The sequence below is a fragment of the Meriones unguiculatus genome, chromosome 7 (genome assembly GCF_030254825.1).
Source record: "Meriones unguiculatus strain TT.TT164.6M chromosome 7, Bangor_MerUng_6.1, whole genome shotgun sequence".
Classification (NCBI taxonomy): Eukaryota; Metazoa; Chordata; class Mammalia; order Rodentia; family Muridae; genus Meriones; species Meriones unguiculatus.
The window spans coordinates 48,516,265-48,588,353 of record NC_083355.1 but is presented as its reverse complement, the minus strand read 5'-3'; the positions used below and the strand labels follow the sequence as shown (position 1 = coordinate 48,588,353).

At 39.1% G+C, this 72,089-nt stretch overlaps 2 pseudogenes; both read left to right on the top strand.

The window, feature by feature from the left end:
• Positions 1-14,599: 14,599 nt before the first annotated feature.
• LOC110544516 (olfactory receptor 4C11-like) lies at positions 14,600-15,513 on the top strand (annotated as a pseudogene).
• A 28,377-nt stretch (positions 15,514-43,890) lies between these two features.
• LOC132655414 (olfactory receptor 4C3D-like) lies at positions 43,891-44,803 on the top strand (annotated as a pseudogene).
• Positions 44,804-72,089: the final 27,286 nt, after the last annotated feature.

Below are 72,089 nucleotides of genomic sequence, written 5' to 3'. Positions count from 1 at the left end.
ATATCACAGAGAAAGTGGATCCAGGAAGTCCTGATGAGACCTGATAGGCTAGGCTCAGATAGTATGAGAGGAGGACCTACCCTATCAGTTGACTCAGACAGGAACATAGGGGGAAAAAGAGGAACGGAAGGTGGGATCTATAGGGGATTAGGGAGGGAGCTACAGCCTGGATACAAAGTGAATAAATTATAATAAATAATAATAATATGAGAAATATTTTTAAATGATCAAGAAGTACTTAAGGAATGCTCAAAATCCTTACTCATCAGAGAAATGCAAATCAAAAAGACTCTAAGATTACAGCTTCCACCCATCAGAAAGGCTAACATCAAAAACTCAATTGACAGCACATGCTGATGAGGATGTGGTGAAAGGGAAACACACCCCCATTGCTCTTGAGAGGGCAAACTTTTGCAACCATTTTAGAAATCCATCTGGAGCTTTCTCAGAAAATTGAGAGTACCTCTACCTCACAACCAGGTATACCACTCCTAAGCATATAGCCAAAAGATGCTCAAATATACAACAAGGGCACTTGCTCAACTATGTTCATAACAGCTTTATTCATAATAGCCAGAATCTGGGGGAAAAAAAAAAACCCTACATATACCTCAAGCAAAGAATCAATTAAGAAACTCTTATGGATTTACATAACGGAATACTACTCAGCTACTAAAAATAATCATGAAATTTGTAGGTAAACAGAGGAAACTAGAAAAGATCATCCTGAGTGAGGTAAGCCAGAACCAGAAAGACATACATGACAGAAGTCTAGCATATCTGTTAATGAGAGGCTCCACCCACTAGCAAATCAAAACAAATGCTGAGATTTATACCAAACATAGGGCAAAGTGTAAGTAGTTTTTTAGAAAAGTGGGAGTAATGATAGAAGGATCTGGTGATTCCAGGAGCTCAACAAGAAAACCAACAGTTGCAGCGAACCAGGGCACAGAATGGCTTGCAGAGACTGAAGAACCAACCAAGGACCATGCATAGACTGGATCTAGGTCCCCTACACAGCTGTAGCAGATGGGCAGTTCAGTTTTCATGTGGGTTCCCTAGTAAGAGGAGTGGGACTGTCTCTGACAAAAACTCTGTTGCCTACTTTCTGATCATTCCCTCCTGGTGGGGCTGCCTAGCCAAGGCCACAGAGGAAGAGGATGCAGTCCATCGTGGTGCTACTTGATGAGCTGTGTTAAGTGGGTGAGGGAGGCTCAACTTATCTGAGGAACAGAAGAGAAGGATTGGAGAAAGGAGTTAGGGAGGACTGGACCGGAAGGAGAGGTGGGAGGGGGCTATGATTGAATGTAAATTAATTAAAAAATTCCCAACTCAGGCTGTCGCTAAGACAATGGGTTACTCTCAGAAAACTGAATGTGGAGCTCACTGCTAAGTATAAATATCCACATTATAGATTTTAGCTTAGTACTTTTATGGGACTCTTAAGTGTGTAATTGAGTGAGTAACTTTATCTTCTGCCTGGTCTTGGATCTTTTCCGTCAGTTAGGTTGCCTTGTCCAGCCACACAACTGATTGAACATGGAGATGTTCAGGTGGGAGCTGGATAGAGATTTTACCCCTACAAGGTAGGGGTAGAAAGATGTTCTACAGGCTATCAAAATACAAACATAAACATCAACTCAGCCACAAAACCTTTGGTATACAGTATGTTCTATCTGCAAGGTATGCTAGGGCAAGTGCGGCACAGAACTTATGGGAATAGCCACCAATCCTGATGTGATTTAAAGAAAACTCAGGAGAAGAAAGCCATGCCAGTCATTGTTGCATAACCAGGAGCTAGAGACTAGATAGCCCAGAGACCTAGGGTGAGATCAAGTACTTAAAAATGAAAAAAAGTAGTGATAAAAGTTCCCCTAGTTGTTTTTTGTTATACTCCAGCCTTTTTTTTTTAAACCCACTCTCCTTAATTGGAGTTACTTTGAGGAAAATAATAACAGTACAATGAACACTACTGATATTATACTATGCCCATAGATTGGAACCTTATTCAAACATCATCAAACAGGCTTTCTCCTGCAGCAGATGGGTACAAATACAAAGACCCACAGCCAACATTATGGAGAAAGAGAGAACTTGGAATACGCAGCTTTAAGTGGGAAGTCTCCATCAAATCCCTCTCATCAAAACTCAGAGAACCCTGCAGAAGAGGAGGCAGAAAGTGTATAAAAGCTAGAGAAGATGGAAGACAACAAGAGAACAAGAACCTCTGAATCAAGTGATCAAGGCTCACGTAAACTCATAGAGACAGAAACAGCGAGAACAGAGCCTTTCTGAGACAAACATTTTGCCATGCTTGATTGTAGTCTCCTATAAGCCTGTTCCTTTCTAATGATAGACACAGAAGTAGTAGATCTGGTGGGGAAGAGGGATGAAGGAGGCTTGGAGGCATAGAGGTAGAGAATACTATAATCAAGATATACTCATGAGAAAGTAATCCATTTTCAACAAATAAAAAATTGGGAAAAGAAAAAAATCAAACCATTATTTTTCTCTTTTCTGTTTCTTTTTATTATTTAAAATTGTTTTCTACAATATATTGTCAACATGTTTTTTACCTTGCCCAAGTCCTCCCACCTTCCCACATCGCCACCTACCCAACTTCATGTTCTCTCTCTCTCTCGACCTCTTTTTCTAAAAAGAAAAAAACCTCTCCCAAAAACCCAAAACTAAAATTAATACAACTAACTAAAGAAACAATAGACAAAAATAACAACACACACACACGCACACACACTGCAGTGAAAATGGAATCAAATGATATTTTTATTACAAGTAAACTAAAATTAAATTAGACTGCTGAATCACTAACCAGATAGACAAAGGCCAATTCAAACTGACTTACCAATGTCAAGAGTGAATGTGATGGCAATGTTCTTTCTGTTTGTATTTCTGATACAAGGACAGTTATGGGAAGAGCAGGACACCTCAAACTAGAGTCTGTAAACTCAAGGATGTGGTTGTAAATGTCACCCAGGGTTTGAGATCTTATTGGATCCTTTCCCAAGGAAGAAATTTCTGTCCTCTCTTACCTAGTATACATAGACTTCACTTAAATTTTTTCTGTTTCTTTTCTTGAAGCCAAATTCAATAGCATCCAGTTTCCTTGGACATTTTTGGCAAACATTTTTGTGGTGGTTCTTTTGAAAAGAATCCAGCAAGCGTTAATATTTATCAGATTTTTGAATCCTCAAGTACGTACCTTCTTTTACTTTTTCTTGATTTAAATTTGTTTTAAATTTGAGGGGACATGAGCTCCTAAAGGATAGCAACAGAACCAAAAATTCTGGGCACAGTGGTATTTTCTGAGACTGATACTACAACCAAAGACCATGCATGGAGATAATCTAGAATCTCTCCACGGATGTAGGCCATGGCAACACAGTGTCCAAGAGGGTTCCCCAGGATTAGGAACAGGAAAATCTCTGACATGAACTTGTGGGCTGACTCTTTAATCACCTCCACCTGAGGGGAGAGCAGCCTTACCAGTCCACAGAGGAAGACAATGAAGCCAGTCCTCATGAGACCTGATAGATTAGAGTCAGATGGAAGGGAAGGAGGACCTCTCCTGTCATTGAACTGGGTGAGGGACATAGGAGAAGAAGAGGGAGGGAGGATGGGATTGGGAAGGGATGGAGAAGAGGGCTACAGGTAGTAAACTGCAATTAATAAAAATAAAATAAAAATTAAAAAAATAAAATAAATTTAAAAAAGAAAAAATCGTCACTGCTTTTACTTTTTCCCTCCTCCAATTCAGTACACAGTTTGACAATGTTACAGTTTTCTGTTAGCTGTGGTTTCCATGGACACTTAACATTTATAGTTTACAATTTTCAATTTCAACTTTCACATATACCTCCACATGATAAAGCACATTTTATTGGTAACATATCAGCATTATGATACTATAGCTATGACATCAATTCTTTTTTTTTTTTCAATGCAGTTTATTCAGGAACCTTGAACCTTGACCCTGGGGAAAGCCAGCCCACAGCTTAAATAGCCTCTGGGTAGCCAGCCCCAGCATGCCACGTGGGCAATGCAGATAGGTCCACATACATGGAAGCAAGCCAGATCCTTAGCCTTAGCCAAATGTGGAGTTGTTCGTGACAGAGAGCACTCACCATCGGGAAGGTGGAAGGCGGAAACCAGCTCCATCTTTAAGGCACAGCATTACGCAGCTCTCTACAGTTCCCCCTTTTTGTTTTAGACGCATCAGGCAAGAGTAGAGGTCTGATCTCTGATATTAGAAATAAATTGGGACTTTGTACCGATGTTCATTTAGGTGTCATCCACCCAAAGTGCATCAGACCCGTCTGATACCTTTTTCTCAGAGGCAGGACCTGGGGCATCAACCCGCATGCAATCAGACATGCTCTTCTCTGGGTCGAAAGTGGCTGACCCTGAGTGCAGTGCTTAGCCTCGCATCCTGAGCGTAACATTTTAGCTTTTTATGGTAGCCAACCATGCTTGGAGAGACTGTCCTGCTTCAATGGCTGTAAAGGCCTGAATGGTCATGGCTGCATTACGTTGTTGTGAGACTCTAATCTTGCATATATACTACAGGCAAACCAAGGAGACCAACACCAGAAGGCCTGCTAATGCTCCCATGCCCGCCCATTCCTTCAGATGATTCATGGCTGCAGCAATCCATGATTATAATCCTGTGGCTAGTCCTGCGTCCACTCTGGTAGAATTTACCGTGACAATGGCCACTCTCAGCTGCTCCATCGTAGTATCGAATTCTCCAGTCCAATTACCTAAAATATAGCTAGACAATTGTTTAGACAGATTTGCAGCACAGGGAAAATTCTCTTGTTGTATGCTAGTGACTCAAAGTCCAGCATACTTTCATTGACAGCCAAGTTGAGCGATTTGCCATAGGGTATCAATTTGCTCCTGCACGAGGTCAATCCTCTGATTGAACACCATCAAGCCTCCTTTTAGTTGAGCATTAATTCCTTTTTGTACATCTAAGGCATGAGCTACATTGGCTAAAAGGTTATTCAGGGTCTGAGCAGTCTGCACAGTATGATTCCTGGATAATGCCGCGATGACACCAATTCTTACAGTAAATTTGTAATCATCATATTATACATGATTTAGTGTGTGTGTGTGTGTGTGTGTGTGTGTGTATTTGTTGGGGAAAATGTTCAACACAATTTAGATGTTGTGTACAATATTCTTTGGGAGATATGAACAGATGTCTTCTAACCCTAGATAAGGAATCAATGACAGCCTAGAGTACAGATAATACAAAAGTCTAACATGGTGAATCAATTCATTTTATTAAGGTTGCTTACAGGAATATGAATGAAGTATTACTGAAAGCAAAAACTCTGACTCAAAGACAGTTGCATTACCAAATTCCCCCCCCCAATTGGTTATTCAGTTCATGAAAGCTGGAAAAGAGCAGACTGCACACTGCTGGCAGCTTAATCAGTTAGAGAATGTATCTTTTCAGAGAGCTCACTCTGTTGATATGATGAGCCTCTTTCATGTGACTGGCCTGGTCTTCAGTTTCTTTCAGATAGTTCAGCTTGCCTGAAAGTATCTCTTAGAAGTTCTTACAGATTAGCAATAGTGGTGAATTTGGTTAGAATTAGGAATTTCCTGAAGGAATTGAGTTATTCTTAAAGATAAAGTTCCTAAGATGTTTCTCTCCCCTTTGACATACTGTGCCTGTACAATTTTACTCTTAGACTACATGTTGCTTCATTTTCACTTTCCACTTTAACATCCTGTCTTAAAATACCCTGTTGTTTCACTTTCCCTTTAAAATGTTTTATTTATTTATTTATTTATTTATTTTATATTAATCACAGTTTATTTACTTTGTATCCCAACTGTAGCCTGCTCCCTCACTCCTTCCCAATCCCGCCCTCCCTTCCTCATCTCCTCCCTGCCCCTCTCTAAATCCATGGTTAGGGGAGGTCCTCCTCCCCTTCCATCTGACCCTACCTTACCAGGTCTCACCAGGACTGGCTGCAATGTCCTCCTCTGTGGCCTAGCTAAGCTTTTCCTCACACAGGGGTTGGGGAGGTCAAGAGCTAGCCACTGAGTTCATGTCAGAGACAGTCCATGTTTCCTTTAATCAAATGGAGATACATGAAGCCTGAGCTCCCAGTCAGCTAAGTATCAGTAGAGGACCTATGTCCAGTCCATGCATGGTCCTTGATTGGTGCTTCAGTCTCCACAGGCCCCTCTGGGCCCATATTTTTTGGCTCTGTTGCTCTTCTTGTGGGGGCTCTTGTCATCTCTAGGTCCTTTTATCTTCTCCCACCCCATATATTTCCCCTAGAGTACCTATGCTTCACCCAATATTTGGCTGAGAGTCTCAGCATCAGTTTTGGACTGTTGCTGGGTGGAACTTCTCAGAGGACAACTTTGATAGTTTCCTACCTGAAAGCATAGCAGAGTATCCTAAATAGTGTCAGGTGTTAGCTGTCTCCATGGGGTGGGTCTTGAGTTGTGCCAGTCATTCCCTCATTCTTTGCTCTATCTGTTCTATCTTAGTCCTACAGGTCTTATAGGGAGGGTAAAATTTGGGTCAAAGCTTTTGTGGGTGTGTTGGTGTTTTCCTCTTTCTGTAGGAGTCTTGTCTAATTAGAGAGTATCCTCTTCAGTCTCCATGGCCCCTGCTACAGAGAGTCTGTTAGAGTGCCCCTCATATCCTCCAGAGGCCTATTCTGACTTAGTCTACCATTTTGTTCTATTGACAGTGTCCTTTGACTACAGAAGCTTCTCAGTGTCATGAATTCCCATTTATATTAATTGCATATTAAAATTTATCATATCAATATAATTTATATTAATGTAAAATATCTTTAATTATTAATTTAAATTAGTATACTTTAGTGACAATGTGTGCTTTGTGTGGGGGCATGTATAATTGCAGTCCTGGGAACTCGACCAAGGACCTTGAGCATACTGGTTAAGTGCTCTACCTTGGTTTTATCTGTGACTATAATGGTAAATAATTTTCATTATTAGAAAATATGTATAAAGCTCCATATTTAATTGATAGATCTCAATATCATCATATATATTCAAATCATAAACTGGGCTAAACTGCCTGCCATTTAGAAAGCTTATTGTATTTCGTTTATGGTCTAAACCTCAATGTGACTTTGAACTTTTCATTAGATATAATCTTTGTTAAATAATGCTACAAACATCCCTTAGAGAAAGAAGGTAAGGGCAGGAGAGAGAATAAGTATGTGACAACATTTCCTGGGAATAATTGACTGTGTAGTTGCGATGGTAGTGTACTAACCCTGTTAAATCACTCCGCCTTTGTCCCTTGCAGGCTGAGCATTTGTGCACATTAATATATACTTATAAATAATTTGAGGTGATGAAGAATGTTTATTTCTCATATACTTCCAGGGATTTTTTTACCAAATGGGTGACATGAGAAATATTTATTTTTATTTTTACTTATTCATTTTACATCCAGGTCATAGTCCTCTTCCTCCTCTCCTCCCAGTTACACCCTCCCTCCCTGTTTCCCCTATCCACCCTCTGATACCCTCAGAGAAGGCCAGCCCCACCCCCTTATACACCTACCCCAGCATATCAAGTTGTATCAGAACTGTCCACATCCTCTTCCCCTGTGGCCTGGCGAGGTAGCCCTGCCAGGGAAATGTGATGTGACTGAAAAGCAGGCAACAGAGTCCATGTCAAGTCAGTCCCTATTTCCCTTACTAGGGAACCCATATGGGAAACAAGCTGCCTATAGAATACATTTGTGTAGGGGCATAGGTCTAGTCCATGCATGGTCCCGGGGTTGGTGTTCAGTATCTAATACACCCTGCCCTCAGCCTTAGTTATTTGGCTCTGTTGATGTTTTTTGTGGAGCTCCTGTCCCCTCCTGGGTCCTGCTGTCCTACTTCCCATTCTTCCACAAGAGTCCCATAGCTCCACTCATTGGTTGTGGGTCTCTGCATCTGCTTTTCATCAGCTTCTGGGTGGAGCCAATCAGAGGACAGCGATGCTAGGCTTCCTTCTGCAAGCATAGCAAAGGAGACAGCCAACCCTTCACATGATTAACTATGCTCTGCTATGCTTGCAGATGGGAGCCTAGCAATATTTTTATGTAGAAAAGTGGATATCAGTGAGGGTATTTTTTTTTGAGAGAGAGAAGAATCTTTCTAGCCAATATTCAGTCTCCATACTAGAGTCTAAATCAAGTCATCTACAGTAGTGTCTGTGGAGTTTCTCTGCTCTGTATAGTTTCTAACACAGAAAACCCGAGTGGATGAATGCAAAATACAATTTAAGCTATAGAGACTCAGCCCTCCAATTTACTTGTTGCAGATTCTCATGCATGTGATTCATCATCACAGCAAACTATGAGCAATGGATTGAAAAAAATCTTTATCTCCAAAATAAAGGGTAAGTTTTGAAATCTATATTATTTACTTTTCTCCCATTCAGGATCAGCACATCTTCATTTTCAATCCGTATGTGTCTGATTAGACACATAGAAAAGACATATTCTTAATGGCCATTGATAATTTTATTATTTCCTAGGATTTCAAATTTATTTTCTGTCAGAGCATATATTCACTTATTGCTCATTTATTGTACTTTCCACTACGCTTCATAAGACTTTAAAGAGTAATAACTGCAAAATGTTGTATCAAAGAAAATTCAGTATAAACTGTGCAAATACTTTTATAAAGCAGAAGAAAGACATTCAGTTTTGCTGTTCCTCTAGAAAGTACTTGAGGATGAGTACTTCTGGTCTTTCTTTAAGATGATGACTCCAATGGTGAAGTCAAACTTGGGAAGTCCCAATCTGCATTTTGTGGCATCAATGTTGCTAATAGACTTCCATTATAAATTTTGTATGTCTGTATTTCTTGAGTAATGTCATTCCTAGTACACCCTTCTCTCATTTTTGTTTGAACATTGTTTGGTTATTCAATTTTTACCATACCTAATAAGAGAAATTTATCTATTCTAGTTTGCACACATTATAAAAACTTGCTTGTTAATTACACAACAGCCAGAGATGACCCAAAACCAGAAGCCACATCTTTGTGCTCCAAGTCTTCTAACCCCTGCAATTTTTCAAGGTAAAGTTGATTGGATTTTTCCTAAGTGTAAGAAGAGAACAGCAGATGTCTGTAGCAGGAGAACTCTGGCATTTTGAATGATGTCACCTTTTCTTTTTCCAAAAACTACATGAACCTCTAATTTTGTTATATTAATCAATCTGCTATTCAATTTTTTAATTTTATTTTATTTTTACTAATTACAATTTATTAATTTTGTATCCAAGCTGTAGCCCCCTCCTTCCTCCCCTCCCAATTCCACCCTCCCTCACTCTTCTTCTACAATGGCCCTCCCCTAGTCAAATGATCATAGCCAAACTTTAGACAGAGTAAAAGAATTGGGAGATAGAAAGACCTGGAGGGAACAGGAGTTCCACAAGGAGAGCAAAATAATCAAAAAATCTGACATAGGGGTCTTTCCTGAGACTGATGTCAGCTTTTTATTACAGCTCAGTTTATCAGTACATTCCACACAAAAGATATAAAATTATACTAAATAAGTCACTGATTTTTCTTTTATTTTAGAAGAATAAATCTTTGCTTTAGTTTTTATTACATTTATTTCTCCCTTTGTGCCTGTCTCTCTCTGTCTGCCTGTCTCTCGTGTGTGTTTGTGTGTGTGTGTGTGTGTGTGTGTGTGTGTGTGTGTGTGTGCGTGTATGTATGTATGTGTAATAGAAAACAAGTAACAGGACAGGAGCCTACCATAGAGGTCCTCTGAAAGAGTCTAACTAGCAGTGTATCAAAGCAGATGCTGAGACTCAGGGAATCTTATGAAAGAATAGGTAGTAAGACCAGGAGAGTACAGCTGAGCTCAGAAGTTGAGCAACAGAACCAAACTATCTAGGCTCAGGCGTATTTTCTGAGACTGATACTCCAACCAAAGTCCATTCATAGATATAACCTAGAAACCCTGCTCAGATGTAGCCCATGGCAGCTCAGTATCCAAGTGGGTTCCCTAGTAAGGGGAAGAAGGACTGTCCCTGACATGAACTCAGTGGCTGCCTCTTTGACCACCACCCCTGAGGGAGGAGCAGCCTTGCCAGGCCACAGAGGAGAACATTGAAGCCAGTCCTGATGAGACCTGATAAGCTAGGGTCAGATGGAAAGGGAGGAGGACCTCCCCTATCCTTGGATTTGGAGAAAAGCATAGGAGGAGATGAGGGAAGGAAGGTGGGATTGGGAGGGGAGGAGGGAAGAGGCTAGAGCTGGGATACAAAGCAAATAAAATGTAATTAATGTAAAAAATAAAAATTTAATTAAAAAACGAAAAAAGAAAGAAAGTTAAAGGGCATCTTATAAAATTAGTTGTCTCTTTCTATTAGGTAGATTCTAGGGATCAAACTCTGGTCCTCAGGCTTGATGGTGACCCCTTTTCCTGCTGAGTATCTCACCAAGTCCTGGTAAATAAATCTTTTCTTTTTTGTTTTTTTCTTTTTTAAAATTTTAGTTTATTTACTTAACATCCTAAGGGTGCCCCCTCCTTCTTCTCTTCCCAGTCCCTTCTTTTCCATCCTTCCCCCATTCCCTCTCTCTTTTCTCCCAGAAAAAGGTAGCTGCACCCCTGATCTCCCTTCCCTGTATCAACCCTCCCCAGCACATCAAGTCACATCAGGACTTATCCTCATCCCCTGAGGCCAGGAAAGGCAAGGATGCCCGGAGGACATGGACCAAAAGCAGGCAATAGAGCCCATGTTAGAAAGAGCTCTCCTATCCCTCCACTCACCAGGTGCTGCATATGAAGATTTTAACAGTGAGTGTTCTTATATTTCGTGTCCTCCAATTTTATAATTTAATAATGAAAAAACACCCAAAATTTATCACCTTGTTTTCATGAAGTTCTTCAGGAAACCACTTACATCTCTACCATTTTTGGAGTCTGCTATGCAGGGGTCGGTTGTATTAATTTATTTGCCTGGAAATGTATTTTGTTTCTCACTTTCTTTAAAATGTGATTTCATTTCTTTCATCCAAAATCATGACTTTTCTCTGATTTTAATATCATTGGGATCTACACTATCACAGCCATTCTGTTACAATTTTCCCTTCAATACAGAGATTCTGTTTTCGAGATACTATGTAATTTTGCTCTTTGTGTTTAAGTAGTTAGTAAAAACTTCAAAAGTCTTTTCTATCTTGTGGCCACCACATAAAAGCTTTTAAATCATTAAGTATGATATTATTTCAGCCATGTTACAAAGAAAATTTGGATTTGAAACAATGTAAAATTTGAGAAAATAAACAAATTGAAATACAGTTATGAAAGGGAAGGCTGAGATTGAAGAGCCAGTAATAAAAGTCAACAAACCAGAGAATATAGCCATAGTTCTACATAACTTTTCTCTATTGAGTCAACTAAAGTTCATAGCACCCAATGAAGAGGTCATTGAATTTCATACAATTACATGTAGATATTGTGGTGCTCAGGTTTTACGTCCTTGGTGGACAGAGAAAAGGTGTTTGGGCGCGCTCATCAGGGTTGCACTCTCTGCTCACTCAGCCTCATTGGTAACACTGAGAATCTGGTTGGTAACTGGCGTCTGTCATTTGAGGATTTAATTCATCTCTGTAAGTAAATTCAAGTCCTTCTCTGAGCACTCTATCACTTTGAAATTGTTCTTTGAAATCTGAAGATGACTTCTGTTCTAATGCTAACCAAGTAGTTCCTTATATATTTAACTACCTGATTTAAATTTATCTTTTTTTTCTTGAAAAAAAAATTTTAATGTAGTATATTCTGTTTACTTTTGTCACCCCTAACTCTTCTCAGACTGTCTCTACCTCCTTATTCACCCAAATGTGTACACTTTTTTTCTATCTTTCCTTAGTAAACAAATAGGCATCTAAAATAAATAATAATGATAATAATATACAAATAAAAACTAATAAATATAAATAGGACTAAACAAACATATAAACAGAACAATAATATTTAGAGGGGTGGGCTTATCTGCTCCTTGCAACAATCCCCGGTAAATTTTATAGACCCTTTAAAAACCAAGATAAGTGTCTAAGAGTAAAGAATGAGTGTTATATTATATAGGAATAAAATAAATGGAAAAATTTGAAAATTGAAAAGTTAACAGTTAACAAAGCTATATATACTATTGAAAAAACAGCTAATATTTCCCAATATTAGCGGATCCCACTATGCAATTTTCTTTGTAGGTTAAATATCAATAATAATATTTCCCTTAGCATCAGGTAAAGTTATTTACCCTTCAGAAATTGTTATGTTTTATAAAATTATTGTTTATAAAATAAAACTACATACAGTATAATTGTCTCCAAAGAATATGTCATTGTGCTGTTAAATTTAAATTGATAATTATTAAAGTATAAAAACATGTGGGCAGTGCTGTGGACTGTCAGGTAAAGAGTGCTGCTATGCCTAACAACCTGAGATACATCCCTGCAATCATATGGTGGAGGCGAGAAGCAGCTCCTCTGTCCTTCACATGGGTGAGAGTGGATGAGTGCACATGAAAACACACACGTGAGTGAGACACACATAAATTATAAGTAAAAAAATATACATTAAAATATGAAAATGATTTTATAGAACTTCCAAGTAAGAGTGATGCAATAAAATTACATTGAGGACTATTTTCAATCTCTAATATACAAATATTTCAATATGCAACTAAAAAGTATGGAAGCTAACATTGCAACAAAAAAGTTTTTCACATAATATTGAAAAAATGAATAATTCAGAAGATATAAATATATGGACACATTATTCTAAAGAACATTTTTCATGTTTAAAAAATCTAAATCTTTAATAAAAGTTTAAAATTATGGGTAAAAATTTACTTTTCAAATGGAATTAACCTAAATGTAATAAAATATTATAGTATACTTTTCTTTGATTATAACAACCTTAAAGTATCAAAGTATCATGCGAACCCTTATTTTATAATTGCCACAGTAAAGTAGTGTATTGAATACAAGATATACTATTAAAATAGGATTAAAATTTTTTTCAAAGGATTAATTAGCATGTATTTGAAGAATGGAAGTGATTATTTTTTATTTTAAAAAAATAGTTGTCTGCATAAATTTTATTATTATTATCATTTACAATTTATTCACTTTGTGTCCAGTTGTCCCTTTCTCATCTAACCTGATCCCACCCTCCCTGAGACTGAGCTGTCTATAGACTACATCTGAGAAAGGGGTCTAGCTCCTCTCTATGCATGGTCTGCTCAAATATTTTTATATCAGATTTATTCTTAATAGCCAGAAGCTAGAAAAAAAAAAAACTTAGATTCAATCAACCTAAGAATGGATACAGAAATTATTGTACATTTACACAATGGACTGCTATTCAGGTATTAGAAACAAGGAAAACATGAAATTTGGAGCAAATGGTGGGAACCAGAAAAGATCATTCTGAGGTATCCAAGAAGCAGAAAGACACACGTGGTATATCCACTCTAAGTTGATAAGCCACATAGTATAGGCTAAATATACTAAAACTTACAGACCTAAAGAAGCTAAACAAGGAGGACCTTAAGAAAGACGCTTAATTCTCATTCAGAATGGAAAAGATAGACACCAGAAGCCACAGAAGAGAGGGAACAGAATGGGAGCCTACAACAAATGTCCTCTTAAAGATTCTACCCAGCAGGGGAATCTAAGCAGATGCAGAGGAGACACACAACCAAACTTTGGACAGAGCACAGGTAGTCCTATAGAAGAACGGGGATATAAAAGGACCTGGAGGGGACAGGAGCCACACAGGCCAAAAACAAAAAAAAAAAAAAAAAGAAAAACAAGAAACAACAACAACAACAACAAACCTGGGCCCAGAGGGGACTGTAGAAATGGATTAAATTTTTTCATAGGATAAATTATTCAGGAGCTAAAGGAGACAGGACTAATAAAAACAAAGCTGAGTAAACTGAGTTGAGATTTTTGTTTTAATGGAATCACGAATCTTAGTAGTTCATCGCATTAAATAGTGCCTTTCATATTATGGAGCACAAGGAAAGATTGGGCAATGGGATCTCTATGTATATATGTATGTATTATGTAAGTGTATGTATGTATGTATGTGCATATGTATGTGTGTAGACATGTTTGCATGGATAAAATACTCATTTCTTCAAAGCACTAAGAATGGTTAACTCTCTGCGCTCATATATTCCCAACGCGTCCAACAAACTCAAATATTATCTCCTAAATTTCCAAATCACTAAATCACTTTTTCAAATTCTACACTTTGGAATATCAACAGGATCAAAATACTTGAACAGCATTCATATTTTTCATTCCTTAAATTTCAGAAATTTTGATCCAGTCCAGTAATCTTCAGAGTAAGTCTCATTGAGACATAGGTATCTATGTTGAAAATTGAAAAGATTCTTCAGGGGTTTCATGACAAAATCAAGTAAGACTAAAAGAATGGAGTAGTGCCACAAAACTTAAAGGTCTAAACACTGATCCCACTATGCCATTGTTTTTTTTTTTTTCTTTGGAGGTTAAACATTTGTCAGCCACCTACTACAACCACTGATATGGTGCATAACAATAGCATGACTGGATTCGTTCTCTTTGGGTTGACACAGGATCCAGAAGAACAGAAGGCACTATTTGGACTGTTCTTGACACTTTACCTCTGACTCTAATAGGGAACTTTCTTATTGTGGTGACCATTAAGTTAAGTCAGACTCTTCAGGGTCCCATCTACTTTTTCTTCTCCTATTAGTCTTTTGCTGATGCTTGTTTACAACAACTACAACCCCTAGACTGATTATGGATATTTTCTCTCAGAAAAAAAATTATTACCTATAATGAATGTATGACTCAGGTCTTTGCAGTTCACATTTTTGGGTGCATGGAGATTTTTGTGCTCATCCTCATGGCCTTTGACCGTTATGTTGCAATCTGTAAGCCTCTAAGATATACAAATATAATGATCCAGCATATCTGCAGCGTGCTAGTGATTCTTGCCTGGGTAGGATCTTGGATCCACTCTTCAGCACAAATTTTCTTGGCTTTAAGATTACCATTCTGTGGCCCAAATGTGATTGATCACTATTTCTGTGATTTGCAGCCCTTGCTAAAACTTGCCTGCATGGATACCTATGTGATAAATTTGCTAGTTGTGTTTAATAGTGGTGCCATATGCATGTTAAGTTTCATACTTCTGCTTATTTCCTATATCATCTTCTTATACTCTCTGAGAAACCACAGTGCAAAAGGAAGACGAAAGGCCCTGTCAACATGCACTACTCATTTCATTGTGGTGATCATATTTTTTGGTCCCTGTATATTTATATACACACGACCACCAACCACTTTTCCAATAGACAAGATGGTAGCTGTATTTTATACAATTGGGACACCTTTGCTCAACCCTCTTATCTATACTCTGAGGAATGCAGAAGTAAAAAATGTCATGAAAAAATTATGGTGTGGTAAAGTATGATTTCAGTTGATAGATAATAGATGAGGATTCTGAAGTATAGCTCCTTAAGAGGTTAATTTTCATACATGAACTGAAAAATAAAGTGTTTCTGACAGTAAATAATTAAAATATTTGTATTGCATATGTGTGCATAAATGATAATCTGGAGGCAGTGAGATAGATTAGTGGGTAAATGTACATGTCATCAAGCCTGATGATTTGAGTTCAGTCCCTGGAACCCACATGGTTAAAGGAGAAAATAAACTCATGAAAGTTGTTTTCTAGCCTTTCTAGCCTCTTCTCATGTGTCATGTTCTGAACAGATACATAAATATAAGTACATAAATATATGCAATAAAAATTTTAAAGTTATAATCTAATTCAACCTATATACATGGATAGAAATTTAATAATTAATTGTGTACATGTACATGTAGAGAAATAAATAATTGATAACTACATATAGTATTAATGTGAACGTATGTATGCAAAGTGTTATTAAATATTTTATTCTAGTTTATTTTGAATATGTTCATAAACAGAATCTATCAGAAAACATACAGAACAAAAATATTATTTTGCTAAGCTAATGATTAGAAGGCATGATTTTAAAAATCATAATATGTGTACCTTCTTGTCTCCATGGGGGTTTGCAGTAATAAGCAATTGAATTACAACAAAAACTTGCATGTATACTCAAAGCCAAGACCCTCGCTGAAAAAAATGACAGCCTACAGATTGGAACACCTATATCTGACAGAGGGCTAATATCCAGAATATATAAAGAACTTAAGAAATTATGTACCAACAAAAAAAGTAATACAATTTAAAAATAGGGTAGAGAGCTAAACAGAGAATTCTCAATGGAGGAATACCGAATGGCAGAGAAACACTTAAGGAAATGTTCAATGTCCTTAGCCATCAAGGAGATGCAAATCAAAATAACCCTGAGATTTCACCTTACACTCATTAGAATGGTTAAGATCAAAACCCAAGTGACAACACCTGCTGGAGAGGATGTTGAAAAAGAGGAACCCTACTCCATTGCTGGTGGGAATGTAAACTTGTACAACTACTTTGGAAATCAATCTGGTGCTTTTTCAGAAAATTAGGAGTAGTGGTATCTCAAGGTCTAGCTATACCACTCTTAGGCATATATCCAAAGTATGCTCAACTATGCAACAAGGACATTTGCTCAACTATATTCTTAGCAGCTCTATTTGTAAGAGCCAGAAACTGGAAACCTAGATGTCCCTCAAAGGAAGAATCGTTACAAAAATTGTGATACATTTTACCCAGCTATTAAAAACAAGGAAATCAAGAAATTTGCAGGCAAATGGTGGGAACTAGAAAAGACCATCCTGCATGAAGTAACCCAGAAGCTGAAAGACACCCATGTTATATACTCACTTATAAGTGGATAGTAGCCATATAACATAGAATAAATAAATTAAAATCCATACTCCTAAAGACATTAAACAGTAAGAAAGACACTAGGGAATATGCTCAATCCTCATTCAGAAGGACAAATGTGACAGACATTGGAAGTAGAAGAGATAGAACAGAACAGGAGCCTACCACAGAGGGCCTCTGAAAGACTCTACTGATCAAGGTATGGAAACAGTCTGAAAGTCATAGCCAAACTTTGGGTAGAGGGCATGAAATTTTATGAAGGAAGGTGGAGATATAAAGACCTGGAAGAAACAGGAGCTCCAAAAGTAGATCAAAAAATACAAAAACAAACAAACAACAAACAAACAAAACTGAGACCCCGGAGCCCTGCAGAGACTGATACCCCAACCAAGGACAATGCATGGAAAAGACCTAAAACCCCAGCTCAGATGTAGCCCATAGACTCATTATCCAAGTGGGGTCCCTAGTAAGTAGAGCAGGGATTTTCTCTGGCATGAACTCAGTGACAGGCTCTCTGATCACCTCCCTCTGGGGGAGTTCAGAATTGCCAGGCCACAGAGAGAGGCAATGCAACCAGTCCTGATGAGACTTGATAGGCTAGGGTCAAATAGAAGGGGAGGAGGACCTCCTCTATAGGTGGACTAGGGGAGGACCATGGGGGAGAAAAAGAAGGGGGGTGGGATTAGGAGATGAGAGAGGGTGCCACAGCCAGGACACAAGTTGAATAAATGATAATAAGAAAAGAAATCATAATGTATGTACCTTCTCGACTCCCATGGGGGTTTGCAGTAATAAACAATTGAATTACAACAGAAAATTGAAAGTGCAGAGGGCCTCTGAAAGCCAGAAGAAGAAAACAGGAATCAACCTAGGAACCTGCCACAGAGGGCCTTGAAAGCCTCTGCTCTGCAGGCTTTCAAAGCAGATGCTGAGCCTGATGGCCAACTGTTGGGCAGAGTGAATGGAATTTTAGGTAAGAAGTGGGAAATAGCAAGAGCTGGAGAGGACAGGAACTCCACAAGGAAAGCAACAGAACAAGAAAATTTGAACACAGGGAACTTCCCAGAGACTCATACTCCAACCGAGGACTATTCATGGAGATAACCTAGAACCCCTGCACAGATGTAGCCCATGGCAGTTTAGTGTCCAAGTGGGTTACATAATAATGGGAAGAGGGACTGCCTCTGACATAATCTGATTGGCCTGCTCTTTGATCACCTTCCCCTGATGGGGGAGCAGCCTTACCAGGCCACAGAAGATGACAATGCAGCCACTTCTGATGAGAACTGATAGACTAAGATCAGAAAGAAGGAGAGGAGGACCTCCCCTATCAGTGGACTTGGGGAGGGGCATGCATGCAGAAAGGTGAGGGAGGGTGGGATCAGGAGGGGAGGAGGGAGGGGCTTATGGGGGATACAAAATGAATAAAGTGTAATTAATAAAAGTTAAATAAAAAAATTAAAAAAGGAGAGTATAATCAGATTAAAAAAAAAAAAAGAAAGTGTACTCAAAACCCAGACCTTAGCTGAAAAGATTGTGACTCTCCTGTGGTAATAATAGAAGAAACCTTTCACTTGGATTTCACTGAAGTTCTCTCACATTGCCATTGGAGAAGTAGGGCAGGGAGTTGAATTTCACACAACTTGAATATGCAGATCAAAAAAGAAGACCACTTATAATAGGGTGAGGTAAAGACACGGAGGGAGAGGGTAGGAAGATGCATAGAAATACTAATTCTCTCTGAGCAGAGAGAAAGAACATTATCATCCTTATTGTTTGTTTTAGCTTTGTGAATATTTGGAGAAATAATTAATTCTCTGTATTTGAATAAATTGTTAACCTGGGGTTGGTTAACTTCTTAGTACTTCATAAGTACCAGAAATAAAGACAGGGAGGAGGATCTATTTGCTGGATTTAAATAGTACATGAAAATTGAGAATCAATGTTTCCAGGAATGAAAATCATACCTATAGTTTATCCTCATTGATCTTTAGGTATATGAGTGTTTTAAGTGATACACTTTCACTTTTAATATGATCTAATCAATAATATTATAGTTCATGCTCATTTTGCCCTCTTTATCTCACAATAAAACATAACCACTAGTTAACATTCAGAAGGCCCTATGGTTATTTCCTGATGACAACAACAGCAAAAAAATTATGATAAAGGCTGATGAAAAGGCACTGTGCTGTGTTGATATGAGTATTTCCCATTTTATCACTGGGTTATGACCACACAGATTTTTCTACTAATTTCACTAGGAACAAGTGATAACAGAATAAGCATAGATATTCCAAAACAATATTTCTCAAAGTTTCTAGTCTCCTATTCACAGATGTCAAATTTGTCTATATTCTTTCCAGATGAATGTCCATAATTTCATTATTTTATGCTTGGATTTTGTTTTCAATACACATGAAGATTTGTAAATGTAATTACTTCTTAAGGAATTAAGTCAGAAACATAAACATTTATTTCTTATCTTGTGCTGTTCCTTCAAACTTCATATAGAAAAAAAAAAAAAGGCCTGTTTCATAAGATTCCCTGCGCTCTGCCCAAAGTTTGGCTATGAGTCTCAGCATCTGCCTCAATACCCTGCAGGATAGAGCCTTTCAGAGGCCCTCTGTGGTAGGCTGACAGCAAGACCTGGAGAGGACATGAGCTCCACAAGGAGAGCAACAGATCCAAAAAGTCTGTGCACAGGGGTCTTTTCTGAGACTGATACTCCAGCCAAAGACCACTCATGGAGATGGCCTGGAACCCCTGCACAGAGATAGTCTATGGCAGTTCAGTATCCCAGTGTGTTCCATAGTAATGGGGACAGGGACTGTCCCTGACAGGAACTGCTTGGCCTATTCTTTGATCACCTCCCCCTGAGTGGGGAGCATCCTTATCAGGCCACAGAAGAAGACAATGCAGCCATTCCTAATGAGACCTAATTGACTAGGATCAGAGGGAAGAAAAAGAGGACCTCCCTTATCAGTAGACTGAAAGAGGGACATGGGTAGGCAAGAGAGAGGGTGGGATTGGGAGGTGAGGAGGAAGGGAGGTACAGGGGGGATACAAAGTGAATAAACTGTAATTAATAAAAATAAAAATATTTTTTTTAAATAAGGCCTGTTCAATACTCTTAAAGTGCAAACTCACAAAGTTTTGTAAAGAGTCTTCTCACTGTTAGGTAACACTGAGTTCCAAATTCCCCTGATATCAAAGGCCTTTATTGTAACCATATATGCTCAGTTCAAAGACATGAGTGCCAGGTGCGATGTCAATTGTCAATGAGCAAAGATCTGGAGTCACCTAGAAGATATGCATCTGTGATGCCTGTGGGGGATGATCTAGCTTATGCTGATTTGTGTGGGAAGACTCACCTTCACTCTGGATAACACAATTCCATCGCCTGGGGTCTCTCAGACTAAATAAAAAGGAGGAAGATTTTGTTTCTCATGCTCTGTTTCCTGGCTGTAAATGAAATGTGATTAGATGTCACAGACTCCTATAATCACAACTCTCCTGGACCATATCCTTAAATGGAGAGACAAAATAAACCATTCTGCTTTCAAGTCATGACATTTTTCACAATAATGTGAATGTGAATGGAAACTAATAAAAGCCAATTAACCATCTGTCTTCCATTTCTATTCTCATACAGCATAACACCATAACCTTGGAATGCTTCAACCAAATATTTCAACATAGCTAGTAGAAAAGATTAGAAGTGGTATTAGCACAAGTCATAGGTATTTGAGGTGATGAATATGCCCCTTTCCCTGGCCATATCATTACACAAAGTATATGTATTAAAACATAGTTACTCAATAATTGTTGTGTAATTCTTATGTGACAAAATACATACAAACATTAAAAACAGAGTGTCCAAACCTTGATATTTTCAAAGTGTTAAAAGTTACTCAACATCTTCAGCTAAGGGCTAGGATAAGAAAATAAGAAAGACAGATAATTTCTTTTTTTTTTTCACTTGTCAAGAGTCAGATTTTATTGAACCGAAGTAGGCTTTTAAGGCCAACCTTAGATAGGGGCGGGGCGAGGGAGGAGCTCAGTGCAGAATCCCTTTTACTCAGGGAGGGGCAGGTTGGAAAGTCCCACTTTAGAGTCGCTCAACTTCAGGAAGGGGCAGGGTGGAAGTTACAGAATCTTCTTGGCCCGGGGCCTGGAACACTTTGCAGTTATTATAGGAAGTCAAGGCACAGTTAGCACCTTTCTGTAACTGTCAAGCAACCAGGTGCAGCAGGGTGGGGGGAGTGAGAAAAGGTCGGAAGTTTCTCGGGGCTTGTCTCCAACATCTCCCCCTTCTTTGTATACAAGAACAGGGATAGGGAGGTTACTGTGACCCGCTAATGGTGTCCCAAAGAAGGGCTCATTTTGGCAGCCAATTATTTTTGTTTAAGAGTAAAATTTTGGATCCAAAGGAGCAAACCGTCACCAGAGAGGCGAGCGTTCCCCAGAGTAGGTCAAGAGTTGTCACTCATAGGCCATTGGTTTTGACAAGGCTATTTAGATTGACCATAGTATGAGGGGCACAAACAGGGTCTGAGCCTGTTAGAAGGGCAGTGCTGGACCCTTACCCGTCATTGGATCGGCCTCCTCCGGGCGAGGTCGTCCTGTCTTAGGCGGGCCGAGACTTATCCACCTGTTCCGTCTCTGACTTACCAGACCACTTACTTTGTGGAAATGTAACACATACGTGAGGGATATTTATGTAGAAGGTACGAAAGCCCTGTTAGAGCTGATGATTTATAAACTGACTCATTGACTGAGGACTTGGCAGATGTTGATGGGTATATATTCTGCTTTCTCTTGTGGATGAATTGAAACCTCTCAAAGATGTTTTCTTCCCAGGCATTTCTTGTTACCCTTTTAACAAGAGGAAACTATCCCTTCCTAATCACTGAAGACATCACCCTTACCTCTTCAAAATGCCCCATCTACCTAAAAGGCTTCTGTGTAGTTCCTCACAAACACTGAATAGGAAATATTAACACTTCCTTTTAGCCCTGAGAAACAGTGTTAGTAATGAACACTGTCATTATAGAACACTGTCAACCAGAACTCTCACCACTATCTACTACAAACTCTCACCCAGATCATTTAAAATTCAAAAAGTGATTCATTATTTCTGCCTAAACTTTTTGAACTCAGTCCTATGGACCCGCCAATGGTTGATTTCAGGCTAAACAATCAGAATAAAGCAGAGATAGTCCCTTACATTAAGAGCATGCATGCAGACATACACATACACACACACACACATATACAACACCCCATCACAAAATTTGAATTGAGGATCAATCACATCTTTAGAATAATTGTTCCAAATGCAATATCACAAACCATTCTCAGACATTTGTTCAGCCATGTTTGTAGCAGCTTTATTTGTAATAGCCAGAAACTGGAAACAACCCAGATGTCCCTCAGTTGAGGAATGATACAGAAACTGTGGTACTTTTACACAATGGAATACTACTCAGCAATTAAAAGCAAGGAAATCATGAAATTTGCAGGCAAATGGTGGGACCTAGAAACAATCATCCTGAGTGAGGTATCCCAGAAGCAGAAAGACACACATGGTATATATTCACTTATATAGATAGGATAAACATACTGAAATCTATACACCTAAAGAAGATAAACAAGAAAGAGGGCCCAGCGTAAGATTATCAATCCTCACTTAGAAAGACAAATGGGATGGACATTGGATGTAGGAGAATACAAGTAACAGGACAGGAGCCTACCACAAAGCACCTCTGAAAGACTCTACCTAGCAGTGTATCAAAGCAGAAACTAAGACTCATAGACAAACCTTCGGCAGAATGCAGGGAATCATATGAAAGAAAGGGGAGTTAATATTACCTGAGAGGACAGGAGTTCCACAAGTACCAAATACATCTGGGCACAGGGTTCTTTTATGAAACTGTTTCTCCATTTAAGGACCATGTATGGATATAACCTAGAACCTTTGCTTGGATGCAGCCCATGGTAGCTCAGTATCCAAGTGGATATCTTAGTAAGTGGAACAGGGACTATTTCTGACATGAACACAATGTCAGGCTCTTTGCCCCCACTCCCCCCAAGGAAGGAGCAGCCCAGTTAGGCCACAGAGGAGGACTTTGCAGCCAGTCCTGAAGATACCTGATAAACCAGAGTCAGATGAGAGGGGAGGAGGTTCTCCTCTATCAGTGGACTTGGAAAGGGACAGGGAGACAATGAGGGAGAGAGGATGAGATTGGGAGGGAATGAGAAAGCGGGATACAGCTGGAATACAGAGCTAATAAACTGTAACTAATATTAAAAAACCAAAACTAAAATAAATTAAAAAAAACCTGGGCCCAGGAGGGCCTGCAGAGACTGATATTCCTACTAAGGGCCATGCATACAAAGGACCTAAACCATCTGCGAGATGAAGCCCATAGGCTGCTCAGTTTCCAAGTGAGTTCCCTAATAAGAGGATCAGAGGCTGTCTCTGACATGAACTCAGTGGCTGGGTCTTTGATTGCCTCCTCCATGGGGATGCAGCCTTCCAAGTCCATGGAGAAACATGATACAGCCAGCCCTAATGAGACCTGATAGTCTAGGGTCAGATAGAAGGGGAAGGTCCTCCCCTATCAGTGGACTCGGGGAAGAGCATTGGGGAGAAGAGGGAAGATGGGTGGTACTAGAAGGAGTCAAGGGGGGGTGGCTACAGCAGCAATACAAGCTGTATGAGTTATAAATAATAATAAATAAGTAAAAAAACACATAAATAAATAAAAAGAAATAGGATCTCTAGAAATACTGTGGCTTTATATTTAAGAAAATAGGCCAAAATTGTTTTATTCTTTTTGAAATACAATGTACTCTAATTATGGTTTTCTCTCCTTTACTTCTTCCCATTGCTCCCCTCCACTCCTCCAATCAGGGTCCACCCCCTTCTGTCTGTCCTTAGGAAAAGAGTAGGCATTTATGGGATAATAATATAAAATGTAAGATAAAACAAAAATAGAAAAATCAGAATAGGACAAAACAATCAAACAGATAAAAAAAAGAGCTCGGGAATAGGTACAAGAAAAATATATAGACACAGAGGCACATTTGTGTGCACAGCTAAAAGTCTCCCTGATCTCTATCCCTGATCTCAAGCTATAGAGCAATAGTAGTAAAAACTGCATAGTACTGGCATAGAAACCTGCTGGTGAATCAATGGAATCAAATAGAAGATCCAGAAATAAATCTACGCATTATGGACACCTGAATTTTGACAAAGATGCCAAAACCAAACAATGGAAAAAAGACGTATGCTCTGGTTACTCGCATGCCTCGCTGGGTACCTGTGCCCGTTGATGCCCCTCACGCTATGACTCTCTTCAGACAGAAAAGGGATCTTGGAATTACAGCCGCCATTGTTACTGCCATCTCATTGGTGGCTGTTGGAGCTACCACCGCGGCATTAGCCAGGAGTCATACTGTGCAGACTGCTCAGACCCTAAATAATCTTTTAGCCAATGTAGCTCATGCTTTAGATGTACAAAAAGGAATTAATGCTCAACAAAAAGAAGGCTTGATGGTGTTCATTCAGAGGGTTGACCTCGTGCAGGAGCAAATTGATTCCCTATGGCAAATCGCTCAACTTGGCTGTCAATGAAAGTATGCTGGACTTTGTGTCACTAGCATACAATATGAGAATTTTTCCCATGCTGCAAATCTGTCTAAACAATTGTCTAGCTATATTTTAGGTAATTGGACTGGAGAATTCGATACTATGATAGAGCAGCTGAGAGTGGCCATTGTTACGGCAAATTCTACCAGAGTGGATGCAGGACTAGCCACAGGATTATAATCATGGATTGCTGCAGCCATGAATCATCTGAAGGAATGGGCGGGCATGGGAGCGTTAGCAGGCCTTCTGGTGTTGGTCTCCTTGGTTTGCCTGTGGTGTATATGCAAGATTAGAGTCTCACAACAACGTAATGTAGCCATGATCATTCAGGCCTTTACAGCCACTGAAGCAGGACAGTCTCCCCAAGCATGGTTGGCTACCATAAAAAGCTGAAATGTTATGCTCAGGATGTGAGGCTAAGCACTGCACTCAGGGACAGCTGCTTTCTACCCAGAAAAGAGCATGTCTGATTGCATGCTGGTTGATGCCCCAGGTCTTGCCTCTGAGAAAAAGGTATCAGACGGGTCTGATGCTCTTTGGGTTGATGACACCTAAATGAACATCAGTACAAAGTCCCAATTTATTTCTAATATCAGAGATCAGACCTCTACTCTTGCCTGATGCGTCTAAAACAAAAAGGGGGAACTGTAGAGAGCTGCGTAATGCTGTGCCTTAAAGATGGAGCTGGTTTCTGCCTTCCACCTTCCCGATGGTGAGTGCTCTCTGTCACGAACAACTCCATATTTGGCTAAGGCTGAGGATCTGGCTTGCTTCCGTGTATGTGGACCTATCTGCATTGCCCACGTGGCATGCTGGGGTTGGCTACCCAGAGGCTATTTAAGCTGTGGGCTGGCTTTCCCCAGGGTCAGAAGATTGTTCAAGGTTCTTGAATAAACTGCATTGAGAAAAATAAATAAATAAATAAATAAATAAATCCCTGATTTCAATTAAAAAAAAAAGATAACAAATGGTGCTGGTCTAGCTGGATATCTACATGTAGAAAAATGCAAATAGATCCATACCTATCACCCTGTACAAAACTAAAGTCCAAGTGGATCAAAGGCTTCAATATAAAAACAGACACACTAACCCTGTTAGAAGAAAAAGTGGAGAATAAACTCATTGTTGCAGGAGACAACATCCTGAACAGAACACCAACAGCACAGGCTCTAAGATCAACAATCAATAAGTGGACCTCACGAAGCTGAAAAGCTTCTGTAAGGAAAATGACACTATCATCAGAGCAAAATGACAGCCTACATATTGGATAGGATCTTCACCAACCCTATATCTGACAGAGGGCTAATATCCCAAATATATCAATAACTCAAGAAGTTAAACAGCAACAAATTAAGTAATCCAGTTGAAAAATGGGGTACAGAACTAAACAGAATTCTCAATAAAGGAATATTGAATGGTAGAGAAATACTCTACAGTTCCCCCTTTTTGTTTTAGATGCATCAGGCAAGAGTAGAGGTCTGATCTCTGATATTAGAAATAAATTGGGACTTTGTACCGATGTTCATTTAGGTGTCATCCACCCAAAGAGCATCAGACCTCTGAAAGACTCTACCCAGGAGGGTATCAAAGCAGAGGCTGAGACTCAGAGCCTAACTTTGTGCAGAGTGCAGGGAATCTTATGAAAGAAGGGGGAGATAGAAAGACCTGGAAGGGACAGGAACTCCACAAGGAGAGAAAAAAATTCTGGGCCCGGGGGTCTTTTTTGAGACTGATACTCCAACCAAAGGCCGTTCATTGAGATAATCTAAAACCCCTGTGCATGTGTAACCCATGGCAGTTCAGTCTCCAAGTTGATTCCCTAGTGATGGGAACAAGGACTGTCTCTGATAGGAACTCAGTTCCCTGCTCTTTGATCACCTCCCCCTGAGGGGGGTGCAGCCTTACCAGGCCTCAGTAGAAGACAGTGAAGCTAGTCCTGATGAGACTTGATAGACTAGAGTCAGATGGAAGGGAGGAGGACCTCCTCTATCAGTAGACTGTGGGAGGGACATGGGAAGAGCAAGGAAGAGTGGAGTTGGGAGGAGATGAGGGAGGGGTCTACAGTTGGGGTACAAAATGAATAAACTATATTTAATAAAAAATTAATTAAAAATTTTTAATTAAAAAATCTCAAAAATACACAAAAGCCAAAAGTCATAATTTATATGGAAAATATGTAGAGAAAATAGAAATAAATAAATTAAAATAAAATTTAAAGAGCTCTGACACAAGATTATGAGATGAAGAATTTACAATAATACCATTTTGGAAAAATCAATATTTTTGGAATATTCTGCTTTCCTTATCATCTGAAATTATATACTTATACACCTATCCATTATCCAACTAGTATGTTGATCAATGAGGATAAATTCTTTTGTAAAAATAAACAGAAGCATGGGAATTTGCATTTATTGTTAACAATTATATATTTGTTACTTTATAGAGTCAACATTTTTTTAACAATAGTAATTAAAGAAGACGAGATCATAAATTTGAGAGGGAGGCTATCAGAAGAGTTATAGGAGATGGAGAAATGTATGCAAATGATATAAATACAGTTAACATATAAAATTCTCAAAGAAGAAAAAATAATGTAAAAAAAAGAATACAGAAAGCATTTTGTAATCTATCTAATCCTTAAAAAATAGATTATTTTTAATAAAAATTGTTCCAGTAAAGATAAGGAAAATCACCAACTCTCTAATTTGTGTTTGTCAATCTGCTCTCTGGAAATATTTATACAAGCATAAAGTAGTTTGATTCACCAGCTTTTTTCATGGTTATGTCTGCGAGAGCAAAACTCGTAAACTAAAATTAGTGCTAATAGAAATAAAAAGTGAAGGAATCATAGAAAAATAGAGGCTTAAGGTTAAAGTAAGATAGTAATCAGAAAAAAAAAAAAAGGCTTTTCATGATTCCCAACAGAGGGAGCACTATAAACAAATACCCAGAGGAGAGGAGAAGGGACATTTTAAGGCAGAGTTCAGAGAACAAGGTCCTAGAGTCATAAATATCAGTATCTAATATGACTTCTGCTATGCATCTCAGCTGTATGGTGTACCAGCACTGATTTATTCTTTAGGATATATATATATATATATATATATATATATATATATATATACATTTATATAAACATTTATATGTAAAAATAGAAGCTACATTTTAATAGCTCAAAGAATACAAGTATGTCACAATACATACACAAATGGGTTCTATATTTCTATGTTCGCAAATAGCTTATAAGGACAAATATTATTTCTTGCCAATATATAAACATTTGGCATCATAATTTTCTGCCTTCGAACAATGGTGCTGCAGTCAAAATTTCTCATACTTGTTTACATGAATTAGCAGTATGTTCATATATATGGATTCATTGATTACGTTGAAATATTTCTAAAATATTTCTGTGAGATAAATTTCTATGATAGAACTGTAGAATTAACCATATGAGCATTTTACTCGTAACTGTTGATTCAGTATCCTAAAGTTTCACTCATATCACTAATGTATGAAATACCTCTGGTCTATGCTTTAGGCTTCATTAAATCTTTTTTATTTTTTAAGTTTTATCATTTAATTCTTTTTATACTGTAAGTGTGACACACTGTATTATTTTCAAAGAACATTTGCATTGCTAAATAAACAACTACAGAAAATATTATCTCTAAATTGGCTAATTAATAAAATATCAAAACAATATAAGCATTTTTCTTTCATAAGACATTGTTTCTACCATCTTCAGTGTAACAGAACTACTGAGTATTGTAGCTTGGTTTGGAATTCTAGAAAGATTTTGGGGGGTATTCTTTCTCTCTTGTATACTTCAATTTGAGTTTCTTACATGTACATACTGTGTGTTTGTGTGCACGTGCATGTGCGTGTGTGTGTGTGTGTTGCAGAATATTTGATCCCATTGTGAACCCCAAAATTGAGTAACTCTGTTTCTTTGGTGTGGTTAATCACTATCACATACCTTTAATCCAAGAACTTTCTGTACACAGGATATAATTAAGCTAACCCTAGGTTAAGAGGTAGAGCAAGAAACCAGAGTAGGAGGGGCTTTGAGTTGAAGGATATTTAAGCCAGCAGAGAGAAGAACAAAGAGTTATTAGCTTAAGTTTTGGCTTTAGTTTAAGCTTCAGTTCCTCATTTCCTTGGCTCTTTAAGCTTTGAGCTATCAAGCTTTTGGCCTTGGTTTTGTTGTTGTTGTTTGTTTGTCTTTTGTTTTGTTTTGTTTTCCTTTTGCTCCGGGACTGTCAGATGAGCCTTTTGATGTTTTGTTTTGTTTCATCCATATCTGAACTGAGAAGGTCCACTGCTTACTTTCTCTGTATCTCTGAGCTAGCCAGTTTTCAACAGAGCATCTGGCTCCTGAGTCTTTATTGGTAAAATAGAACTGTTGGAATTGTCCTTCTTTTAAACAACTTGTGTGTGTGTGTGTGTGTGTGTGTGTGTGTGTGTGTGTGTGTGTGTGTCTGTATGTTTGACCCAACCCACATGAATAAGGATCCTAAATGGCAAGGTTTTGGAGAAGAACATTATGCGTTATAAGAAAGACATGAATGAAATCGGAAACCAGGCTGTCTGTCTTGTATAAGCTAATGGCATATGTCAAGCATGTTTATCTTAGCATAGCATCTCATATATTATTTTCATGGAGAAAATTAGCAAAATACTAAGTCAAAATTGTCAAAGACAACACAGAATATCTTAGAACTGATGAGGGTAAACTGGTTTTCCAGGAATGGAAACCTTAAATCCTTGGAGATACTAGCTCCAGCCCTAGAACTGACCTTGTTAAGTTTACCCAAGGTCAAGGATCCCCTTTGTCCTTTCATCAGTATATCTGAAAAATTCCTGAATCAGCATTTCTCCTACATCTCTCTCTCTCTTTCTCTCTCTCTCTCTGTATATGTGTGTGTGTTTCTATGTATATACACATATTTGACAAGAAAAGAGAGAAGGAACTTTGTATAGAGAAATGAGAGGGACTAATAGGACTTTGGTAGGGTATAAAATAGAAGGTGGACCTAACATCTTATTCTATAGACACTTGTTATTCACAACAGCTGTTGATGGAAACAACTTAAATATCCTTTAAGAGATGAATACATAATAAAAATATGGTATATACACATATTGGAATATTATTCAGTTTTTTAAAAATAATTAAATCATTTTTTTCTTGGAGGAGATGTGCCTTTGGGGGTAGGTTCTGAGGTTTCAAAAGTCTGCTCTTCCATGTACTTGAATTCACAGATAACTCAATGCAATAGAATATGAAATACAGATTATTATTCTCTATAAGGTTAAATATGAGCTGCATGTAATGGTTTGAGGCATGTAGATCCAACTACATGGAAGGATGAAGCAGTATCATCATGAGTTTGAGGCTAGCCTGTTTACAATGAGATTATGTTACAACAAATAAGCAACAAGAAACAAATAAAAAAAGAATAAAAGAAAATGAAGAAATAGAGAGATGGAGAAAGAAGGAAAGTAAGTAAAAGAAAGAGCGAAGAAAGAACAAAGGAAAGAGAGAGAGATAGAAAGACACACACACACACACACAGAGAGAGAGAGAGAGAGAGAGAGAGAGAGAGAGAGAGACAAAACCAAAAGGAGACATGGTCCCAATTTCTGGATACTGCAGGTTAGAGAAATCTTAAATTAAGCAGACAACAAAAGTAGAAATTGGATTAAAATGTTCTGTCTTTTTAGTTGTACTGAGTAAGCAAAATAAACTAGTCTGTAAATGTATCCTTTTATTCACCACATGTAATTATTGTCTTAGAGGTTTACTTCTTAATAAACTCAGCCTTTCTAGCGCTTTCTGAAATCTGGCTGGCTAGTTCAACTCAGTTTTTCTGGCTCAAACTCCTCTCCAAGCTGACTAATTCGATCTTGTTTCTGTTGCTTCTCACTGAATTACTCTGCTTGGCCTCTGACTAACTCTGGGATACTTCTGGATACTTTTTATTCTTTGGTTTCGACTTCCTCTGATGACCTGCACTGAACTTCATGAACTCAGAAAGTAACTCAACTCCACTGCACTGCACTCACTTCACTGACTCACAACTGACTGACTCAGTTTTACTGCACTGAACTCAACTGACTGAATAGAACTAACTGGCTCTTTCTCCCTGCAGTGCTCCTAAATAGAGTTGGGCATAGCCTATCTCTGACTCATTTTGTCAAGTCTTTCTCCAATTCATCACTTTGTCTGCCCCTCAATTAGAAATCATTGCTTGGGGTTAAAGGTGTGCTGAAGGTTCCAGCCAGAGGGATTAAAGGTGTGCACTAAAGGTGTGTCTGCATTCCACCTGGATCACACAAACCTAGAAGGTCTTTGGATGTGATCAGAGCAGTCATGCTGTTGTACTAAAGTTTCTCTACACTAGTCTATGCCTATTGTTTCTATATCTGAGTTGGAAAAAATATAATTTCTGTTATGGGTTCAGAAATAGCCACATACTGACCACTCAAACACCAGACTCCGACTGATGGAAGTTTATTTAACACTGAACAAAAACTGATCTGTCAGGGCCATAATCTGGCCAGACTATGATGCCACTCTGTTTCTAAGGCAGGTTTTTTGTATGAAAAACCATAATCGGGTAACAACCAGGTAATCATGTATAGGAGATAAGGGGGAAACAGCATTAAATCATTTTTGACTAGCAGAACATAATTGGTTTTGTTCCAAGCATATTGTGTTGGATCTAGACAAAGCACTTTAAACTGATCCACTGGGATTTACAGTACTGGAGTTCTTGGGGTCTTTTCAGGTTTCTGGGAATAGGGAACATAGCAGGATGTTTAGATCTTTAACTCAAGCAGAACATGCATTTATCAGGTATTGTATTATTCTAAGAAGCAAGTATTGAACTATTGAATTGTATGCTGGTCTTAGGCAAGTAGGCCTGAGAACTTGAACTTAATTTCACCTAATGATCAAAATGGAGACTTGGAAGCAAAATGGCATTGGATATGCTAAAGGCTACAGCAGGTGTTAACAGAGGAGTGATAGTTATGCTAAAGAACTAAAGTAGATCCTCAACAGAGGAGTTATAGAGTTTAAGCAGGTTACAATTATGTCGTAGAGTTATTGTGTAGTAAATATAGATGTGGCTTAAAAATAAAGTATGAACAATGTATATTTTCTTTCAATTGTCAGTTTAAACTAGAAAGGGAATTCTCTTTAAGTATGGATAGTCATACATTGTTAATTAAATTGGCAAAATAATTAAGTTGAAATTTATAAATTCTCCTGAGAGTGGAAGTGAGAAAGTCACATAAGATTACGAAGAGAACATGTATTTCAAATTCTCAAGAATTTTTCCAATCACTTTTTTCTGTACCTCTTCCTTGAGTTAGGATGAGAAGCATTCTTCTTAAGAGCTTACCCGAAAGCTGCTCTTACTATCAAAGAACCTGTCTAGGTGAGTTGTTACATGTGAAGTTTTGTCGAACAAAGATCAAGACTTAAACAAGAAATCTGAGTTTGTGTTGCTTACATGTGTTCTTTCCGGGGGACAAGGCTTAAGCTCTCCATGTCTCATTTTCCTATTAACAAAATGGGTACAGGAAATCATGGGTAGTGACATGGCTATATGCATTCATAATATACATACATATGCATGTATGAATTGCTGTGTGAGAGGGGATTAATGAAAACACCATAATAATTAGGGGAAGATGGAGGTTCCTAAATGGAGCCAACCTAAGAATTCCTTTCTCCCCAAGGGACATGATAATCTTGATGAAATGCAGAAAATAATTGCAACCTTGCTGTTCCAAAATTAATTTTTTACAGCAGTTATTTGTATTTTGATATAAGAGGAAGTACAGGTGAATTCTTCTAGACTGGGCAGTTTACATATAATTTCCTAATTTTAGTGCTCCTTTTATCTTCAGTATAAAAACCATCTGGAATGCACTGAAAGAGAAAGGGAGCAGTAAGTGACTGCAATTTTACAGAATAAAGAAATTGCTGATGAGTGAAGAAGAAAAAAAGTACCTTTAACGGGAAAGATATCAGATAGAAACAGGTTTTGTAAGTACATGCATTTCTTTGTTCCAGAAAATCCCATGTGGCATTCATGTTAGAAATCTAATTATTTGTGACAAAAACAATTTCTTAACTACCTACTAAAAAATTATCTAGTAAGTCTGCTCTCTCTATGTGCATATGTTAAATATTTTGTCAGTAGTCATGTTATTAAAGTAGAAGACAGAAAAGGATACATGTTTAATGAATAAAAGAGAGGCAGATGAATGATAAACAGGTACACTATTATCTTATGTACCTTGGTGTTTCTGAGTAACATGTATAGATATGGCCTCAGGCAACACAGTCATGAGTCCCTGTCTTCAGTTTTCACAGTAAGTAGTGATAGTGTAACTCTTTCAAAAAATCAGCACATGTTAAATAGCTCATCTGACAACTGCCTAGTTTATACCTTCTTTGTGCTAATAAGTAAACTTGCTTCCCTGTCATTCTCAAAATGACTCATCTAATCAACTATCTTCAAGCCCATGACAGTTCAGTATCCAAGTAGGTTCCCTAGTAAGGGGAACAGGGATTGTCTCTGACATGAACTCAATGGCTGGCTCTTTGACCGCCACCTTTGAAGGAAGAGCAGCCTTGCCAGGCCACAGAGGAGGACATTGCAACCAGTCCTGATGAGACCTGATAAGCTAGGATCAGGTGGAAGGGGAGGAGGTCTTCCCCTATCAGTGGACTTAGACAGAGGCATGGGAAGAGATGAGGGAAGGAGGGTGGGATTGGAAAGGGATGAGTGAAAGGGCTACAGCCAGGATAAAAAGCAAATAAAATGTAATTTATGTGAAAAAAATTATTGCCCTTCATTTCAACATAAGGCTAAGTTTGAGGACAGTTAAATAATACTGAACAGGCTCCTCACATGTTCTAAGTCTTATTTCATCCACAATGATACAAATACTAGTAGGGGTTATTCAACATAAGGATAAATCAGTCTTGTATTTGATAAAGCCTAATACAAATGCTGTCTGTGATAGAGGAAGTTTGACACAGCTAAAATTTGCATTAGTCATATATAATGAAATCATGCCCAATATAGTGGTCTTAAGGCCTGCATGATCTGACGCCAATCTGTTCTTGCTTACTCTGCCCAGGCCCATCACTCTCCCACCAGCCCAGCTCATTGACTTTAACTCTATTCATTCTATAATGATTTTCCATGATGATATTTCTATCTGAAGCCTTAGAAATCCTTTTAGCTAATATAGGGGTGGGGCAAGATGACGGCGCCAGGAAGACTCTCATTCTGAACAGCAGCAAAGCAGGATTGGCATAGTGACCAGCAAGCAGAACTCGCGGCCATAAAACACAAGTGACTGTGTTTCTCAGGTGAGAGGATACCCCACAGTGGGGGATTCAATCAGCTTTAACTCACCCGGCTAAACCGCGGAAGAGACCCTGATTCCGCCAGGCTCTTGGTTGCCAGCCCAGAACTACACGCCAGCATGATCTGGTCACTGTCTCAGACTGAACTGTGGGCCCACAACATCACAGACTGGATTTTCCAGTCGAGAGATAACCCCACGGAGCAGGAAACGATTGGGACCGACCTTAGGTCACCAAGACATTCCCTGGAAAAGAATCAGGTTCCATGGGCGCCTCAGCCCAGAGCCAGAGCCGATGACCCAGGCACCTGCACAGAGCCCTGCCTGCACGCCTGATTCGCCGCCTCAGATAGAAGTGAGGGCCCCAGGGCACCAGAGACTGAGTTTCACTTTGGAGTGCAAACCCACAGGGAGGGAAATAGCTGGTCTGATCTCAGAGCACTCAGCTGATACCACCACCCTGAAAAGGTCTCGGGAAAACTACCCAGTTTAGGCAGACATCCAGAATCCCCACGGCCAGAAAGGCAGAGCCACAGACGGGCATCTGTGCCTGTGGGTTCTACTCGCCACCCCAGACAGAACAGCAGTCCCCAAAGCAAAGACTGGGTGTCCCTGGCAGAAGGAAACCCCCAGCGGGGGGGATCATCAGGTCTAATGCTCAGGACACCCAGTACCAAAAGACTCTCTGGATTCACAAAGACTCTAGGCTCTAGCCTTCTACTGCAGGCAGGAGCTCTGTGCTCAGCTGCCATTATTGAGTATCCCTAGGGCACTGGGGCACACAGCTGCATCCTCACACCTACAAAAGCCAGAGAGCCATTACAGCAGCCCTCAGATACTGTGCCAAGGATCAACCAGTTACCCCTAGCTAGACTGACAAAACTGTGGGAACCCCTGGTCCTTCAAGAGGGCTGCACCCACAGCGTCCGGACTAGAGCAGTGCCTGCAGCCAACATCCCAGACAGGGACACACAGCTTCCAGTCCAGATTGAGGCACCCAGCCTCCAGACCAGAGCCAACTCAACCTAGGTGCACATTCTCTAGGCCCAGAGCAGAGCACTCAGCCTCTGGCCCAGAGACTTGCTGGGCACTCCTCTCACTTTCCCGGACAGAACTGTGTGCCCCAGGATAACAGACTGAGTTTCCCAGTTGGGAGAAAACCCCACAGCTAGGGAATCAGCAGGTTCTATAAGAGGACTGTACCTGGAAAACTGTAACAACAGCAGCAGCTCACTAAATTTATAACGAGAAACCCAGCAGTGGGGCAACTGTCTTGAGAACTTCTATGGGTAAGAGGAGAGCCCCCCTGCCTAACAAAGACCACAGCTACTACTCAGGGCTATACACCTGAGGAGATCAGTGGCAATTCCTGAGAAACACTGGCCATACAGTGACCATAACCAAAAAGCAGAGGAGGACTCCTTCAGGAAAAATAATCTTCTGGCCAAGGGGATTCTCCCTACCTCAGGACTCCAGGAAGCACAGAAACTAACAGCCAACACCTAAAACAGCCCAATGGGTAGAGGTCAATGTAAAAGCTCAACCAACAAAAGACAGAGCAATATGGCATCTCCAGAACCCAGCCATCCAAGAGGGAACAGCCCTGAACAACACAGCACAATAGAAAATCAAGAAGATGACCTTACATCTATGCTGACGAAGAGGATAATAGAGGAAACAAATAAAATACGTAAAGAATTAGAGGAAGATAAAACCAAACAGATCATGGCTATCCATAAAGAAATGGAGGAAGTTAAAGATAAGCAGATTATGGCCATCTGTGAAGAAATACGGGAAGATGCAGCCAAACAGTTTACGGCCTTCAGAGAAGAAATAATTAAATCACTGAAAGAAGTAAAAGAAACAGAGTTTAAGGAACTAAAAGAAAAAGAGAAAATACAATCAGACAGGTGAAGGAAGTAAACAAAACAAATCAAGACCTGAAGATAGAACTGGAAAAATTAAAGAAAACACAAATGAAGGAAATAATGGAGAGGAAGAATTTAGGGAAGAAAACAGGAACTACAGAAGTAAGCATAACCAACAGACTACAAGAAAAGGAAGAAAGAATCTCAGGTGTAGAAGATACAATGGGAGAAATCGATGTATCTGTCAAAGAAAATGTTAAATACAAAAAATTCCTGACAAAGACAGTCCAAGAAATCGAAGACAATATGAAAAGACAAAAACCAAAGAATAATAGGTATAGAGGAAAAAGAAGACTCCCTTCTAGAAGGCCCAGAAATTATTTTCAACAAAATCATTGAAGAAAATTTCCCCAAGTTAAAGGAGAAGCCAATAAGAATACATGAGGCCTGCAGAACACCCAACGAATTTGAATGAAAAGAAAATCCTCCCACCACATAATAATCAAAACAGTAAGTATACAGAACAAAGAAAAAATACTAAAAGCTGCAAGGGAAAAAGGCCAAGTTATATATAATGGCAAACCCATTAGAATCACACCTGACTTTTCAACAGAGATTATGAAAGCCAGAAGGGCCTGGACGGATATCATGCAGACCCTAAGAGAACACAGATGTCAGCCCAGGCTACTATGCTCTGCAAAACTCTCAGTCCTCATAGACAGAGAAAACAAGATATTCAATCACAAAAACAAATTTCAACAGTATCTACATACAAATCCAGCATTACAGAAGACACTGTAAGGGAAAATACAACCCAAGAAAATTAGCTTCTGTCAAGAAAACACAGGAAATAATTAACGTTACTACAGTAAAACAAAAAGCAACCACGCACACAACCATATGACCACAGCCAACATCAAATTCAAAGGATCTAACAGCCACTGGTCATTAATCTCTCTCAATATCAATGGACTCAACTCTCCAGTAAAAAGACACAGATTAACACAATGGATACATAAACAAAACCCAGCAATCTGTTGCATACAAGAAACACACCTAAGGCACAAAGATAGACATTACCTGAGGGTAAAAGTTTGGAAGACGACTTTCCAAGCAAATGGACCCAAGAAAAAAGCAGGAGTATCCATTCTAATATCTGATAAAATAGACTTTCAACTAAAATTAATAAAAAGAGATGGGAAAGGACACTTCATACTCATCAAGGGAAAATTCCACCAGGAAGACATCACAATCCTGAACATCTATGCCCCAAATACAAGAGCACCCACATTTGTTAAAGAAACATTGATAAAATTTAAACTACATATAGATCCCCACACATTGATACTGGGAAACTTCAACACCCCACTCTCAACAAAGGACAGGTCAACAAAACAGAAATTAAACAAAGAAAAAATATCTCTGACAGAGGTCATGAATCAAATGGACCTCAGAGACATTTACAGAACCTTACACCCAAACGCAAAAGAATTTACCTTCTTCTCAGCACCTCATGGAACCTTCTCCAAAATAGACCATATAGTTGTTCACAAAGCAAGCCTCAACAGATACAAGAAGATTGAAATAATCCCTTGTATCTTGTCTGATCACCATGGAATAAAGTTGGACTTCAACAACAACAGAAATAGCAAAAAGCCTACACACACATGGAAACTGAACAACTTGTTACTAAATGACATCTGGGTCAGGGAAGGCATAAAGAAAGAAATTAAAGTCTTCCAAGAATTCAATGAAAATGAAGGCACAACATACCCAAACATGTGGGACACAATGAAAGCAGTGATAAGAGGAAAGTTCATAGCACTAAGTGCCTTCAAGAAAAAATTTGACACAGCTCATTCAAGCAACTTAATGGCCCACTTAAAAACCCTAGAAAAGGAAGAAGCAAACACAACCAAAAAGGAGTAGACAGCTGGAAATAATCAAACTCTGGGCTGAAATCAATCAATTAAAGACAAATAAAACAATTCAAAGAATCAATGAAACCAAGAGCTGGTTCTTTGAGAAAGTCAACAAGATTGACAATCCCTTAGCCAAGCTAACTAAAAGGCAGAGAGACACCACCCAAATCAACAAAATCAGAAATGAAAAGGGGGACATAACTACAAACACTGAGGAAATCCAAACAAACATTAGCACTTACTTCAAAAATCTATATGCCACAAAATTTAAAAATCTAAATGAAATGGACAATTTTCTTGATCGATTTGGCTTACCAAAGCTGAATCAGGACCAGGTAAATCAATTAAATAGTCCTACATCCCCAAAGAAACAGAAGCAGTCATCAAAAGTCTCCCATCCAAAAAAAGGCCCAGGACCAGATGGCTTCAGCACAGAATTCTACCAGACCTTCAAAGAAGAGCTAACTCCAATTCTTTTCAAACTATTCAACAAAATAGGAATAGTTTGAAGGAACATTACCAAACTCATTCTATGAAGACACAGTCACCTTGGTACCTAAACCTCACAAAGACTCAACAAAGAAAGAGAATTTCAGGCCAATCTCCCTTATGAACATTGATGCAAAAATACTTAACAAAATGCTGGCACACGAATACAAGAACATATCAAAGATATCATCCACTATGACCAAGTAGGCTTCATCCCAGGTATGCAGGGCTGGTTCAATATAGGGAAATCCATCAATGTGATCCACCATATTAACACTCTAAAAGAAAAACACCACATGATAATCTCCCTAGATGCTGAAAGAGCATTTGACAAAATCCAACATCCATTCATGTTTAAAGTACTGGAGAGATCAGGAATACAAGGCACATATCTAAACATAGTAAAGGCGATATACAGCAAGCCTATAGCCAACATCAAACTGAACAGAGAGAAACTTAAAGCAATCCCACTGAAATCAGGGACAAGACAAGGTTGCCCATTCTCCCCATATCTCTTCAACATAGTGCTGGAAGTCTTTGCTAGGGCAATTAGACAGTGGAAGGAGATCAAGGAGATACAGATGGGAAAGGAAGAAGTCAAATTATCACTATTTGCAGATGATATGATAGCATACGTGAGTGACCCCAAAAACTCTACCAGAGAACTCCTACAGCTGATAAACACCTTCAGCAAAGTGGCTGGATACAAAATTAACTCAAAAAAAAAATCAGTAGCCCTCCTGTATACAAAAGACAAAAGGGCTGAGAAAGAAATTAGAGAAACAGCACCCTTCACAATAGCCACAAATGACATAAAGTACCTTGGTGTAACCCTAACCAAGCAAGTCAAAGACTTGTATGAAAAAAATTTCAAGTCTCTGAAGAAAGAATTAGAAGAAGATATGAGAAGATGGAAAGATCTCCCATGCTCATGGCTTGGCAGGGTTAACATAGTAAAAATGGCCATCTTACAAAAGCAATATACAGATTTAATGCAATTCCCATCAAATGGCCAACACAATTCTTTACAGACATGGAAAGAAAAATTCTCAACTTCATATGGAATAACAAGAAACCCAAAATTGCTAAAACAATTCTCTACAATAAAAGATCTTCTGGAGGTATCTCCATCCCTGATCTCAAGCTGTACTATAGAGCAACAGTTATAAAAACTGCATGGTACTGGCATAGAAACAGAATGGTGGATCAATCAAATCGAATAGAAGACCCAGAAATAAACCCACACACTTATGGACACCTGATTTTTTACAAAGATGCCAAAACCATACAATGGAGAAAAGATAGCAACTTCAACAAATGGTGCTGGTCCAACTGGATGTCTACATGTAGAAAAATGAAAATAGATCCATACTTATCACCCTGCACAAAACTGAAGTCCAAGTGGATCAAAGACCTCAACATCAAACCAGAAACATTAAATCGGCTAGAAAAAAGAGTGGGGAATACCCTAGAACTCGTTGGTACAGGAGAGAACTTCCTGAACAGAACACCAACAGCACAGGCTCTAAGAGCAACAATCAATAAATGGGACCTCATGAAATTGAAAAGCTTCTATAAAGCAAAGGACACCATCATCAAAACAAAGCAACTGCCTACAGATTGGGAAAGAATCATCACCAACCCTTTATCTGACAGAGGACTCATATCCAGTATATATAAAGAACTAAAGAAGCTGAAAAGCAGCAAACCAAGTAATCCAATTAAAAACTGGGGAACAGAGCTAAACAGAATTCTCTGTAGAGGAATATCGAATGGCAGAGAAGCACTTAAAGTAATGCTCAACCTCATTAGCCATTAGGGAAATGCAAATCAAAACAACACTGAGATTTCACCTTATACCCATCAGAATGGCCAAGATGAAAAACTCAAGCGACAACACATGCTGGAGAGGTTGTGGAGAAAGGGGAACCCTTCCCTACTCCTGGTGGGAATGTAAACTTGTACAACCACTCTGGAAATCATTCTGGCGCTTTCTCAGACAACTAGGAATAGCGCTTCCTCAAGACCCAGCCATACCACTCCTAGGCATATACCCAAAAGAGGCTCAAGTACACAAAAAGGACATTTGCTCAACCACGTTTCTAGCAGCTTTATTTGTAATAGCCAGAAGCTGGAAACAGCCCAGATGGTCCTCAACTGAAGAATGGATGCAGAAACTGTGGTACATCTATACAATGGAGTATTACTCAACAATGAAAAATAAGGAAATCATGAAATTTGCAGGTAAATGATGGGACCTGGAAAGGATCATCCTGAGTGAGTTGTCCCAGAAGCAAAAAGACACACACTCACTCATATAAACATACAACATAGAATAAACCCACTAAAATCTGTACATCTAAACATACTAAGCAAAAGAGAGGACCCTAACTAAAATGTTTAATCCCCATCCTGAAAGGCAAAGAGGATGGACATCAGAAGAAAAAGAAAACAGGAAACAACCTAGGAACCTGCTACAGAGGGCCTCTGAAAGCCTCTGCCATGCAGACTGTGAAAGTAGATGCTGAGCCTGATGGCCAACTGACAGGCAGAGTGAATGGAATTTTATGTAAGAAGTGAGAAATAGTAAGATCTGGAGAGGACAGGAAACCCACAAGGAGAGCAAGAGAAGAAGAAAATTTGAACACAGGGAACTTCCCAAAGACTCATACTCCAACCAAGGACTATTCATGGAGATAACCTAGAACCCTGACAATGCAGCCACTTCTGATGAGAACTGATAGTCTAAGATCAGAAGAAGGAGAGGAGGACATCCCCAATCAGTGGACATGGGGAGGGGCATGCATGCAGGAGGGGGGGGAGGAGGGGACTGGGAGGGGAGGAGGGAGGGGTTTATGGAGTATACAAAATGAATAAAGTGTAATTAATAAAAAAAGAAATCCTTTTAGCTCCCTATTCTCTCTCTTTAATAGTAGTTATGATTTCCATCACATGTAGTTCTCTGGCTATTGTAAGGAACATGATTGTTTACTTAAGACTCTAAATTTGCCTAAGCTTGCCATATAATTTTCAGAGCTAGTACTATAAACAAATATGGTATATAATTCTACTTTAATTTCTTGTCTCTTGTTTCTATGAAGAAAAGAAATAGATTGATTTGTATTTCCCACTATTAAATATTCACTTATTAGAGATAATGAATAAATAAATAGAAATGGCCTCATAAATTAACTACTAAATTAATATTAACAATGTATTATATCTAGGTAACTCTTAGAAGGTGCATGTGCATACACACAAGCATGCACACCATCTACAAAGTGTTATAATTTCTTTAAGAAATTCATTTACTACTCATTGATAAGTGTACATACACTAGCCAAGATTGAGTAGGAATTAAACTGAGAGATTCAAGAACAGTTCTTTAATGGTATATTTTGTTTAAACTTGACTTCATTAAAAAATCCTTATAAGACAGGGAACTTCCCAGAGACTCATACTCCAACCAAGGATTATTCATAGAGATAACCCAGAACCCCTGCACAGATGTAGCCCAGGGCAGTTCAGAGTCCAATTGGGTTACATAGTAATGTGAAGAGGGACTGCCTCTGACATGAACTGACTGGCCTGCTCTTTAGTCACCTCCTCTGAGGGGGAGCAGCCTTACCAGGCCATAGTAGAGGACAATGCAGCCACTTTTGATGTGAACTGATGGACTAAGATCTGAAAGGAGAGGAGAACTTCCCCTATCAGTGGAATTGGGGAGTGGCATGCATGCAGAGGGAGGAGGGAGGGTGGTATTGGGAGGGGAGGAGGGAGGGGCTTATGGGGGGATGCAGAATGAATAAAGTGTAATTGATGAAAATTAAAAAAAAAAAACAGAAAAATAATTTAAGAACCTTAAATGACTTTCAAAAGTGGAGGAAAACATGGAGTTAGTCAATTTACATGGAGCACGTCTCGCCCCTGGGGGCAATGGTCTCCAGAACCTACTCAGACCTCAGATACCACCACTGCTAGTTCTAGAGCTGATGCAGGATGTTCCAACGAGGGGGTTAAGGCTTCTCATACTATTTCCTATAAACCCACACCTGTTTGTTTATATCCCCCATTTTTATTCATTATTAGCCAGATAGAGCCAAGTAATTGTGGTAATGATACTTGCTTTTTTGCCCAATTCTGGAATGCTAGTAAATTTACTAGCTGGTTACTCGCATGCCTCGCTGGGTGCCTGTGCCCCTTGATGCCCCTCACACTATGACTCTCTTCAGACAGAAAAGGGATCTTGGAATTACAGCCGCCATTGTTACTGCCATCTCATTGGTGGCTGTTGGAGCTACCACCAGGGCATTAGCCAGGAGTCATACTGTGCAGACTGCTCAGACCCTAAATAATCTTTTAGCCAATGTAGCTCATGCTTTAGATGTACAAAAAGGAATTAATGCTCAACTAAAAGGAGACTTGATGGTGTTCAATCAGAGGATCAATTTGCAGGAGCAAATTGATACCCTATGGCAAATCGCTCAACTTGGCTGTCAATGAAAGTATGCTGGACTTTGTGTCACTAGCATACAACAAGAGAATTTTCCCTGTGCTGCAAATCTGTCTAAACAATTGTCTAGCTATATTTTAGGTAATTGGACTGGAGAATTCGATACTATGATGGAGCAGCTGAAAGTGGCCATTGTCACGGTAAATTCTACCAGAGTGGACGCAGGACTACCCACAGGATTATCATCATGGATTGCTGCAGCCATGAATCATCTGAAGGAATGGGCGGGCATGGGAGCGTTAGCAGGCCTTCTGGTGTTGGTCTCCTTGGTTTGCCTGTGGTATATATGCAAGATTAGAGTCTCACAACAGTGAAATGCAGCCATGACCATTCAGGCCTTTACAGCCATTGAAGCAGGACAGTCTCCCCAAGCATGGTTGGCTACCATAAAAAGCTAAAATGTTATGCTCAGGATGCGAGGCTAAGCACTGCACTCAGGGTCAGCCACTTTCGACCCAGAGAAGAGCATGTCTGATTGTATGCGGGTTGATGCCCCAGGTCCCGCCTCTGAGAAAAAGGTATCAGATGGGTCTGATGCTCTTTGGGTGGATGACACCTAAATGAACATTGGTACAAAGTCCCAATTTATTTCTAATATCAGAGATCAGACCTCTACTCTTGCCTGATGCATCTAAAACAAAAAGGGGGAACTGTAGAGAGCTGCATAATGCTGTGCCTTAAAGATGGAGCTGGTTTCTGCCTTCCACCTTCCCGATGGTGAGTGCTCTCTGTCACGAACAACTCCACATTTGGCTAAGGCTGAGGATCTGGCTTGCTTCCATGTATGTGGACCTATCTGCATTGCCCACGTGGCATGCCGGGGTTGGCTACCCAGAGGCTATTTAAGCTGTGGGCTGGCTTTCCCCAGGGTCAGATGATTGTTCAAGGTTCCTGAATAAACTGCATTGAAAAAAAAATCCTTATAAGATATTGAGGTTAATTCTAATTTCGTTTCATAAAATAGATGACATAGTGTGTTTTTCTCTTCCGTATACCATGTATACTATGCAGAAGTAATTCATATTACTAAAATGTTTTCTTTTATGCAAAACTATAAAATAGCTTCTCATGAAGTTTACTATTAAGACCTTTTTTCCAGGCTAACCCAGCATTTCTGAACTCTCCAGCAGGATTCAAATGAAAGAAAACAGAATGAATGTGACTGAATTCATCCTCATGGGACTAACACAGAACCCCCAGCTTCAAAGAGTTCTGCTTTTGGTATTACTAATCACCTACATCCTCACTGTCACTGGAAACCTGCTCATTGTGGGGACCATAGTCTGTAGCCAGACTTTAAACTCCCCAATGTACTTCTTCTTGGCTTTCTTATCTCTGATAGATGCATGCTATTCATCTTTCACAATCCCTAAGATGCTGGCAGATTTGCTATCAGAGACGAAAACCATCTCATTCAATGTCTGCATGATACAACTTTTTGTTGAATATTTCTTAGAGCTTCAGAGATTGTTCTCCTTGTGGTCATGGCCTATGACCGCTATGTGGCCATCTGTAGACCTCTGCACTATGTCACCAAGATGAACCACTGCAATTGCTGTCTCCTAGTGGTAATGTGTTGGATAGTAGGTTTTCTCCATTCCTTTGGACAGATACTTGTTACTCTCTGGATTCCTTTCTGTGGCCCCAATGTCCTGGATCACTTCTTTTGTGACATCTTCCCCTGCTACAACTTGCCTGCACTGATACTTTCCTTCTTGGTCTCCTGATTGCTGCCAATGGTGGTGTAATCCCTGTGATCACCTTCATTATGCTGCTGATGTCCTATGTGGTCATTCTGTACTCCTTGAGAACTGACAGCTCTGCAGGGACAAAAAAGGCCCTCTCTACCTGTGACTCCCACATCACAGTTATTGTATTGTTTTTTGTGCCATGTATCTTTATGTATATGCGACCTGTGACAACCTTTTCCATGGATAACGCAATAGCAGTGTTTTATATTGTTGTTACACCCATGTTAAATCCTGTTATCTACACAGTAAGGAACGCAGAGGTAAAAAATGCCATTAGAATGCTATTAAAAAGAGTGTAATTTTGAATAAAATGTGGCACACTATGGATACTGTCTTCTTCCCATATCCTTTGTAAATTTGCATTTCATCACAATAGTCCCCTTTATACTCGAGTAATAAATTTCAAGGCCTTCAGAGGATGCCAGTATGGTTTTATATACACTTATTTCTATGTACATTGATGACTATGTACCATTTACAAATTAATCACACTAAGAAATTAAAAATAGTAATAAAATTTGATGTAGTAATATAATTTTGTGATTTGGAGACATTATTAACTAAAATAAGGGTTACTTTAAAATTTTGATCATTGTGATACTATGACAATGAATGTTATAACCTAAATACTCATGAAATGCTGAGGGCAAGTGGAGACTATAACAGAGATATGCAGAGTTGATGGGTAATTTCTGTTCTAAAAGTAACCCAGTGGGATGGTGTGAGGTTGTACAGCCATCTCTGTGACCTTCCCAAGCCTGCAGAAACAAGATCCATGGGTAGCAAGGAAACAGTTTGGTTCAAGAAAACTTAGTACCTGGGAAAGGTCCAAATTTGGAAGTCTGACTTCAAGTAGTTCATTTCAGTCATGTTTAAGCATGATGGAACTTCGTACAAATGTATTCTGGTGATAATGAAGTCAGCCCCATATTCACAGCAGAGCAGACAGAGATCTCCTTCAGAGCAGAGTCAGGTAAACACAGGCCAGGTGTGGCTGTATTGAAACGCTTTGCAAAGTCCATAAAGACTTCACAGACTTCACAGTCCATACAGACTGACTAAGAAAAACAAATTCATAATAATGCTTGGACATATTTGATATTTTGTTTTTAAAAACTATAGTGGGTTTTTATTCAGTTGAAAAAGTTATTAGTGACATAAAATATGATTAAATGGATTTTAGAAATTAAATGTAAGTATAATGTCACAGAAATTTTAAAACTTGAAATCTAGCTTATCTCCATGCATGGTCCTTGGTTGGAGTATCAGACTTAGAAAAGACCCCTGTGTCCAGATATTTTTGGTTCTGCTGTTCTCCTTGTGGAGCTCCTGTCCCCTCCAGGTCTTTCTATCTCCTCCTTCTTTCATAAGATTCCCTGCACTCTGCCCAAAGTTTGGCTGTGAGTCTCAGCCTCTGCTCTGGTACCTTGCTGGGTAGAGACTTTCAAGGGCCCTCTGTGGCAGGCCCCTGTCCTGTTGCCTGTTTTCTCCCTCTTCTGATGTCCATCCCATTTGCCTTTATGAGTGAGGACTGATCATCTTACCCAAGGTCATCCTCCATGCTTAGCTGTTTTTTATTAATTTTTAAATTTTTATTTATTTTTTATTAATTACAATTTATTCACTTTGTATCCCAGCTGTAGCTCCCTCCTTCCCTCATCCCCTCCTAATCCTACACTCCCTTCTTATTTTCCTCCATGTCCTTCTCTCAGTCCACTGATGGGGAGGTCTTCCTCCCCTTCTATCTGACCCTAGCCTAACCCTAACCCTAATCTAGAACCCCTGCACAGATGAAGCCCATGGCAGCTCAATAGCCAAGTGGGTTTCCTAATAATGGGAACAGGAACTATCTCTGACATGAACTCAGTGGCTGACTCTTTGATAACCTCCCATGAAGGGGGAGCAGCCTTTTTGGGCCACAGAGGAAGATAATTCATCCAGTCCTGATGAGACTTTAGAGGCTTGGGTCAGATGGAGGGGGAGGAGGACCTCCCCTATTAGTGGACTTCAAGACGGAAGAGGTGAAGGAGGGAGAATGGAATTGGGAAGGAATGAAGGAGGGGGCTACAGCTTGGATACAATGTGAATAAAATGTAATTAATATAAAAAAGTTAAAATAAAAAAACTTGAAATATAGTGTTCTTATTTACAGAAAAAGTGCAATTGTTGAACAGATCCATCAGTTTTGAACCCGAATATTCTAACCCAATAGCTTCTGATGTATGTATTATATGAAATTATGTGAGGAGAATAGTTAATTATAGTTTGTGAGTGAAAATAACTTTTTTTTTTTAATGCAGTTTATTCAGGAACATTGAACAATCCTCGGACCCCGGGGAAAGCCAGCCCACAGCTTAAATAGCCTCTGGGTAGCCAACCCAGGCGTGCCACGGGGGCAATGCAGATAGGTCCACATACATGGAAGCAAGCCAGATCCTCGGCCTTAGCCAAATGTGGAGTTGTTCGTGACAGAGAGCACTCACCATCGGGAAGGTGGAAGGCGGAAACCAGCTCCATCTTTAAGGCATAGCATTCCGCAGCTCTTGTTATTTTTTATTTTTTTTTATCAGTTACATTTTATTAACTCTGTATCCCAGCCGTGTCCCGATCCCTCATTCCCTCCCAGTCCCTCCCTCCCTCCCTCATCTCCACCGTGCCCCTTTCCAAGTCCACTGATAGGGGGGACCTCCTCCCCATTCATCTGATCCTGTTTTATCAGGTATCTTCAGGACTGGCTGCAAAGCCCTCCTCTGTGGCCTAACAGGACTGCTTCTCCCTTCGGGGGTGGGGAGACCAAAGAGCCAGTCATTGAGTTCCTGTTAGAAATAGTCCCTGTTCCCCTCACTTTGGGAAACCAATTGGTTACTGAGCTACCACAGGCTACATCTGAGTGGAGGTTCTAGGTTATATCCATACATGGTCCTTGGTTGAATGTCAGTCTCAGAAAAGACCCTGTGCCCAGATATATTTGGTCCTTGTGGAGCTCCTATCCTTTCCCCATCAGAATAACTCCCCTTCTTTCTTATGATTCCCTGTACTCTGCCAAAGGTTTGGTCATGAGTCTTTGCTTTGAAAACACTGCTAGTTAGAGTCTTTCAGATGCGCTCAGTAGACTCCTGTCATACATTCAATGCACATCCCATCTGTCTTTCTAAACGAGGATTGATCATCTCACCCCATGTCCGCTCAATTGATTATCTTTTTTAGGTGTATAGATTTCATTATGTTTATCATATCTTATAGGTCTATATAAGTGAGTATATCCCATGTTTGTCTTTCTCCTTCTGGGATATTTCACTCAGAATGATCTTTTCTAGATCCCACCATTTGCCTGCAAATTTCATGATTTCCTCCTTTTTGATTGCTGAGTAGTATTCCATTGTATAAAAATACCACAATTTCTGTACTCATTCCTTCGTTGATGGACATCTGGGTTGTTTCAAGGTTCTGGCTTTTACAAATAAAGCTGCTATAAACATGGTTGAGCAAGTATCCCTTTTGTGTACTAGAACGAACTTTGGGTATATACCTTGCAGTGGTATAGCTGGGTCTTGAGGAAGCACTATTCCTAATTGTCTTAGAAAGCGCCAGATAGCTTTCCAGAGTGGTTGTACCAGTTTACATTCCCACCAGCAGTGGAGGAGGGTTCCCCTTTCTCCACAACCTCTCCAGCATGTGTTGTCACTTGAGTTTTTCATCTTGGCCATTCTGATGGGTGTAAGGTGATATCTCAGGGTCGTTTTGATTTGCATTTCCCTGATGGCTAATGAGGATGAGCATTTCTTTAAGTGTTTCTCTGCCATTCAGTATTCCTCTACAGAGAGTTCTCTGTTTAGCTCTGTTCCCCATTTTTTAATTGGATTACTTGGCTTGCTGCTTTTCAGCTTCTTTAGTTCTTTGTATATACTGGATATTAGTCCTCTGTCAGATAAAGGGATAGTGAAGATTCTTTCCCAATATGTAGGCAGTCATTTTGTTTTGATGACAGTGTCCTTTGCTTTACAGAAACTTTTCAGTTTCATGAGGTCCCATTTATTGATTGTTACTCTTAGAGCCTGTGCTGTTGGTGTTCTGTTCAGGAAGTTGTCTCCTGTGCCAATGAGTTCTAGGCTGTTCCCCACTTTTTTTCCAATTGATTTAGGGTATCTGTTTTTATGTTGAGGTCCTTGATCCACTTTGACTTTAGTTTTGTGCAGGGTGATAAATATGGTTCTATTTTCATTTTTCTGCATGTGGACATCCAGTTGGTCCAGCACCATTTGTTGAAGATGCTGTCTTTTTTCTATTGAATGGATTTGCCTTCTTTGTCAAATATCGAGTATTCATAGGTGTGTGGATTTATTTCTGGGTCTTCTATGCGGTTCCATTGATCCTCCTTTCTGTTTCTATGCCAATACCATGCAGTTTTTATTACTGTTGCCCTGTAGTACAGCTTGAGATCAGGGATGGAGAGACCTCCAGATGATCTGTTGTTGTACAGGATCGTTTTGGAGATTCTGGGTTTTTTGTTTCTCCATATGAAGCTGAGGATCTTTTTTTCAAGGTCTGTAAAGAATTGAGTTGGTATTTTGATGGAAATTGCATTGAATCTGTAGATTGTTTTCGGCCGTATGGCCATTTTCACAATGTTAATCCTACCAATCCATGAGCACGGGAGATCTTTCCATCTTCTGATATCTTCTTTGATTTCTTTCTTCAGAGACTTGAAGTTTTTCTCAAACAGTTCTTTCACTTGCTTGGTTAGAGTCACACCAAGGTACTTTATGTTATTAGTGGCTATTGTGAAGGGTGTTGTTTCCCTAATTTCTTTCTCAACCTTTTTGTCTTTGGTATATCTGATTTTTTTGAGTTGATTTTGTATCCTGCCACTTTGCTGAAGGTGTTTATCAGCTGAGGGAGTTCTCTGGTTGAATTTTTGGGGTCGCTCATGTATACTATCATATCATCTGCAAATAGTGACACTTTGACCTCTTCCTTTCCGATTTGTATCCCCTTGATCTCCTTTAGTTGTCTTATTGCTCTGGCTAGGACTTCAAGTACTATGTTGAAGAGATATGGGGACAATGGGCAGCCTTGTCTTGTCCCTGAGTTCAGTGGGATTGATTAAAGTTTCTCTCCATTGAGTTTGATGTTAGCTATAGGCTTGCTGTATATTGCCTTTACTATCTTTAGGTATGTGCCTTGTATCCCTGATCTCTCCAAGACTTTAAACATGAATGGGTGTTGGACTTTGTCAAATGCTATTTCGGGATCTAAGGAGATGATCATGTGGTTTTTCTCCTTCAGTTTTTTATGTAGTGGATTACATTGATGCATGCCGGGGATGAAGCCTACTTGGTCATGGTGGATGATATCTTTGATATGTTCTTGGATTCGGTTTGCAAGTATTTTATTGAGTATTTTTGTGTCAATGTTCATAAGAGAGATAGGCCTGAAGTTCTCTTTTTTTGTTGGGTCTTTGTGTGGTTTAGGTATCAAGGTGACTGTGGCTTCATAAAATGAGTTTGGTAGTGTTCCTTCTGTTTCTATTTTGTGGAATAGCTTGAGGAGAATTGGAGTTAGCACTTCTCTGAAGGTCTTGTAGAATTCTATGCTGAAGCCATCTGGTCCAGGGCTTTTTTTGGAGGGGAGACTGTTAATGACTGCTTCGATTTCCTTGGGAGATATAGGGCTATTCAGTCTTTCTACCTGATCTTGACTTAGTTTTGGTAGATGGAATCTTTCAAGAAAATTATCCATTTCATTTAGATTTTCAAATTTTGTGGCATATAGGCTTTTGTAGTATGACCTAATAATTGTTTGGATTTCCTCAGTGTCCGTGGTTATGTCCCCATCTTCATTTATGATTTTGCTGATCTGGATAGTTTCTCTCTGCTTTTTAGTTAGTTTGGCTAAGGGTTTGTCTATCTTGTTGATTTTCTCAAAGAGCCAGCTTTTTGTTTCATTGATTCTTTGGATAGTTTTATTTGTTTCTAATTGATTGATTTCAGCCCTTAGTTTGATTATTTCTAGCCGTCTGCTCCTCTTGAGTGTATCTGCTTTTTTTTCTAGGTTTTTCAGTTGGGCCATTAAGTTGTTTGTATGTGATGTTACAAATTTCTTCTTGCAGGCACTTAGTGCTATAAAATTTCCCCTGAGCACTGCTTTCAATGTGTCCCATAAATTTGGGTATGTTGTGCCTTCAACATACCCAACTTCAATGAAAAGTCCACTTTTCATTGAATTCTAGGAAGTCTTTTTTTTTTAGAATTTTTTAGAATAAGGAATTGTGCTTTAATAAGAATTTTATGTTTTCCAAGTTCAAATGTTTCAACGCCATTTTTCACAGGAATTACCAAAATTTCTTCAAGATCTCTCCTCAACTGATGCTGATCTCCCTTGTAACAGAGCAAAAAATCACTTTCCAAACATAAAACCATGTACCTGCAATTCTCATTTGTATTTCTAACTACAAAATATTTTAAAATGCTCACCATCTTAACTTTTAACTTTTAACGTTTTACTTACACATTAATTGAATTACAATAATGCACTTTATTATGGTGACTTTCAAGTTGTATCACATTTGCTTTGTTCTTAATTACTGAAGTTAATTTACATGGTTTTCAGTGTGCTCACACAAGGTCCATTCATGCAGGTGCAAGAAACTATAGATTGACCTGCGTCTTAGCTTTGTAATTTAACCCTTTTAACATCTTCCTATGGAACATGTCTCAAAGGGAAGGGAAATACACACTTAGCTCTGTGTATTAGTTTTCCTTAAGAGCACAGTAGTTCTATGGAACATAAAAATGTCTTGCAAAATACTAGCTGATGATCAGAGTTGATGTCCGTTGGCTGGAACTGTTTCTGCAAAGAGTCAGAGGCGTACTTTGCTATAGGACAACTCCACTTTTCAGTTCAAGGAAAGAAAACAGTTATTATTTTAAGAATTAGTGGTGGCTTATAGAGGAAGATTTGATATCCCTGCATTACTAATGTATCTGTTACTGTCATGTTTGCATGCATGCCCCTGCTTCATAGAATTCTAATCCAATGCATTTTATGTTAAGAGGTTAAGAATTTTGATGCTCTGATACTTTGCTCCAATTAATTTCTTTCTTTATTTCTTCCTTAACCCAGCTGTCATTGGGTAGTAAGTTTCCATGTGCGTGTCGGCTTTTTGTTGTTTCTGTTGTTGTTGATGTCTAGCTTTAGTCCATGGTGGTCAGATAGTATACAAGGGATTATTTCAATTCTTTTGTATCTGTTGAGGCTTGCTTTGTGACCACTATATGGTCTATTTTGGAAAAGGTTCCATGCGGTGCTGAAAAGAAGGTGTACTCTTTTGAGTTTGGGTGAAACGCGATCTGTCTATTAGGTCCATTTGATTTAGGGATTCTGTGAGTGCTTTTATTTCCCTATTTGGTGTCTGTCTAGTTGATCTGTCCCTTGGTGAGAGTGGAGTGTTGAAGTCTCCCACTATTAAGGTATTAGGATCAATGTATGATTTAAGCTTTAATAATGTTTCATTTACGAATGTCGGTGCTCCTGTATTTGGGGCATAGATATTCAAGATTGTGATGTCCTCTTGGTGGATTTTTCCTTTGATGAGAATATAGTGGCCCTCCTTATCTTTTTTGATTAACTTGGGTTGAAAGTCTATTTTATTAGATATTAGGATGGCTACTCCAGCTTGTTTTCTGGAACCATTTGCTTGAAAAACTGGTTTTCCAGCCCTTTACTCTGAGGTAGTGCTTATCTTTGTTGCATAGGTGTGTTTCTTGGATGTAACAGAATGTTGGATCCTGTTTCCTTAACCATTCTGTTAGCCTGTGTCTTTTTATTGGTGAGTTGAGTCCATTGATATTGATAGATAATAGTGACCAATGCATGTTAGTTCCTTTTGTAATGGAGTCGGTGATCTAACCCTGTTTCATTGCTTGTTTTCTTTTCATTTTTGTTGGGATATTATCTGTATGCCCTGTTTTCTTGGGTGAATTTGTTTTCATTGGATTGGAGTTTTCCTTCTAGTATCTTCTGTAGGGTTGGTTTGCTGTGTAGATATTGTGTAAATTTAGTTTTGTCATGGAATATTTTGTTTTCTCCATCTATGTTGATTGAAAGCTTTGCAGGGTATAGTAGTCTGGGTTGACATTTGTGATCTCTTAGAGTCTCCATGACACTTGCCCAGGCCCTTCTGGCTTTCATAGTTTCTGATGAGAAGTCAGGTGTGATTCTGATAGGTCTACCTTCATATGTTACTTGGTCTTTTTCCCTTGCTGTTTTTAATATCTTTTCTTTGTTCTGTAGAATTAGTGTTTTGACTATGATGTGACGTGATGTGTTTCTTTTCTGGTCTAGTCTATTTGGAGTTCTGTAGGCCTCTTGTATATTTATGGACATCCCTTTCTTTAAGTTGGGAAAATTTTCTTCTATGATTTTCTTGAAAATATTTTCTGGAACTTGGAGCCTGGAGTCTTCTTTTTAATCAATTCCTATTATTCTTAGATTTTGTCTTTTCATAGCATCCTTGATTTCTTGGATATTTTGTGATTGGAACTTTTCTGATTTTACTTTTTCTTTGAGAGAAGTATCCATTTCTGCAAGTGTGTCTTCAGCTCCAGAGATTCTCTCTTCCATCTCTTATATTCTGTTGGTGATGCTTACTTTTGTGGTTCCTGATCTTTTCTCCAAGTTCTCCAGCTCAAGGGTTTTCTCATTTTGTGTTTTCTTTATTGATTCTAATTCTGTTTTCATGCCTTGCATCATTTCTTTCATGTGTTTGAATTTGGATTCCTGTCTCTCTACGATGGCCTCTATTTCTTTTTTCATTTCCTTCTTATATGCCACTAATTTTTCCTCTACTTGTGTATCTATTTGTTTGGCTATGTTTGCCTGTGTTTCTTTAAGGATATTGTCTATTTCTTCTTTCTTTGCATCCAATTGACTGGCCATCTCTTTGAAAGACTTGTTCATTTCCTCCTTATGAGCCTCAAATAATTGGGCAAGCATGGCTTTAAAATCATTTTCCTGTGCTTCTGCTGAATTGGAGTATCCATCGATTTTGGGGTTTGCTGGTGAAGTCATGATGTCCTGATTTATGTTGGAAGTGTTCTTTCGCCTACCCCTGGCCATTGGCTTATCTAAAACCTTCCCTGTTTGTTTTTGGGTTCTGCAGATCAGACTGGTGCTGTCTCTCTCTGGTGTCGGGAGAGTTCTTCAGGAAGCTGAGAACTCTCAGCGTGTGCTGAGGACTAGCTGTACCTGTGGGAGGAAAGTACGCAGGTGCAAACGGGGCAAATGCAAGTGTGTGTGTGTGTCTGTGTGTGTAAGTGTGTGTGGACGTGTGTCTCGAGGGACAGACAGGGTGATGGCTAATGTTGAACCCTTGAGTGTGTGGGAGGGGCTCTGCACTGTATATGTCGCAGGCGCTAATGATGATTGCAGCGCAATTTCTGGCATTAACTGCCTTAACTCCTCAATTAGACCCACAGGGCAGGAACTTCAATGTCCCTAGTGCCCCTCTGTTTCCCAAAGTGGGTATGTGGGTGGGAGGGGGGTTCGATGCCTGGCTTCTGATTTAGAAGGACCCAGGATCTGGGGAACTGCAGATTCTCAAGGGTGCACTCACTTACAGGCAGGTCACTTGGCAGAGATCATGGTATCTGGGGCTCTCTGCTCTCTGGTTTGGCCCTGCTTCTTTGATGTGCTCCGCCAGTTCTGTGCTGCTGTCACTGCCAGGTTCTGAGGTCTTGCTGCAGCTGGAGATTTCAGGGTGGTCACATCAGCAGGGATGGGGTAACCAGGCTCTCTGTTCTCTGGTTTGGCCCTGGTTAGTCTTAAACTGGAGGGCTGTGGTGCCCCGCCAGTTCAGTGCTGCTCCGCCGCCATGTCCCGCTGTAACTGGAGACTGGGTCGCTAGTCCCAATGCTTTCTGGGAAGTCCTGGGGTCTCTTTGTTGTGCTCTCCAAGCTTGGGAGGCCCAGCGCCTGGTGTGTCCAGGTTGTATGACGTTTCTGCCTGGTTTTGGTGAGTATATAGCGTATTCTCTGTCACTGTGGGATTGGGCGGGCCGTACCATCAGTGATGGTGATCCTGTGGAGCTAGTATGGCGTCTAGCAGATTCAGCCCCTGGGAGGATGGTGCAGCCGCTGCGCAAATCTGGGACTCTGGGACACTTACTGCTGGCTTTTGCCTGCCACTAAAGTGCTTGGGGCTCTGCCTCAGCGGCTGTATACCCCAGGCAGTTAGGTCTGTGCTGAGAAAGATGAGTCCTCTGTGCCGAGGAGGAAGGAGGTCTGGGGGAGGGGAGTGCCGCAAGATCAAAGGATCGGTTCTCTCCTTCCCCAAACAAGTCCTCGGGTGACCTGAGACCAAAGTTTTCACCTCCTGGGATTTTCCCTGTTGTTTAGAAAGCCTCACAGTGGTTTTCCTGGGTTAGAGGTCCTTCCATTCACCAACTCAGAAGTTCAGGTATCCCACCGCTCAGAAACTGTGTATGCTAGTCGCCATCTTGGCTCTGCCCCCTAACCTTCCATTTTCTACAATCATCTGGACAGGTCCTCTGAGCAACAACAACAAAAAAAAAATAAGGAGAGAAACATAAAAATTAATTGACATCATAGATCAAATGGACCTAACAGATGTTTACAGAATATTTTAACCCCCAAACCAAAGAAAGCTCATTCTATTTAGTAGCACATGTGAGATAAAAGTTTTTCTAAAATAGGTAAAATACTGGCACACAAAACAAATCATTACAATTGAAAAAGACTAAAATCATTCCTTATATCCCACCTGGACATGAAATAAAACTATTAATTGATACCAAAATAATCATTAATAAATATACAAACTTAAGGATATTAAAACAACCTGATTACTGAATGATGAATGAGTCAAAGAATCAATCAACCAATCAATACAGTTTATAAAAAATAATGAAAATGAAAACACCTTGACACCTTGAAAGTAGTCTAAGAGGAAAGTATATAGCTATAAAAGAAGGGTTAATGACTTAAAAGAACTCCCAGAAATAGACTGAATAATGCTTTATTAACTTTAAATGTTTTGAATGCCAATGAGGCAGGAATAATAGCTGCTGAAAGACTGGATTGTAGGGGAAAAATGCCAAATTAGATGAACCTGTATACTTCAAAGAAGTTTTAACATCAGAATGAAAATCAGGGAATGTGTTACTTCGAAGACGAGATTTTGCCTATATTTCTATAGGTTTTGGAAGAAGCTGGGCTCCATCAAAATTCATGAAGATCCATTCTGAGTAATAGAAGCTTCCACTTAAGAAGTGTGACTCAAGAAAGAAAGAGACACAAAAAGACTGCAAGACAATTGAAACAGAAAGCTGATCTTCCTGGACAACTCAAAAAACTATCCAAAGAAGGACATATTGTTAATCAGGCCGGCAGACTAGAAAATCTTGATAGACCTTTGTTGAAGGATAGATGATCAGGACTGCAGTTAAAAAGGCTCATTGCATCAACAGATCTTCATAAGGACATTGGAACTGTTAATATTGTGGGATTGATAATTGTTTTTTTTTTGTAATAGTTAAACTATATGATTTTTTTCATTTTATTTTATATTTTTTATTATTAGTTACATTTTGTTAACTCTGTACCCCAGCTGTATCCAGCTCCCTCATTCCCTCCCAATCTCACTCTTCCTCCCTCATCTCCTCCCTGCCCCTTTCCAAGTCCACCGATTGGGGAGGACCTCCTCCTCTTTCATCTGACCCTGTTTTATCAGGTATCTTCAGGACTGGCTGCAAAGTCCTCCTCTGTGGCCTAACAGGACTGCTCCTCCCTTGGTGGGTGGGAAGGCCAAAGAGCCTGCCATTGAGTTCCTGTCAGAAATAGTCCTTGTTCCCCTTACCATGGGAAACTAATTGGTTACCACGGGCTACATCCGAGCAGAGGTTCTAGGTTATATCCATACATGGTCCTTGGATGAGTGTCAGTCTCAGAAAAGACCCTGTGCCCAGAAATATTTGGTCCTTGTGGAGCTTCTATCCTTTCCACGTCATACTAACTCCTCTTCTTTCATATGATTCCCTGTATTCTGCTGAAGGTTTGGTTATGAGTCTTAGTATCTGCTTTGAAACCTTAGGTAAGTCTTTTAGATGCTTTCTGCGGTAGACTCCTGTCATACGTTCAATACACATCCCATTTGTCTTTCTAAGTGAGGATTGATCATCTTACCCTGTGTCTGCTTTCTTTATTATCTTCTTTAGTTGTATAGATTTCATTATGTTTATCATATCTTGTAGGTCTATATAAGCAAGTATATACCATGCTTGTCTTTCTGCTTCTGGGATACTTCACTCAGGATGATCATTTCTAGATCCCACCATTTGCCTGAAATTTTCATGATTTCCTTGTTTTTGATTGCTGAGTAGTATTCTATTGTAGTACCACAATTTCTATATCCATTCCTCTGTTGATGGACATCTGGGTTGTTTCCAGGTTCTGGCTATTACAAATAAAGCTGCTACAAACATGGTTGAGCAAATGTCCTTGTTGTGTACTTGAGCAAATTTTGGGTATATACCTAGCAGTGGTATAGCTGGGTCTTGAGGAAGCACTATTCCTAATTGTTTGAGAAAGTGCCAGATTGACTTCCAAAGTGGTTGTACCAGTTTACATTCCCACCAGCAATGGAGAAGGGTTCCCCTTTCTCCACAACCTTTCCAGCATGTGTTGTCACTTGAGTTTTTCATCTTAGCCATTCTGATGTGTGTCAGGTTAAATCTCAGGGTTCTTTTGATTTCCATTTCCCTGATGGCTAATGAGGTTGAGCATTTCTTTAAGTGTTTCTCTGCCATTTGATATTCCTCTATGGAGAATTCTCTGTTTAGCTCTGTTCCCTATTTTTTTAATTGGATTACTTGGTTTGTTGCTTTTCAGCTTCTGTAGTTCTTTATACATACTGGATATTAGCCCTCTGTCAGATAAAGCGTTGGTGAAGATTCTTTTCCAGTCTGTAGGCTGTCATTTTGTTTTGATGATGGTGTCCTTTGCTTTATGGAAGCTTTTCAGCTTCATGAGGTCCCATTTGTTGATTGTTGCTCTTAGAGCTTGTGCTGTTGGTGGTCTGTTCATGAAGTTATCTCCTGTGCCAATGAGTTCCAGGCTGTTCCCCACTTTTTCTTCTAACAGATTTAGTGTGTCTGGTTTTATGTTGAGGTCTTTGTTCCACTTCGACTTTACTTAATGGGGAAATACATAGAGGAATTTTAATCCTCTATTATGATCCTGCTGGGGCTGGAATACACACCTTTAATCTTACTGGCTGGAATATAAACATACCTTTAACCCTAAACAATGTTGTCTGACTGAGGGGAAGAAAAAAATGATAAAAAAGAGAAAAAATTGTCAGAATGAGTCAGAGATAGGATATGCCTCTTACAAGGACAGGAGAGACAGTCTACTTAAGAGCAGTGCAAGGAGAGTCAGTCATTTGGTGATCACTTCAGTCAGTGTAGTTCATGCAGTGTGGTTGATTGTGAATTCTGTTCGGTTTGTGCAGGGCAGCATAGGCATTTAAAGCCCGAGAATAAGCAAGAGTCAAAATATTAGAGCAAATTCCCAGAGTACTATGAACTACTTAGAACTGCTTTCATTGTGTTTCCTAAGTCCAGGTATGTTGTGTATTCATCTTCATTCAATTCTAGAAAGACTTTATAATTTTGTTTTAAATTATACCTGGTTTTAGATCTTTTCTCTTAGCTATTGTTGTTGTGGTTGTTGTTGTTCTGTTTTGTTTTTTTGGTTTTGTTTTGGAATTGAGACTAGTGACAGTGAGAGTTATCAGTGAGCAGTGTTGTTATGATGTGGGTTTTCCACCACCTCCTTTTGATTTTCTAGTCTCGGATTATTTATTCCCTATGTTTTCTTAGGTGTGATTAACCCTTCTGGTTGAAGTTTTCTTTCTAATGCCTTATGTAGCATGTAGAGATCAATTTATAGATACATGCTGCTTAAATTTGGTTTTATCATGGAATTAATTTTTTCTGTGTACTATGATTAAAAGTCCTTCTTTGTATAATAGTCTGATCTGACATCTGTGGTCTCTTAGAGTATGTAGAACGTATTCAGGCCCCTTTGGCTTTTAGAGTCTCCATTGAGAAGACAAGTGTAATTCTTATAGGTCTGCCTTAATATCTTACTTGGTCTTTTCCCTTGCAGCTTTTAAAACTCTTTCCTTGTTCCGTACATATAGTATTTTGATCATCATGTGCCAGGAAGCAGGGGGTAGGGGGCAGGGAGTAGGGGGGCAGGGAGCAGGAGAGTAGGGGCTCGGGGCTCGGTAGAGACTTTCTTTTCTGGTCCAGTCTATTTTGTGTTCTGTATGATTTTTGCAACTTTATATTCTCCTCTTCCTACCTCTTAAGGTTGGGGAGCTTTTCTCCTATAATTTTGTTGAAAATGTTTTCTCTACCTTTGAGTTGGATTTCTTCATTACCTGAGTTTTTTTTTATTGCCTAAACTTTGATTTATAGTTTTCCTTCAGTTTAGAGTTGTTTTTAATAAATTTATGCATTTATTTAGTTTATAGCCCAAACACAGATTCCTCCTTCCTCTCCTCCTGGTCCCATCTTCCCACCCTCTTCCTCCTGTCGACATTCCTCTTCTTCTCAGAAAAGAAGATCCCTCCCTAACAAACTTATCCCGGTCCATCAAATCACATGAGGACTTAGTACATCCTCTTCTATTAAGTCCAGGAAAGACAGCCCAGCTTGGGTAAAGTGATCCAAAATCAGGCAACTGAGTCCATGTCAGATACCACACATGTTTCTCTTGTTGCTAGAAAACCCACTTGAAGACAAAGCTGTCCATTAGTTACATATGTCATGGGCCTAGGTCCAGTCCTGCCCTTTGGCTTGTTCTTCAGTCTCTGTACGCTCCTATGAGCCTAGGTTAGTTGATACTGTTTATTCTTGAGGGATTTTTGTGCCCCCCTCCTACCAGGGAACCTTCTATCCTTCCCCACACTCTTCCACAAGACTCCCCTAGGTCCATCTACTGTTTGGCTGTGGGTCTTAGCATCTGTTTTATTCGGATGCTGGGTAGAGCTTCTCAGAGGACAGTCATACCACCTAAGCTCCTGTCTGCAAACATAGCAGAGTATCATTAATAGTGTCAGGGCTTGTTTTTTACCTATGGGCTGGGTCTCAGGCTGGGCCAGTCATTGGTTAGCCATTCACTCTTTCTCTGCTCTATCTTTATTTCTGTATATCCTGTAGGCAGGGTTGATTTGGGGTCAAAGATTTTGTAGGTGGGTTGCTGTCAACCTCCCTCCACTGGAAGTCTCACCTGGCTAAAAGGTGGACCCCTCACTCTTCATGTCCTCTGCAGCAGAAAGTCTCATCTGGAGACACCCTCTTAACCTCCCAGAAGCCTACACAGTCATGAGTCTCTAGCTTGTCTCAGAGATGTTCTTATCCATTGGTTTCCCTTCTCTGTCCCTGCTCTCTCACCTACCAACCCTGCTCTCCTCACATCTGATACCCACGCTCATTCTCCTCCCCATACCCTCTTCCCCAACCCCAATTCCCTTTCTTCTTCTACATTCTACATCCATTCTATTTATGCTTCTACGTGGAATTCAAGAATCCTCCCTTGGGCCCTCTTTGTTACTTATCTTCTTTGGGTCTTTGGATTGTAGCAGGGTTATCCTGTATTATTTGACTAATGTCCTATTATAAGTGAGTACATATAAATATTCATGTGTTTCTTTATGGGTATAGGTTATCCCACTCAGGATGATTTTTTCTAGTTCCATCCATTTGCCTGAAAGTTTCATGATTTCCTTGTTTTTTTTTTTATTTTTTTAATTTTATTTTTCTAATTAGTTACATTTTGTTAATTCTGTATCCCAGCTGTATCCCTCATTCCCTCCCCAATCCCACCCTCCCTCCCTCATCTCCTCCCTGACCCTTTCCAAGTCCACTGATAGGGGAGGACCTCCTCCCCTTTCATATGATAGCTGAGTAGTATTCCATTGTGTAAATGTGCCACAGTTTCTTTATCCATTCTTTGGTTAAGGGATATTTAGGTTATTCAAAATTTTGGCTATTATGAGTAAAGCTGATAAAAACATAGCTGAACAAATGTTCTTGTAGTACAGTGGAGCATATTTTGGGTATATGCCCAAGAGTAGTAGAGCTGGGTCTATACCACTATTCCCAGTTTTCTGAGAAAGCACCTGATTGATTTTCAAAGTGGTTGTACAAGTTTACATTTCCACCGGCAATGGAGGAGGGTTCCCCTTTCTCCACAACCTCTCCAGGATATGTCATTTCTTCAGTGTTTGATCTTAGCCATTCTAATGGGTATAAGATGGAATCTCAGAGTCATTTTGATTTGCATTTCCCTAATGACTAAGTATGTTGGGCATTTCTTTAAATGTTTCTCTGCTATCCGATATTCCTCTATTGAGAATTCTCTGTAAGCTCTGTACCCCATTTTTTAATTGGGTTATTTGTTTTGTGTTTAATTTCTTGAATTATTTATATATTCTGAATATTAGCCCTCTGTCAGATGTAGGGTTGGTTCCTAATCTGTAGTGTATCCTTTTGTTCTGTTGACAAGGTCTTTTGCTTTACAGAAACTTTTCAGTATCTTGAGGTCCCATTTATTGATAGTTTGTCTTAGAGCCTGAGCTGTTGGTGTTCTCAGAAAATTGCCTCCAATGCCAATAAGATTCAGGGTTTTCTTCTAATAGATTTAGTATATCTAGGTTTATGTTGAGGTCTTTGATCCACTTGGACTGGAATTTTCTCTAAAGTAAAAGATCTGGACATCCAGTTAGAGCAATACTATTTGCTGAAGATGCTTTCTTTTTGCCATTGTATGGTTTTAGCTTCTTTGTCAAAAATCAGGTGTCCATAGGTGTGTGTGGATTTTTTTCTGGTTCTTTGATTGGATTCTATTGAATAACCTGTCTGTTTTTATGCCAATACCATGTGGTTTTTATCACTATTACTCTATAATATAGCTTGAAATCACATATGTTAATACCTCCAGAAGTTCTTTTATTATACAGAATTGTTTTAGCTATCCTGGGTCTTTAATTTTTTTCATATGAAATTGAGAATTGCTCTTTCAAGACCTGTAAAGAATTGTACCAGAATTTTGATTGACTATAAACTTTTGGTAAGATAACTATTTTTATTATGTTAATCCTACTGATCCATGAGTAAGAGAGATCCCTCCATCTTCTTCAATGTCTTTCTCAAAGGACATGAGGTTCTTCTCATACAAGTCTTTCACTTGCTTGTTTAGAGTTACAACAGACATTTTATATTATTTGTGGCTATTGTGAAGGGTGTTGTTCCCCTAATTTCTTCTCAGCCCATTTATAGTTTAAAGGAGGGAAGGGGTATTGATTTTTTTTAAAGTTGATTTTGTATCCAGCTGCTTTCCTGAAGATGTTTATCAGCTATAGAAGTTCTCTGTTAAGGTTTTTGGAGTCAGTTATGTATACTATAATATCATCTGTTACTAGCAATACTTTTACTTCTTCCTTTCAAATTTGCATCCCTTGATCTCCTTCAGTTTTCTGATTGTTCTAGCTAGAAATTCATGTACTGTACTTAAGAGATACAGAGAGAGTAGGCAGCCTTGTATTGTCCCTGATTTCAGTGGAATTGCTTTAAGTTTTTCTCCATTTAACTTACTGTATGCTATTGGCCTGCTATATATTGCCTTTATTGTGCTTAGCTATGTGCCCTACATTCCTGACCTTTCCAAGACTTTTGACCTGAAGGGGTGTTGGATTTTATCAAATGCTTTTTCAACATCTAGTGAGATGATCTTTTTATTTCTTTAGTTCCTTTATATGGTGAATTACATTGATCAATGTTCTTATGTTAAAACACACCTGCATCCCTGGGATGAAGCCTAATTGATCATGATGGATGATATTTTTAATAGTCTAAGATTTGATGTGTAAGTATTTTATTGAATATTTTTGCATCAATGTTTATAAGGGAGATTGGTCTGAAAATCTCTTTCTTTGTTGGGTGTTTGTGTGGTTTAGTTATCATGTATACTGTGGCCTCATAGAATGAGTTTAGAAAGGTGACTTTTGTTTATATTTCATGGAATAGTTTGAGGAGTATTGTGTTACCTCTTCTTTGAAAGTCTGGTAGAATTCTGTACTAAAATATCTGGCCCAAGGATGTATATATATATATATATATATATATATATATATATATATATATATATGTATGTATGTTTAGAGAATTCTAATGACTGTTTCTATTTCCTAAGGGGTTATAGGTCTATTTTAATTGTTTATTTGATCATGATTTAAGCTTGGTACGTGATACCTATAAAGAAAACCAATCATTTAATTTACATATTTGCATGTTATGGAAAATCTTTTGAAATAAGAACTAATGATTCTCTGGATTTTGTCAGTATCTATTGTTATCCCCCCTTTTTCAATTCTGAGTTTTTAATTTTTAGATTCGCTCTCTGCCTTTTGGTTGGTTTGGCAAAGGGCTTGTCAATCTTGTTTATTTTCTCTAGGAACCAGGTCTTGGTTTTGTTTATTCATTGTATTGTTCTCTTTCTTTCTAATTATTGATTTCAGCCCTGAGTTTGATAATTTCCTGCCACTTACTTTAGTGAAGATGCTTCTTTTTCTTCTAGCATGTTCAGGTGTGCTCTTAAATTGCTAGTATAATATCTCTCCAACTTCTTTGTGAAAGAGCTTAGTGTTATGAACTCACCTCTTAGAACTGTTTTCATTGTGTCCCATACATTTGGGTATGTAGTGGCTTAATTTTCATTGAATTCTAGAAAGTCTTTAATTTCTTTATTTCTTCCCTGACCCAGTCATCACTGGGTAGAAAGCTGTTCGGTTTTCCTGATATTATAGGCTTTCTGTAGTTACTGTTTTCTTCCCTAAGTTTTCCATCCCCAGGATTTCATCAGGTTTTTTTTTTCTTTATTACTTCTATTTTTATTTTCATGTCTTGAACACTGTGTTTTCCTGGACTTCTTTAAGCGATTTATTCATTTCCTTTTTCAAAGACCATCTTCATAGGATTGTATTTAATGTCATCCTCTTGTGCTTTGGCTGTGTTAGAATGTTCTAGGCCTGCTGTAGGGGCGCTGGTGATGCCATATTGCTCTGGCCCTTGTTGACCGTGTTCTTAATCTGGCCCTTAGCCATTTAAATGACCTTATTTTTGACTCTGGGATCTGAGCCTTAGGAGAACCTGAATGTTTCTGAGGTTCTGAAGGCATCTCCTGGCTATGCTGGGTGCACCCCTCTGATGGTTCTGGTGGCTTTAGAGGTTTGTCCAGGTGGGTCAGTAGTAGACTGATTGTTTCTCATGCCTCTTGGGCTTCCTTGGGATGATGGATGATGGTTTGGTCTACATATAGCTCACTTATGCTAGCTCTGCTGGCTCTGTGTCCCAGGTGGGTTAGGCAGATCAGGCCAGTTTAGAGCTTTTTTAGTGTTTCATTTATACTATCATTTGTTGAACTCCTTTCATCAATTTATTTCACTGTTCATTTTATTTTCACAGATTTCATTAATGGATTTATTTATATCCTCTTTAAGAAACTTGAACATACCTGGGATCCTCCTTCTTGATTAGTTCCTTAGGTGTACAGATTTTAGTATGATTATCCTATTCATGTTTAATATCCACTTATAAGTGAGTATATACCATGTGTGTCTTTTTGCTTCTGGGATACCTTACTCAGGATGATCTTTTCCAGTTCCCACCATTTTCCTGCAAATTTCATGATGTCTTTGTTTTAATTGCTGAGTAGTATTCCATTGTGTAAATGTACCACAATTTCTGTATCCATTCCTTAACTGAGGGACATATAGGTTGTTTCCAGCTTCTGGCTATTACAAATAAAGCTGCTATGAACATGGTTGAACAAATGTCCTCGTTGTATACTTGAGCAACTTTTGTATGTATGCCTAGGATGGTATAGCTGGGTCTTGAGGTAGCACTATTCCCAATTGTCTGAGAAAGTGCCAGATTGATTTCCAAAGTGGTTGTACAAGTTTACATTCCCATCAGCAATGGAGGAAGGATCCTCTTTCTCCACATCTTCTCCAGCATGAGTTGTCACTTGAGTTTTTTATCTTAGTCATTCTGACGGGTATAAGGTGAAATCTCAGGGTCGTTTTGATTACATTTCCCTTATGACTAAGGATGTTGAGCATTTCCCTAAGTGTTTCTCTGCCTTTCATGTTGCTTATTGAGAATTCTCTGCTTAGCTCTGTACCCCATTTTTATTGGTTTATTTGATTTGTTGCTGTTTAACTTCTTTAGTTCTTTATATATTCTGGATATTAGCCCTCTGTCAGATATAGGGTTGGTGAAGATCCTTTTCCAATCTGTAGGAGGATCCTGGGTAAGATGTTCCATCTTCATTCAGAAAGGCAAATGAGACAGACATCAGAATAGGGAGAAAATAGGCAACAGGACAGAAACCTATCACAGAGGACCTCTGAAATACTCCAACCAGCAGGGTATCAAAGCATATGTCGAGATGCGTAACCAGACTTTGTGCAGTGTGCAGGGAATCTTATGAAAAAAGGGGGAGACAGAAAAACCTGAAGGGAACAGGAACTCCAGAAGGGGAGCAACAGAACCAAAAAATCTGGGCACAGTGGTCTTTTCTGAGACTGATACACTTAAACAAGGACCATGCATGGAGATAACTTATAACCCCTGCAAAGAAGTACCCCAGGCAGCTCAATATCCAAGAGGGTTCCCCAATAATAGGACCAGGGACGATCTCTGACATGAAATCATGGGCTGGCTCTTTAATCACCTCCACCTGAGGGGAGAGCACCCTTACCAGTCCACAAAGGAAGACATAAAAGCCAGTCCTGATGAGACCTGATAGACTATGGTCAGATGGAAAGGGAGGAGGACCTCCCCTATCATTGGACTGGGGGGGGGGGGCATCAGAGAAGAGGAGGGAGGGGGATTGGGAGGGGATGGGGCCGGAGGCTACAGCTGGGATACAAAGTGAATAAAGTGTAACTAAAAAAATAGAAACAAATTTTTAAAATAAATAGTAATAAACTTGAACATAGTCGTAATAGCTATTTAATACTTGTCTTGTATTTTAGGTGTATTGTATTTCTCAGGACATATTGTAGTTGGGTTTCTGGGTTCTTGTGGAGACACATTGTCTTGTGTGTTAATGATTGTGGGTTTGTACTGGTACCTAGGCATCTGAGTTTGATATTATTTTAATTCTAGGTGTTGATATCTGATCTTGTCTTTGCCAGGTGGCTGTACCATTCTTTGGTTTCTTTTACCTAAATTTCCTCATGAACCATAAAAGTCTTATTTTTATCAGCTGTAAAATACAGAAAATACATGGTATAAAGTACTTAAACAAAAATAATTGTTATAAATAATTGCTGGTCTTATCTAAGGGGCCTTAAAGAAATGTCTCCTAGCTTTACATCAAACAGTTACCTCCAATCTCTTTCTCCTTATGTGAGACAGATCTTCAATATTGTGATTTAAGTAAAACAAAAAAAGTCTTTTCTTTAGAAATTTATTTTCAGTTTAACGTTATGCATTCTCACATCAAGATTCTGAGGAAAAAGCATTATGTTTTGCTTTGTACATACCACTTGATATATTTTACATATAACATTTCTTTTCAGTGTTCACCATTGTCATGATATTATTCAACCAGTACATGTTTTTTTTTTTTTTTTTTTGATTGATGGAAGGTTCTGATATCACAGAACTTAGCTCTATATTTGGAAAGTGCAATAGCAGTTTGCCTAAACTCAAATATATTGCTGAAGGGAATTTAAACTAACCAACCCACTACATAAATCAGTATGGAGGCTACTCAGAAATGGAAAATTGAATATCCATATAATACAATGATAATACTCTGGGCATACACCTGAGGGAATCAAATTTAACATATAATGAAGATACCTTCATAACTTTGTTTATTGCAACAATATTCATACTATTTAAGTTATGGAATTGTGGGAAGCTGCTTCTGACATGGCTATTTTGGTTTAACTCTAGCTCAGCCATTTTAGAGGTCTTTGTCATTTTCTTCACTAACCAAGCTTATAGATTCTATTTCTCTTCCAGCTAGGACTTTCCCATATATTAGATGACAGGCTGTTGCTGTGGGAAACTTTAGGAGTCTGGTACATGGGATCTGCTTTCTGGCCTTGGCAGATACGAGTTTATCTAAAGTCCCGGGACTGCCCTTGGCGGTCCATGGGAGAGGGGTGTTCTGTTCCTGAGAACCAGATAGCAAGTTTCATGCAAGCCTGGGAGCCGGATAGTAATTTTTGTATAACCTTGAGTTAATTCTCAGACACCTTGCCATATGACACAGTTACTGACACTGTGAGGAGATTCTTGTGATTCTTTTCTATTTAAGTGTACGCTTTGCCTTCATTAAATGAGACTTGATCAGGAATCTGTCTTGTCTCCATTCTTCACGTATCTTATCCCACATTATTCTAGCCGCTCTCTTAGGGTCTTGTTCCAGTGACCTGCAGGACAGGTCATGGAATCAGCATAGGTAATTATTAACACAGAAATACATAATTAAAATGTAACATATTTAGTATTTTGTTCATCCACAAAGAAAAACATTACATTGTTTAAAGGAAAATGCATGAAGTCTAGATTATTATGTTTAGCTTATTAAATCAGTCAAAGCTAAACATGCTTTCTCTCATGGGGGAATCTAGACTTTATGTAGCATCATAAGACCAATTTATGAGAAAATGAAAGTAAACACAAACCTATTTAAAGAACTGGATGGAATTAAGAGCAGTGGGGAGAAAGAAAGAACAAGGGATTTGGAAGTAGAATATGTTCAAAGTATAGCATATGCTTATATAAAACCATGTTTTTGTTTGTTTGTCTGTTTGTATTTTGTGAGACATAGCTTTTCTGTGTAATAGTCCTGGCTGTCCTGCAAATTTCTTTGTAGACACGGCTGACCTCAAACTCACAGAGATACAGCTGCCTCTGCCTCCCTGGTGCTGGGATTAAAGCTATATACCACGATGCCCAGCTCAAACTGTGTTTCTTAAACCCAGTACTATGAACAATAAATATCCTCCAAGACATAAAGGAATTGATAAGCAATCTTTTGATCTTCAATCTAAGTACAACATAGCAAATGACCAAATATAAATATAATAGATAAGATATCTCTTAAAAACTGGCATGATAATATCTGAAAAAAAATCATAGTTATTTTGTATTTAACACATAAATACAAATAATATCTAAACATAAGCAGTAGCAATATGTGATATTTCAGAGGCAGGATTATTAAAAAAACAAAACATCTAAAAATTATCCTCAGTTGTGGGGATGATAGTAATAGAGTCTGGAACACTGATCTTACCCATGCCTAGATAGAAAGATAAGAAAGAACCCTGCCCCTTCAGGCCACTTTCTAGTTCAATATTCTAGTGAGTCGCTATTCTAATGCTTAGTAATCAAGGAAGACCACTGTAAATGTAGGTTATTGGTACTTCCCAGTATTGACGCTAGAAAAATAACTACTACTACAAATATTTCTAAATTTGAAACATTTTAGAACAGTTACTTTTGTGGAGATAGAAATAATTTAGTGACCAATTTTCTTGAGTAAGGAACATTTTAAAACTTTGTAAGTTTTGACACTATTTCAGTAGTTGTCAGAAATTATAAGAGATTATCAGAATAAGTGAAAGAAAATGCTAATGCGTGGTTCTTGATACATTACCAAGATAAGCAGTGTTCTCTTTACCTTGTTTTCCTTTATTCTCTTTTTCTTTTTTGAGGTGGGGAGAGAAGGATTTATTTCACGTTACAGGATATAGACAGAAGGAAGATAACACAGGAATACAAAGCAGGACCATTAAGCAGAAATCATGGAATCATTCTAATAAAAGGATATGGCAGAACCTCCAAGGTTAAGTAGAATATATCAGAGCCTAGTCGAGGGTGGGGCAAGATGGCAGCACCGGGAGGACTCTCATTCTGAGAGAGTCCTGCAGCAGCACAGCAGAATCGGCACAGTGACCAGCAAGCAGAACTCTCAGAAATAAAATGCAGTGATTGTGTCTCCCAGGTGAGAGGATACCACACAGTGGGGGATTCAATCAGCTTTAACTCACCCGGCTAACCCGTGGAAGAAATCCCAGTCTGCCAGGCACTTGGTCACCAGCCCAGAGCTACACGCCAGCGTGATATGGTTACTGTCCCAGACTGAACTGTGGGCCCACAGCATCACAGACTGGATTTTCCAGTCGAGAGATAACCCCACGGAGCAGGAAACGATTAGGACCGACCATAGGTCACCCAGACATCCCCTGGAAAAGACTCGGGTTCCGAGGGCACCCAGGAGCCAGCCCGGAGCCAGAGCCGATGACCCAGGCACCTGCACAGAGCTCGGCCTGCACACCAGATTCGCCGCCTCAGAAAGAACTGTGGGCCCAGAGCCCCAAGGTGCCAGAGACTGAGTTTCACTGTCAAGTGCAAACCCACAGGGAGGGAAACGGCTGGTCTGATCTTAGAGCACTCAGCTGATACCACACCCTGAAAAGGTCTCGGGAAAATTACCCAGTTTAGGCAGAGGCCCAGGCTCCCAAAGACCAGAAAGGCAGAGCCACAGGGGGGCGTCTGTGCCTGTGGGTTCTACTCGCCACCTCGAACAGAACTTTGGTCCCAAAAGCAAGGACTGGGTGTCAGTGGCAGGGTGAAACCCCACAGCAGGGGGGATCATAAGGTATAAAATAAAAGAAAAAGAGGAAAATACAATCAGACAGGTGAAGGAAGTAAACAAAACAAATCAAGACCTAAAGATAGAACTGGAAAAATTAAAGAAAACACAAATGGAAGAAATAATGGAGAGGAAGAATTTAGGGAAGAAAACAAGAACTACAGAGGTAAGCATAACCAACAGACTACAAGAGATGGAAGAAAGAATCTCAGGTGTAGAAGATACAATAGAAGAAATCGATGTATCTGTCAAAGAATATGTTAAATCCAAAAATTTCCTGACACACACCGTCCAAGAAATCCAAGACAATATGAAAAGACAAAACCTAAGAATAATAGGTATAGAGGAAAAAGAAGACTCCCTTCTAGAAGGCCCAGAAAATATTCTCAACAAAATCATTGAAGAAAATTTCCCCAAGTTAAAGGAGAAGCCAATAAGAATGCATGAGACCTACAGCACACCCAACAAATTTGGCCAGAAAAGAAAATCCTCCCACCACATAATAATCAAAACAGTAAGTATACAGAACAAAGAAAAAATATTAAAAGCTGCAAGGGAAAAAGGCCAAGTTATATATAATGGCAAACCCATTAGAATCACAACTGACTTTTTAACAGAGACTATGAATGCTAGAAGGGCCTGGACGGATATGCAGACCCTAAGAGAACACAGATGTCAGCCCAGGCTACTATACTCTGCAAAACTCTCAGTCCTCATAGACAGAGAAAACAAGATATTCAATGACAAAAACAAATTTCAACAATACCTACAAACAAATCCAGCATTACAGAAGACATTGGAAGGGAAAATACAACCCAAGAAAATTAGCTTCTGTCAAGAAAACACAGGAAAAGACTAACCTTATTACAGTAAAACAAAAAGCAACCAAGGACACAACCTTATGACCACAGCCAACATCAAAATCAAAGGATCTAACAGCCACTGGTTATTAATCTCTCTCAAGATCAATGGACTCAACTCCCCACTAAAGAGACACAGATTAACAGAATGGTTACATAAACAAAACCCAGCAATCTGTTGCATACAAGAAACACACCTAAGGCACAAAGATAGACGTTACCTGAAGGTAAAAGTTTGGAAGACGACTTTCCAAGCAAATGGACCCAAGAAACAAACAGGAGTAGCCATTCTAATATCTGATAAAATAGACTTTCAACCAAAATTAATCAAAAGAGATGGGGAAGGACACTTCATACTCATCAAGCGAAAATTCCAATAGGAAGACATCACAATCCTCAACATCTATGCCCCAAATACAAGAGCACCCACATTTGTTAAAGAAACATTGATAAAATTTAAACCACATATAGATCCCCACACATTGATAGTGGGAGACTTCAACACCCCACTCTCAACAAAGGACAGATCAACAAAACAGAAATTAAACAAAGAAAAAATATCTCTGACAGAGGTCATGAATCAAATGGACCTCAGAGACATTCACAGAACCTTACACCCAAACACAAAAGAATTTACCTTCTTCTCAGCACCTCATGGAACCTTCTCCAAAATAGACCATATAGTTGTTCACAAAGCAAGCCTCAACAGATACAAGAAGATTGAAATAATCCCTTGTATCTTGTCTGATCACCATGGAATAAAGTTGGACTTCAACAACAACAGAAATAGCAAAAAGCCTACACACACATGAAAACTGAACAACTTGTTACTAAATGACAGCTGAGTCATGGAAGAAATAAAGAAAGAAATTAAAGTCTTCCTAGAACTCAATGAAAATGAAGACACAATATACCCAAACATGTGGGACACAATGAAAGCAGTGATAAGAGGAAAGTTCACAGCACTAAGTGCCTTCAAGAAGAAATTCAAGACAGCTCATTCAAGCAACTTAATGGCCCACTTAAAAACCTTAGAAAAAGAAGAAGCAGACATACCAAAAAGGAGTAGAAGGCTGGAAATAATCAAACTCAGGGCTGAAATCAATCAATTAGAAACAAATAAAACAATTCAAAGAATCAATGAAACCAAGAAATTTCTCAATTTTTTGAGAAATTTCTCAAATTTTTACTTTCAGAATATCAGCAAGATCGACAAACCCTTAGGCAAGCTGACTAAAAGGTAGAGAGACACCATCCAAATCAACAAAATCATAAATGAAAAGGAGGACATGACTACAGACACTGAGAAAATCCCAACAATAATTAGGACTTACTTCAAAAGTCTATATGCCACAAAATTTAAAAATCTAAATGAAATGGACAATTTTCTTGATCGATTTGACTTACCAAAGCTGAATCAGGACCAGGTAAATCAATTAAATAGTCCTATATCCCCCAAAGAAATAGAAGGGGTCATCAAAAATCTCCCATCCAATAAAAGCCCAGGACCAGATGGCTTCAGCGCAGAATTCAATCAGACCTTCAAAGAAGAGCTAACTCCAATTCTCTTCAAACTATTCCACAAAATAGAAACAGAAGGAACATTACCAAACTCATTCTATGAAGACACAGTCACCTTGGTACCTAAACCTCACAAAGACTCAACAAAGAAAGAGAATTTCAGGCCAATCTCCCTTATGAACATTGATGTAAAAATACTTAACAAAATGCTGGCAAACGAATACAAGAACACATCAAAGATATCATCCACTATGACCAAGTAGGCTTCATCCCAGGTATGCAGGGGTGGTTCAATATAGGGAAATCCATCAATGTGATCCACCAAATTAACAAACTGAAAGAAAAAAAACACATGATAATCTCCCTAGATGCTGAAAGAGCATTTGACAAAATCCAACATCCATTCATGTTTAAAGTATTAGAGAGATCAGGGATAC